The 60,948-nt window shown below is 34.2% G+C and overlaps 3 protein-coding genes, 1 long non-coding RNA gene and 1 pseudogene across 5 annotated transcripts; 4 read left to right on the forward strand and 1 right to left on the reverse strand.

The window, feature by feature from the left end:
• The first annotated feature begins 21,168 nt into the window (after nucleotides 1–21,168).
• On the forward strand, nucleotides 21,169–24,669 carry LOC105768301 (uncharacterized). 2 transcript variants are annotated; one of them, XR_008195812.1, is made up of 3 exons: nucleotides 21,222–23,977; nucleotides 24,180–24,345; nucleotides 24,417–24,669. It is a non-coding gene; the product is annotated as an uncharacterized LOC105768301 (long non-coding RNA). The 2 variants fall into 2 exon arrangements; XR_008195813.1 differs by having other exon boundaries at nucleotides 21,169–23,977; nucleotides 24,180–24,669.
• An 11,000-nt stretch (nucleotides 24,670–35,669) lies between these two features.
• Nucleotides 35,670–39,878, forward strand: LOC105768299 (receptor-like serine/threonine-protein kinase SD1-8). The gene is made up of 7 exons (XM_052630421.1): nucleotides 35,670–37,027; nucleotides 37,098–37,208; nucleotides 37,308–37,525; nucleotides 37,596–37,806; nucleotides 37,896–38,133; nucleotides 38,239–38,386; nucleotides 38,504–39,878. Exons 1-7 carry the CDS (start codon nucleotides 35,824–35,826, stop codon nucleotides 38,801–38,803), a joined length of 2,430 nt encoding a protein of 809 aa, XP_052486381.1. The 5' UTR covers nucleotides 35,670–35,823; the 3' UTR covers nucleotides 38,804–39,878.
• Nucleotides 39,879–44,716: 4,838 nt separating this feature from the next.
• LOC105784935 (G-type lectin S-receptor-like serine/threonine-protein kinase B120) lies at nucleotides 44,717–47,884 on the forward strand (annotated as a pseudogene).
• A 3,421-nt stretch (nucleotides 47,885–51,305) lies between these two features.
• LOC105768300 (hypothetical protein At1g04090) lies at nucleotides 51,306–54,103 on the reverse strand. Its single transcript, XM_052630422.1, has 2 exons — nucleotides 53,877–54,103; nucleotides 51,306–53,028 (listed from the first exon to the last, which is right to left on the reverse strand). The coding sequence occupies exons 1-2, from the start codon at nucleotides 53,986–53,988 to the stop codon at nucleotides 51,476–51,478; spliced, it is 1,665 nt and encodes a 554-aa protein (XP_052486382.1). The 5' UTR covers nucleotides 53,989–54,103; the 3' UTR covers nucleotides 51,306–51,475.
• Nucleotides 54,104–56,287: 2,184 nt separating this feature from the next.
• Nucleotides 56,288–60,169, forward strand: LOC105768298 (G-type lectin S-receptor-like serine/threonine-protein kinase B120). Its single transcript, XM_012588159.2, has 7 exons — nucleotides 56,288–58,107; nucleotides 58,188–58,292; nucleotides 58,394–58,608; nucleotides 58,680–58,890; nucleotides 58,983–59,220; nucleotides 59,325–59,472; nucleotides 59,598–60,169. Exons 1-7 carry the CDS (start codon nucleotides 56,769–56,771, stop codon nucleotides 59,886–59,888), a joined length of 2,547 nt encoding a protein of 848 aa, XP_012443613.1. The 5' UTR covers nucleotides 56,288–56,768; the 3' UTR covers nucleotides 59,889–60,169.
• The last annotated feature ends 779 nt before the right edge of the window (nucleotides 60,170–60,948 follow it).

The following is a 60,948-nucleotide window of genomic DNA, read 5'->3' on the forward strand; positions in this document are numbered from 1 at the left end:
CGTTCGTTTCTTGGCCATGCAGGATTTTACAGACAATTCATAAAAGACTTCTCGAAGATCGCGCAACCGTTTTTGCAGTCTATTACAAAAGGATAAAGAATTTGAATAACAGGTCGTCGAGCTAACGACGTTAAACAATGCGCTATTGGGAGGCAACCCAAATTTTTCCTTTATGCAAATAAAATTTTTGGGAAGGTAAAACGAAAAGTGAAAATGCATGTCGAGGATCGGTTCTGTCTAAGGAAAAACTTGGTACTTAAGAATGTCCATTGTGACTCACCTCTCTTTCCTAGGAACTTACCTGGTGCATTTACCATGACTATTTTACTAAATCCCATAATCTTGGTTTTTAATAATTTATTTCTTGAATATTTAAGCATAGCATTAGCTAAGCTATAAATTCGAGAAATAAAAATTGCACATTTTATTTTTTGTTTTATTTTATTTTTCTTCTTCCTTCTATTTTATTTTATTTTGCAGGTAGACCTTCCAAGACAAAATTTAGGCTCCCATTTCAGCCCACAAAATTCCTTTAATTTCAGCCAAGGCCCAATCCACCCTCCACAATGTTGAAATAATGGGGAGTTTTTTTCTCTCTCTTTTTCCTACTTGTCTTTTACTTTTTATCCTTTATATAATTACATTGGGACAATGTAAAATAAGTAGGGGGAGGGGTATAAATATTGGTTCGGTTATATTTTGTTTATCTGTCGTCGTTGTTTTTGCATGTTTTCGGTGAAAGGTAAAATTTTTCTTTTGATAAATTGGGATGGTCCACTTATGGTTTGACATACTATTAGCTATTTAGATCTTTATGTATAAACTTTCCAATAGCTTGGAAAGCGAAAAAAAAAGAGGAAGAAAAAAAACAAAAACAAAAAACAAAAAACAAAAAAAAGAAAGAAAAAGGAAAAGAAAAGAAAATAATTAATAATACTCCTCTGGTACGAATGTTAAGAGTGAAATTGGAGTTGTACACCAGACCGAGTAACCGAAATGTGGTGCTTGGGTTGTCATTACATCTCGCGTATAAAGGTTCGTGTGACTGTCTAATTTATTTGCACTCACTTCGCTAACAAGCTATCACGAGTAGGGCGAAATAACCGAATCGAGTAACCGGAACATGGTGTTTGGGTTGTCATCGTGTCTCGTGTAAAAAAATTCAAAAATGTCCTAAGTACAAAAAAATTATTATTTTTGTAAATAAATGAGGGGTAGGTCTATCAAGCTTTAATAAATTCTGAAATATATTTACTTATTTCTTAGGCTAGGTTATTTGAGATGTTAATATGTAAGGACTAAATTGTTGAATTGTGCAAACCATGGGGGTGAAGTCCTATTATGGAGGAAAATTTTCCTTTTTGCAGATACATACAAAATGCTCGAGGACTAGCATGAACTAAGTAGGGGGATTTGATTAAATGCTAAAATTACATATTTTATGTAATTAAATTGGTTAATTTATGAGAGTGCACCACTGATTTTTCTATGTTTATATTGAATTTTATACAGGGGTGCAATTTGGGGTCAAAAGAGAAAAAGGAGAAGCAATTGGGCTAGATTGAAGAAAGGAGCAAAGAAGGCGGGCCAAAGCAGAATTTTTCCAAGATGTAATTAGCTGAAATTTTATGCTGACTTAGTGGGAGATTATGTAGGGATTTTTATATCATGGAATATTTTATTTCATTGATTTTCTATGGCTAGTGGCTCTTAATTTAGTGAAGCCACTAGTATAAATAGGCGGATACTTTGTTCATTTAATCATCAAGCCATAAATCAAATTTTTCATCAAGCTTTCATCTTCTGAAATATAATCTTTCCTTTCTTCTTTATTTGCTAGCATTAGTTCCTTATTTTCTCTTTCATTATTTAATTTTCAGCTTTAGAAATACTGCACCCAAACCTTGCGTCACCCACATCCATCTACTTTCATTTCTTTTATTCAACCCTCTCCAAATATGCCCAACTCCAACATGCCTTAAACTTTAGCCAACTAAACCCATTTCAGCTTTAGGTCGATGTTAACTTCGTCAAGACCCGTGAGTTACGAACTCGAGCAATTTAACTCCTAAATTTCAGTACTTATTATTTCTCCGGATTAAAAGTATGATTTTGTCAACTCACAAAGTCAACACTAAGTCAAAAAAGACGTCGTTTGAGTTAGTATGGTTAGACGTACAGTTGGAATTCCGAAAGGATCGATTGTATAATCGGTTTTCCATGAACACATTGGTGTGCTAAGTGGGGATTGTTGTTTGGTTCCGTCAAGGGAAGTAGTAACCGGATTTAAATGTCCCATGCTGTTGAGGGCATTGGTTCGAGCTAGGCTCTTCTAAAACACAAAGCTGCTGGAGTTCTAAATCACGAACGTTTCGTTGGTTGTTCGATCGGTAAGGGTTAGTAATAGGACGTTCCATAAAAAATTTACACAAGAAAGAGTTGGTGTCCGAGGCGTCCTTGGTAGCTATAACTAGCTTATTGGAAAAGAGGAGTTCATCTAATTTTGAAGATCGGTTCAAAGACGGGAAAACCTTTGCCTAAAGCTGAGCTAAGTTTAATTAAAATTTCTTCAGATTTATTTAACTGTTTTTATTATTTTGTTTTTAGCTTTGACTTTTTATGCATTTTATTTATTTATTTCAAGTTTCAAATTTTATCCCCTCGAACTTTTTGGGCACGACAACTGCCCCGACATAAATCTGGTCAAGAGAGGAACAATTTGCAGTAAACCCAGTCTCTGAAGGATCGACCCTACTCCCTATACTGCTTAAATTTGCAAATTAGGCGTAGGATTATATTGGTGGAATCGACAACCATCAAGTCCCTAATGTTAAAATTAATTAATAAGCTTAGTTGAACTTTTTAATCAAATCCACCATCTTTTTACCACTTTCTAACACGATCTTCCTACTAATTAATTAGCAACTCCATGCATGGACTTGAATATTTAACAACCAATTTTTCTAAACTTTTCAACCATAGAAATTCAACAAAAGCATCAATAATTCACTAATCTAAATATTGGGCTAGTTGAATCCAACTTATTAAAACTTGAATCCATAAAAAGTTATCAAAATAAATCTCATACCTTGGTTTAATTGTTGGAGGGAAACAAATAAATGAAGGAAGGAAATTTTCTTTTTCTTTCTAGGAGTTTTGATGGTGAGAGAAGAACGTTTAAAGCTTTGTTTCATCCACTAACATGATTAACAATATTTAAAAGTTAAAATTAACTTAAAGAATTATTAATGCTCATAGGTGATGGTGATCATGTTTCTCTATTAATATATTTTCTTTAAGGTTTATTCACTTTAAAGTCCTTAGTATAATATCTAACTAGGTCCTTTTTATTTTCTTAATAAAAATTTAATAGCAAGTATACTTTTGCATTATAGTCCCCATACTATACTTATCAATCAATTCATTTTAATTTTTACTAAATAATTTAACCTTTTACTATCGTGGACAACATATAAATTTCACTTTCAAATCTATCCATCTTGTTTTAAGCATTTCGACATTTAAATTGGGTCGTTGCAGTTCACTATAAAGTTAGTTTCTCCAAATCTTCAAAGCAAAAACAATTTTTGCCAACTCTAGGTCATGTGTAAGATAATTCTTTTCATGAGGCTTTAGTTGACGAGAAACATAAGAAACCACCTTAGCTTCTTGCTTTAACGAACATGCTAGTCAATTGTAATATGCATCACTAAATACCAAATTCTCTTTTCGTGATTCAGATTGTGTTAACATTGGAGCTTCAGTCAAAGTAATGTTTAATCTTTCAAAACTTTATTAGCATTTATTAGATCACTCAAACTTAACATTTTTCTTTAAGTAGCACATTTTTCTTAAGTAGCTTAGCCAATGGAGAAGTAATTATTGAGAATCCCTTTATAAATTGCCTATAATAATCCGTCAATCCAAGGAAACTTTGCACTCTAGTTAAATTCTTTGGTGAATTCCAATCCATGATAGCAGTAATCTCATTTTGATCAACTTGTGTACCTTCCACCGATACTATATGCCCTAGAAATGCAACTTTTTTCAACCAAAATTTACATTTACTAAGTTTTGACTTACAACTGTCTCTCTAAAAATGTTTGCTATACAATCCTCAAATGCTTATTCTGCTAACTTTAGAGTACACTAATATATCAACTATAAATACCACAATAAACTGATCCAAGTCCAATTAAAAGATTCGGTTTATCAGTCCATGAAAACAACATGAGTGTAATGCCTAATTTTTGCCCGGCCTACATGAGGCAAATAAACAGTCCTTTTACAATAAATTGGGCCCAAAACCCAAACCCAAAATACAAGAATAGTGGCCCAAATTACAATGGCCCAAGACATTTACAGAAACCCTAAGGTTTCTAAGGAAACACTTGCGCCGCAACCATGCCCACCGAATCATTCCCGATCTTCATACCTGCGTATCAAGAAAGAAACTAACAGCATATGGAAAGAAAAATCAAGGATTTGCAAATCAAAGATATCAACAGATTTCTTTCTTTCTTTATTATTATTATTATGGCTATAAAAGGCCATCGAATACACTGTAACCAGGATTGGAAAATCAATAAGAGAAAAAGGCAATTATTTTTAGCAAAAAATAGAGTTCCAATACAGAGAGCAAATCGATCGAAAAGGTTGATATTTACCATATTTATTTATTTTTTATTGTTTTTTATATAATATATTTTTATAAACGAATAATATACGAATAAAAAGGAAAGAAACTACCTTCGTTCGAGTCAAAACTGCCGTGGACGGTTGAGGGATCCACCCCCGAGGTTCGGTGGCAAGAAACCGAAAGGTTCCGGGACTTTTTTTGCATTTTCAGTTGATTCTTTGACGGATTTAGACCCAGATTTGGGCTTAGGGGAGTCTAAAGGGCCAAATAGGGTATTTTCCCCTTTTCCGGCAACTACAGACGGCGGTGCCAGCGTCGGAGATCGGCGGCCGGCGCGGTGGCTGATGACCAGCCGATGATCGGGCCTTGGCCGGAAAGCTGGGAAGGGGAGAGCTTTTTTTAAGAGATTTCTGTTTTTTAAAAAAAGAAAAGAGAGAATGAAAATTTTTAAAGTTTTTTTTGTCTTAAATAGCCTAGTGAAACAACGTCGTTTCACCAGGCCTCCCCAGATGCCAAAACGGCATCGTTTTGGGGAGGCTGACCCTACTCCGACCCGACCCAGCCAAGGATCCGCGTGTTTTTTAGCGGAGGGGTAAATTGCGCTTTTAGCCCCTCCGCCTTTTTAATATTTTACAATTAAGTTTCTTTTATTTTTTTAATTTACCCTGTAAATTATTTTCTATTTCAATTTAGCCCTACTTGAACAGCGCAGTTTTAGAGGAGAAGGGAAAATTTCCCTTCCAGCGCCTCTATGTAATTCGCGTGTTCAATTCGGTCCTTTGGGCTTTATTTATTTGCGGATTTACCCCAAAATTCTTTCATTGCAGTTCAATTTATTTATTTTATTTAAAATTAATTAATTTTAATAATGTAATTGTTTTTTTTATATTTGTAACTTTTATATTTTATTTTTTAAAATCTATATATATATGTATATTTTTTTATGTACATTTATATCTTTTTTAAACTAATATTTTTCATATATTTATATACACGTGTTTTTTAAAATTAATTTTGATAATCTGATATTATTTAATTATTTTTAATATATTTTATGTATATATATTTTTCGGAAAATGTTTTTATTTTTTTATTTATATATATATATATATTTATTTTTTTAAAAATGCTCAAATACATATACTTTTAAACACCTATTTTATAACCTATGTATGTTTATATATTTTATATATATAATTTTTAGAATACAAAGTTTTACATGTAGATTCATATGTATGCCTCTTATTCTTCAAAATTTCAATGTATAAATTATATACCTTCTATTCTTTATTTATTTTGTTTGTTTTCTTTGTTTGCTATTTATTTATGTTTACGTTCATGTATTTTATTTATTTTACTCATTAATTTGATACTTTATATGTCATTAGTTATTTTTGCTTTTATATTAATTTAGTTTGTTTACTATTCATGTTATTACACCATTGTTGTATTCATTGTGATATTTGTTATTGTGACGTTTATACTACATTAAATGTAACGTTGCATCATTTTTACTTAAATTTAAAATTGAAAATTTTCGAATAAAGATAATACTTGTATTTAGGATTTTCAAGAAAGTTGAGCCCTAACGTATTGGGTTCCAATTTTCTTCGTAAAATCTAACGATTGAGGATTGTTTTTTTTCAAACAAAATAAAACTTGTCATCGGGAATTCAATATGTTGTGTCCTAACGTATTGGATGTGACACGTTGATTTCTCGAGACAAAGATTTTTTTAAAAAAATAAAGAAAATATTGAATGTTTGGGATTTTAAGAAATTGTGCCCTAACGTATTGGGTTGCGTTTTCTTCATAAATTTTAAACAATTAAGTATTTTCTTAAATTTTATCACACAAGTTTTTTTGGATAAACTCATTTTGAAGAAATAAAATATCGTGCCCTAACGTAATGGGTGTGATGTTTTCTGTTTCAAAATGAGGGCGTCTTAATAATTAATTTAATTAAGGATCGCATTTTTTTCAATTCTAGACATTAAGACATTTATTAATCAACTTGGTACCAATTTTTGGGCGTACGGGGGTGCTAATCCTTCCTCGTACGTAACTGACTCCCGAATCGCTCGTAGACCAAAGTCATTTTTAGGTGGTCCAATCACACCTTAATAAAAGATTGGTGGCGACTCCAAATTTTCATCGACAACTAATTTTTGTTTTTTTAAAAATAAAAATGGTTTCGACAATGAGCATTTGAAAGTCCAAACAACATCACTAAAAATTCATAATATTCGAAAATATACTTGCCCATGGACATATCTAATATCAACTATGAAGAATTAAAAATTAAATAAATATATTATTACGTTTTAATCTCTTAATCATATAAATTTTCAAATATTATATTCTTTTTAAAAAATATAAAAATAATTAAAAATAATTTAATTAATACATACAACTAACTTGTAAACTATATATATTGTGGATGCATATTTCTAAACCCATTTATCCAAATACCCAAATATTTTCATCATCTTTTTCCTTAAACCTAAATATATAACAAACCATCTTTCACCCTAAATCTAAAAAAAAAAAATAAGCTAAAGAAGCCAAATATTTTTCTTCCATGCTGAGGAATAGGCAGTGATCTAGGAACTCTCTAATCTCGGTAGTACTTTTTTTTTTCGGTCTTCAGCTTCTTCTATGTTTAAAAACAATCCTCTTTTGGAGTAAAATTGAAATTAAAATGCAAAGAATTGGACCAAAGATGAGAAGAAATCATGGCCAAGTCTCACTGAGTTTAGCTTGAAGCAACTCAATGTTGCCATGTGTGGCTATTCTTCTGATGACATAATGTGAGAACATGGTGAAAAAAGCTCTGATCGTTGTTCACAAATGGAAGCTCGTCAATGGCTATTAAGCTCGTCTGTTTAAATACAATCTTTTGTGTTCATATATTTTGGCTGAGTATCATTTATGAGCAATAATATGCTTGGAGTGGGCTATATAGCCTTTCATCTCATGGTACAGATGCCTAGTTGTTGGGAAGCAAAATCATGAGAATCCCAGACATTTGCATCCAGATAGGATTGAAAGATGTGTTGGGCTGGTAAAGATTCCCAAATGTGGACCTGGATGTAATTGGCAAGAACCTACGTGTTTCTTTATTCATGCATGCAGTGCCCTATTATTTGGAGGGAATTAGCTAATATCCTATAGTGGGGATAAGTTTGGTTGGATATGATTGGGTGTTTTGGATTTTTTGAACTTTTTTATATTTATTATAAGTTTTATTTTTACTTTATTGTGAGAGAATAAGTTTTTGTTTTATAAATTTTAATATTATTTAGTAGAGTTTCAAAATATTTTTATATTTAAAAAATATTTCTAAGTAAATAAAAAATAATCAATAATTTCCATACAATATTTTTTGAAAAACATTTTTAATTTAGTTTTAATATTTTAAATACAAAATATTTATTTTACACTATAAAAATTAAAATTAAAATTAATTTTAATTTTAATAAAAATATAAATGCAATTTTTAATTTAGTTCAAATATAATTTATTCAGACATTTTATTTATTTTCTATTCCTCAGTCCTTTCATATGGTCAATAATAAAGATAAACATATAGAGACATTAATGATATTGTATTCAATAAATCAAAATTTTATTTTAAATTAAAGTTGTTGTTTTTGTCATTCGTCTGATCAACTAAAACAAGATAACCCATTATAATGAAATTGAGGTACGTAGATATAAAAATAAAGATTATTATTATAAAATAGATTTTAAGATCATATATTATAAAAGAGTAAAATATAAAAGATGAGTGACTCTTTGTTTTCGGGGAATTTTGTGGCAGGGAAGTGTTAAGATACAAAGAATATCTTCTCAAAACTTATTATTCAGAGAGTAGTCTGTTGACTATTTAATACATGAGTAGTGATAACTGCTTTAACAGAAAACTGACAGTAACTAACTACTAACTACTTTAAACAACCTTTGACGTATACTCATAACATGCCTCAACCTTCTCTAAGCTTTTCATTTTTTCCTCTCTTCTTGAGCTTTCCAACTCCTATTAACCACTCGAAGCTGAGTCCTAAACTTACTGAACATCCTCTCAGACAACGGTTTTGTTAAAACATCTGTAATTTGATCTCAACTAGGTACGTGACCTACTTGGAGTATCCCACTTGTAACTTTTTCCCGTACAAAAAATAAGTCCAATTCGACGTGTTTGAACTTAGAATGCATGACTGGATTCCTTGCAACTGCAACTGCATCTGCACTATCACACCACACCAACGCTTTAGTCTTTGGAACAGAAAGTTTAGATAGTAAAGACTGGATCCACACCAGTTCTGCAGTAACATGTGCAAGGCTCCTGTATTCTATTTCAGCTGTAGACCTGGATACCACCTGCTGCTTCTTTGAACTCCAAGCTATAGGGTTACCTCTAAGAAAAATACAAAAACCAGAGGTGGATCTTTGATCATCTATATCAGCTCCCAGTTGGCATCAGAAAATCCTTTAAGTAACAATTTCGTCAAGCGAGTAAACTATAGACCATAATCCAATGTCCCATGAAGATACCTCAGGATCCGTTTAACAACTTTGAAATGTGAGTCTAATGGCCTGTGCATGAACTGGCATACCTTGTTTACTGAAAAAGTAATTTTCGATCTTGTAATTACAACATATTGTAGTGCTCCTACGATACTCCTGTAAAGTTGGTCATTCTCAACAGGCCTTCCCTCACTGGCTGAAAACTTGCAGCTGGAAATCATAGGTGTAGGAGTGCTCTTTGACCTATCCATGGAGGCTCTCTGAAGAAGTTCCAGTATATACTTCTTTTGACTTAGAAAAACCCCATCACTATTACTAGTGACCTCTATGCCAAGAAAATAATTCAACTAGCCTAAGTCTTTTAAGGAGAATCTAGCATTTAAGTCTTGCACGAATCGATCGATAGCTTGATTATCATTTTCCGTGATAATGATGTCATCTTTGTAGATAAGAATATAGACCAACTTTGACGCCGAAAGAAGAACAAATAGGGAATTGTCAGCATTTGATGCTTTAAACTTTGTAGCCAGCAAAAATTCCCTAAGCTTGTGAAACCAAGCTCGAGGATCTTGTTTAAGACCATATAGAGCTTTTCGTAGCCTACATACCAACTGTTGACCATCCATACCTTGTTGTTCGAACCCTGGTGGTTGCACCATATAGATTTATTCACGTAAATCACCATTTAAAAAAGTGTTGTTAATATCGACTTGCCTGATAGCTCATGCAAATGAGACAGCAAGTACAAGAACCACTCGAATTGTTGTTGGCTTAACTACAGGGTTGAAGGTCTCCATAAAGTCAATACATGCTTCTTGCATATACCCTTTAATCACCAGTCGCCCTTTGTACCTTGCAACCGAACCATCAGCATGTTTCTTTACTTTGAATATCCACTTACATCTAACTGCCCTCCGTCCTTCAGGAAGAGGAACAAGGTCCCAAGTGTTATTAGAGATCAAATCATTATATTCGGCCTGAGCTGTTGTTGTCCAAGCGGGGCTTTGAAAAGCTTCGAAAATAGAAACAGGTTTCTGGTCAGTCAACAAAGAGGAAAAGACTTTAGGTTTGTGAATACCACTCTTTGACCTAGTTTGCATGGGATGAATATTAACTGGTACAAGTTCTCGCACAAAAATAGCAAGTTGATTTGCCAAAGTCAGTACACGAGCTAAGTTGACCGAGTCTGTATGCTGTCCTGAAGCAGCAGGTGAACACATATCAAAAGATGCAGCATGTGCTGTAGTTTGAGGAGAAGAAGTACGAACCCCTGAGAACAAAAACTGCGTGGAAAAATGATGACCATTATTGACAACTATAGGAAGATGAGACTTCTAATGGTCTAATCAAATGCAAGCCAATGGAGACTTTGGTAAGAAACCAGAGGCAAAAGGATGCTGAGATTCATCAAAGACGATATGTCTCGAGACAAAAATACGACCCTCGTTATCGGGGCACTTGTAACCTTTCTAATTAGCACTAAACCCAAGAAAGACACACCTCTTTGACCGAAACTATACCTTGTGTTGTTAGAAGGGTCTCAAATAAGGATAGCAAGTGCACCCAAATACTTTAGGATGAGAATAAGTCGGCTGTAAGTTATAAAGCTTTTTATAAGGACTGCACTGTTGAAGTATGGGAGTGGGTAGTCGGTTGACTAAATGAACAGCATGAGCAAAAGCATGTGACCAAAACTCCAAGTGCATGGACACCTGAGCTAATAAAGTGAGGCCCATGTCAACAATCTGCCTGTGTTTTCTCTCTGCCACTCTGTTTTGTCCTTAAGTGTGAGAATATGTGACCCTATGTTGAATCCCAAGGTGAAATAGTTCACTCAAAAGAGACCGATATTACCATCCCCAGTTGCTTTGAAACATCTTAATAGAGTAGCCAAACTGCACTTTGACCAAGTGATAAAAGTGAGTGAAACACTTGAGAACGTTAGACTTTACCTTTAAAAAATAGAGCCAAGTATATCTACTATGCATATCAATAAACGATACATAGTAGGAAAAACTATTGGACTTCACATGTACTGGTCCCCAAACGTCAGAAACTACAAGTTTAAATGGTGATGAGTAAACTATTTTTGAATGAGTAAAAGGCAATTTGTGTGCTTTTCCTAGCTGACAAGAGGAACATACACTAGGTAAACTATCTTGTTTGAAAAGAACATTACAAGTACGTAACATATGACTTAAAACATTATTACAAGGGTGTCCCAGCCTAGCATGCCACACCCTAGCAGATGATGAAATAAGCTGCATATTGTTAAGTTGAGTGGAACTAAAACTCTGAGCACCAACTGACTTGGAAGGAATTTTGAACGAATCACCATGAGAGACATTAAACCTGTAGAGACCATTATGCATGCGACCCTCCAGTAGAGTTGTCCCTGTCTGTATGTCCTTCACAAAACAAAATAGTAGGTGAAACTCAAAATATACATTATTATCCCTTGCAAATTGTCCTACTAACAGCTAGTTCTTACAAACATGAGGAATGTGAAGGACACTTCTGAGATGTAATAGCCTAGACCTAGCCATCAAAATAGAAGAACCTACATTATGTATGGGGACCAATTTACCATTTCCCATAGAGACTCGGGCTGTACCCGCATAGGAGGAAGGAGCATGAAGATTGGATAGGTCAGGGGTGATATGATTTGTTGCCCCTGAATTAGGATACCACGCCTTATCGATGTTGGTAGAAGTTGAACCTCGAGAAACATTCTAACTTGTAAAACCAGGACTGGATAAAATTGTCCCACAATAGTGAGGAACAGAGTAACATGTAAAAGAAGAAGGTGAGACTCCTTGTTCATGAAGTTGATGACAATTAACCTGCACCGAAGATCATGTCCTACTTTAGAAAAATTTTCATCGAACCGATGATAACAGGTCTGACCTTATGACCTATCTTTCCATACAGTTGACATTGTGGTCTAGAGCGTGACCAGCTCCGTCCACCACTACGAGCCCTTCCACGAGACCAGCCTCTGCTTGTCCCCTCGGACCTTACCGAGACTCTTGAAATCTGCGAGAAGAAGTTCTAGACCGATTCAAATTGTCTGTACTAGAAGCTAGCTTGCAGCGGAACATAATTTAATGAGACTGTCTGTCGTGCTTCACAATCAAGAAGTAATTCTCCTAACAAGTCTAGAGAAACAGGAGTTGCCGAAGTAAAGATACGAATAAATTTATATTTTATAGAAAGACCAGATAAAAGATACTAACTTGTTCTTGTTCAGTAACAAGACTCCTTGATGCAGTTAAACCATCAATCAATTGTTGCACCTTGGACAGATATTCCTTAACCGTAAGGCTCCCTTTATTGATCGAGTAGAGAGAATGACGCATATTGAAAATCTTGATGGTGGACTTCTTTCCAAACTATCATTCAATTGTAGTCCAAACTTTAAAACTGGTTTTGGCCATTGTAAGATGAGTCAGGATGTCATCTGTAACTGTGGGTAACAACCAAGAAGCCAAAAACTTATCCTGCCTCTTGTGAACAAGAAACTCAGGATTATCAAAAAGTTGACCTTCACTTTTCGAGATAAAGGGTGAGGGAATGGACACCGTACCAAGAACGAATCCCTCAAGACCATACCCTTCAAGAATCAATAAAAGTTGATATTTCCATAACAATAAATTATGTTCTCTAAGTTTCACAGTATCATGTTTAGAAAAATACTGAACCGTACGCAAAAAGAAATTACCAGCCCCACGGGAGTAAACAGCTTCACCATTATTTGATGAATACAAAGGAGTATCCATTGTTGGAGTACCTTCTGTGACCATGGTGGGAAAGAAAGTAAAAAAATTATAGCAAGAACCTAGCTCTTGATACCATTTAATATATTTTCAAAACTTAGAGGGCGTTTGGTTCAGTGTATTACCTAATACAATACAGGCCGAATACGCGCGTATTACATGACGCCTCTAATCCGGCGTTTGGTTGGTTCATTGTAATAGGCATTACGGCGTAAACCAATCCCGACCTAATCCCTTTTTTTGCTTTTGTAATCCCTTCCCAAATCCTGTAATACCTATTACGTCCGCCTTAGTCCCCTGCTCTGCTTTTACCCTCCTCCCTACCCGACCCTCTCCTATTCATCCTCAAATTTTTCCTTCCATCTCCCACCGCTTTTGTTTATTATTCTGTCCTCATCGTTTCTTGATCTCTGTCTCCTCCCATTTCCTCCCAACCCTATCTGCAACTCTCTCTCGCTCTTCAATATTTTCACAAAATTGGAAATACGATAAATGAATCCATTGAAAAAAAAGAGTGAAGCGTTTTGGTCATCACCTCTAATCCAATATCGGGTGAGTTTTATTTGGACCCAAATTAATCGCCAATTCTTTTGTTCGACAATCTTTTATCAAATATTTTTGCATGGTTATGAATCTTTAGTCTTGATAGTTTCATTGAAATTGCTATTTTATTTTATGAAATTGTTCTTGATTTCATTGGAATTATTGTATAATTGCACTTGTGGCTTTTTATTCTTGATGAGTTTAATCTTGATTTCATGGTTATGAATCTTTTACTCTTCGTAGTTTTAGTTAACGAAAGTTTTTCGGTTTAATATCCCTTGCTTTCGATGGTGATTTCATATAAATTATATGCGTGTAATTTATAAATCCGATTTTGAAAGAGCAACATCAAAAGTTTAAAGCATATACTTCTTTCAATAAATCATATTTCCATTTTCGTATGACAAATTTTACATTCATGAGTTGAGTTTCTATTTTCCTCATTGCGACCAAAGATGGCACATTATTCCGTGCAATATTTTTATGTTTTGTTAAAGTTCCATAATTCATAATATGATTTAGAGAGTAGATATCTTGTTTATATTTGTCAAATTCACAAACACTCAAGCGTATATGTGAAAACCGGTGAAGTCCATGAAAATCAAAGAGAAGCTTTTGTTGTATTAGTGAAAATTCGTGTGGTTTTCTTTGTTGTTTAATTGTTTATTGTGCGTTGTTTTTTTTAATTTCTTGTATATCAGTTTAATATTATGGTTAATAGTTTCGGTTGTGGTAAGGTTGTAAAATAGTAATTAATTTACTCGTAAGTGATTATACATTTTAGTGTCGCCTTTGTCATTTACTTGGTTTTGAACCGCTCTTTTGATTTTGTTCTTAAATTTTGGAAGCTTACTTTGTTCGATGCTAAGCTTTGTCTTAACTATGAACCTCTAGAATCTAGATAATTGCATGCTATTGCTCATGCTATGAACTAGAAATTTTGGTCATGTTTGATGATTGCATATCTAAAGCAAATGATGTTTCTCCTACATTCTTCACCAAATCATTGGCTAAATTAGCTTATCAATTGTTGTTGTCTCCTTTTGAAATTAGGTTTGATGGATAAATTATGAGCATCAAATCACTTTTGAAGTTAGTTTGAATCTTTTGCTCGGTTGATGATACATATGCTGCATTATGTTGTTTGCTAATGGGGATGAATGTGGGGAATTAGAGGCCGGTGGTTTGTTATGTATTAACCGAGTACAACTTACTACATGTAGGATGTTAGGCACTGAATTTACTTAATATGGTTGGTTTTATGGTTGTGCCATGACTGCTTCCACATTCTTGAAAAACAAAAGAAAATTATTATCTAGTCTTCTCATATTGTAATGAAAAGAGGACACTTGCTGGTTCGGGCTTTTATTAGGAAGAAAAGGAAGGTGAGAACTAATTACAAATAATGAGGGAAATGAGGAGGCGATTCGGTGTAGGTTATTGAACTTGGAATTGGGTTTAATGGTTTGTCGCTTTGGTTTCATACGAAACAAAGAAAATCCAGTGAATCCTTTGAAAGCTATGCAATTGGATTTAATAGTTTCATAGTTCCCTCTTTTTGTGTTCTTAATTGCTGCTTTGCTTTTAAATTATACTGCTACAATTAAATTTGGAAGTTATTATTAGAAGCATGTTTCCGATCATCCAACTGTGACATGTAGGATGTTTCTCTTCATTCTCCTTGTTTTCTCTTTTGAACCATAACAGTTTTCCTTATGGACGCAAAAGCTCCTATCCTAACAGCCATTCCCTTTTTTAATGTTTAACAATGTTGCTTCTTTCTCTTTTAATTATCTCTTCGATACTGGCCAAGGAACATTATCTGTCTAGAAAGGATGGATGTTTGTGAATGGAGTTTATGTGTCTGTCCATGAGTTTCCGGGCCTGATGTATGCTGGCATGATGACTATTTGCTAGAGATGGTTGGACTTTTAATTAGGAATTTGGTTGAGGTGTGGGTGGGGTCATCAAGTACTCTGTAAAAGTTAGAATTTTGTGGTTTGTAATTGATGGATTGCTTGTTGACTGTTCTGTGTGTTTTACTCTTGGGATTTGGTGTTTATGTTTTTGAGGGAATAGTGAGAGGTTTGATATGGCTCATGGATGATGATTGGTGTATGGTTGTTATGTGCTTTGATATACTATATTTAGCTATAGCATAAATATTTTCCCAAAAAAAAAAGGTTGATCCGAGCACTTTTCTCATTACAGGTAACATTTTTCCAACACTTCCACATCGCAGTCGTCTCAGATTTGAGCATTACAGGTTAGTTTTCCATTGGTATTCATGGTTTTGTTTGTATGTTTTCCCTGATTCCATGTTTGTATTGATGTAGCAGGTTCTGTTGTTTCCCAAATGAATATGGTTTTGTTTGTATGTTTGTAATGCTCATTAAAGCTTTTGTTTGTATGGTTATGGTTATTGCTGCATGACCATTGTTCTTTTGAATTTATCAGCCAAGTTATATGTTTTGCCTATTAGGTAACATTTTTTTTAAAGAGCATTATGCCTACAAATAATGGGCTTCAAATCACAATTATTTGTACATGTAAATACAATCTTTATTAATAATAAATTTGTACATGTAAATGAGATAAAAGTTATATATTTTTATGAAATTATATTACCATTTAAAATGTTATTATCTAGTTTTAAAACTTCAATTTCATTATTAAACTAAATCTTCATTCTTCATTTTATTTATTTTGAAATTAGAAAACCTTAACTAAACTAATCATCAATAAAAAAATTTTCAATGATCAAACTTTGAACATGCTTTAAGTAACTAATCAATATATTTATACGATATCATTTTAGGTCAATTAATTTGGGTGATTTTAATTAACTAATCAATATATTTAAATGTCCAAATTATAATGAGTTTAGTTATAATCTAACAAATACCAACCTTCAAATTTTACCTCAATTAATTTTACCTCAATTATACATAATATATTAAATTTTAATATAAGTTTTGAAGAAATAAAATGCTCATGGATTATAATTAACCTTTTATGCACGCAATACATGTTATTTAAAACAAATGTTAATTGATTCAAACATTATTTTTCCCTATAATGGAAATAAGTCCTCTTCAAAGTTATATATATTTTACAAAATGAAATTATCATTTAAAATGTTATAAAACTTCAATTTCATTATTAAACCAAATCCTCATTCTTCATTTTATTTATTTTGAAATAAGAAAACCTTAATTAAACTAATCATCAGTAATTAAATATACTCTTTCATTATTATTTGGGTGATTGATAAAGAAATGAAATTAAAGTTGCAACGATATCATTTAGTAGATAATTTTTTGCTTCGTGTGTTCTAAATTTGTGCTGTTTATTTTTATTTGATAATGTGTAATTGCAACTTCAATTCTTTGATAGTGTGTTCTAATTTTAAAATGTTGCAGTAATGGCTCGTCTGCCTTTAATTGCACAAAGTGTGAGGCGTAAAAGAATTAGTATTGCTGTGACAATATGGTTGGAAATCTGTAGAATCGCGATTTGGTTCTTATTTAGAATGGGTGCCAGCCTTAGCCTACATAGACCAATGATTAGGTCCTATACCGTAGATTTTTATGCAAAACGGGATTATGTGAATAGGCTTGTATATGCTAGTGACGAGACCTTTATTGAACAAGTTAGGATGAATAGAGCTGCCTTTTTTTAATTATGTGAGATGTTAGAATCGATAGGGGGATTGAAGTCGACAAGGTTCATGCTTATTGACGAGCAAGTAGCAATGTTTTTACATATCATCTCCCATCACCTGAAAAATCGAGTTATCAAGCATCACTTTAGAAGGTCCGGGGAAACTGTTAGCAGAGCATTTCATAGTGTTTTAAATGTCATCATACGCTTGCAAGATGTGTTATTTAAAAGCCGAGCCAATTACGTAGATTCTTCCGACACAAGGTGGAAATGGTTTAAGGTATAGGGCTAAGTTTTATATATAGCTTCAACAACATTTACTTGATTTAGATTTAAATTAGTATTCTAACTCAAGGTTTTATATCATGTGATATAGAATTGCTTAGGTGCTCTTGATGGAACCCACATCAAGATTAGGGTTCCAACAGTTGATAAACCTAGATATCGGACGCGAAAAGGTGACATAGCAACAAATATGCTAGGTGTTTGTACACCTGAGATGCAATTTGTTTATGTTCTTCCTGGTTGGGAAGGTTCAGTTGCTGATGGACGGGTTCTTCGAGATGCCATTAGTAGAAGACATGGATTAAAAGGTCCTCATGGTAAAGTGTATAGTTAGAGGACTTTGATTTATTCATTAAGATCAAACTTTGTGTGCTGAATTAATCATTTTTTAATATGAAACTTATTTTATAGGTTGTTATTATCTAGTTGATGCTGGATACACAAATTGTGAGGGATTTCTTGCACCATTTAGAGGACAACGATATCATTTGAACGAGTGGCGTCAGGGTTATCAGCCAAGTTCTCCGCAAGAGTTTTTTAATATGAAACATGCCTTAGCACGTAATGTCATTGAAAGATACTTTGGCTTATTAAAACTTAGATGGGGAATACTTAGGAGTCCATCGTTCTATCCTGTAAGGGTGCACAATAGAATTATTATTGCATGTTGTTTGCTCCATAATTTTATTCGAACCCATATGAGTAGTGATCCCATTGAAGCGGAGGTGGGAGAAGGATTACCTACAATTAATGTGGTGGATGACGATGAACCGAATATCACAAATATTCATCCATCGGATGCTTGGGCTACTTGGAGGATGGAACTAGCCAACCAAATGTTCGATGAATGGCAAGCATCTAGAAATTAGTTTGTGAAACTTTTGTGAAACTTTTGTATTGATTTTTGTATTGTACTAAACTACGAAATTATAATATAATTTCTTCTAATTCAAAGATGTGTTATAATTTTAAATTTTTGTGCTATGGAACTTTTGATTCATGATATTCAACTTAATTACTTAGATTTTATAAAGTGTTGACCTTTTGAATCATGATATTAAAATAGTAATTAATATAATTTGTTTTTTTTTGTTCTTAAGATCATTATGTCAGGTGTTCCGAATCAAATGCTCAAGCTTCTCGGGAAGCAAAAGAAAATGGGTTCAGGAAGATGCGAAGATTAGTTTCAAAGATGGTGGACTGCACAATGTTGGAACATTTAATGTCGATACGGGTTCAAAGCGGTTATTTGAACGAGTTGGAAAGAATGCTACAAACGGTTTTACCAAATGCAATGTTGAAGGCGAAACCTAATATTGAATCAAGGATTAGGTTACTTAAAAGGAGTGGTCAATCGCTCTCGACATGCTTAATGGCCAAAACAATAGCGGTTTTGGTTGGGACGAGCATAAATGACTCGTTGTTCTTTGAAGATGCGTTTGGGAGTCCTATTTAAAGGTAAGATTATTTCAAGTCTTTATTATATTATTTTACCAAACTTACGACTAATATGATTTCCTCATTTTTTAGAGTCACAAAGAAGCCGCCTAATTGATTTCGTACTTTCCTTACTATGACCAAATTACTACCATATACGCAAGAGATCGAGCAACCGGGAGAGATGCTCAAACAATTCTTGATGTTCTTGAAGAAATACATCTTGATGATGTACATACTACGATATGAATGAAGAGAGAAACACATTCTATGATCGCTGGTCGACGTCTCTTTAGATGACATTGATGTTTCGATCTGGATCCGCGAGGAGATCGAGACCAAGGGGTTCCTCATCTTCAAACAAGAGAAAGAAGAAATCGATGCTCGTGATAATGTGTTTTCTTCATTTAATGAGGTCGCCACTTTGTTCGGGAGAAAATCCAGCCGTTGGCGATCAAATCGAGGGAGTTTTGCTTCCGGGTGGTAGTTCAAAGAAGTCGAACAACATATGGAAGAGAGAGCTTCAAATTTATATTCACCTTATGGTCAATTGAAGGTTTAACCGACGATCGCGGTATGATGCATTGAGTAAAATTCCGACCATCCAACTCAAATGATCGTTTTCTTTAGTTTACCTTCATTTGTCTGATTGGAATGGGTTAGGAGATTTCTTTCTTACCATTAAATATCAATGTTCAAACTTTTGATGTTGTAAAACTATATAACATATGGATTTTAATGTACAATTTCATTTTCATCTAACCTTTTCTTAATATAAGTTAATTATGTTTATGCATAATATAATTCTCAAGTTATATATTGATTTTAGTAAATTCATATAAGAACATTTTATTATTAAGAATTTTATGAAATTATATATCACTATATAATTATATTTAATATTAATTATTTTAAATTGTATAAATTCATATAAGAAAATTTTTATTATCAAGAATTTTATGAAATTATATATTATTATTAAATTATATGTAATAATTATTATTTTAAATTATACAAATTCATAAACTATAATCATATTAGTTATAATTAAATCATATATTTAATTAAATCATATTTAATATTAATTATTTGAAATTTTCTTTTATAGTATCATATATTATGATTTGAGTAAATTCATAGAAGAATTTTATTTATTAAGAATTTTATTAAATTATATATTTTAATTATAATATATTTAATAATAATTATGTTAATTTATATTTTACAAGATCATATATTATGATTTGAGTAAATTCATATTAAATTATATATTTTAATTAAAATATATTTAATAATAATTATGTTTAAATATGATTAAATTATTTATTATTGATAATAATAATCTTATTAAAATTTAAATAACAATAACAATAATCATTTACCAAAACAAATTTTTGCTAAGGGTATTCTAGTCATTTTAGTTTTTTCATTATGCTATTACACCTCTATTACACTCAACCAAACACAGGATTACTATTACGCCTCTATTCCATTACATTCAACCAAACAGTTGATTTGCTATTACACAGCTTTTCCATTACACCTCTATTCCATTACACCTCTAATCCAATACAGCGAACCAAACGTACTCTTATTATTCAGAGAGTAGTCTGCTGACTATTTAATACATGAGTAGTGATAACTGCTTTAACAGTAAACTAATAGTAACTAACTACTAACTACTTTAAACTGCCTTTGACATATACTCATAACAGGAAGAGACCTACAAGATCGAATAGCGGTGTGGGTCAGGCAACAAAAAAGGTAAGGAGGAGGACAGATCATTCGCCGGACATAGATGATCCGATAGTGGATAAAATTGGTCAGAAGATTGAAGATGTGGGAGTGGATAAATTGTCGTATAAATCTATGTTGATGGGCACTTCTCCGTATGTCTATTTTCCAGAGAATGAGGATGAGTTTGTACGTTATGATAGAGATGTGGTCACGAAGTTAGTAAAAGGAATTTCGTCGATTGCCTTTTCTGATCGGCTTCATAAGTTCATTGAGAGGAAGATGGCTAGGACCATTATTGTCAAACATCTTGGTAGGAAGATTGGTTTCAATGCTTTACTTAATAATGTGACGACTTTGTGGAGCTCCAGACAATCTATACAACTTATGGACTTAGAGAATGGCTACTACTTAGTTCGGTTCCAAGATGAAGGAGATTTTAATAAGGTGTTGGTTGGGGGGCCTTGGGTAATATTTGGTCAATATCTCACTGCGCGTCCTTGGTCACCAGATTTTTTGGCATCGGATAATGAAATGGATATCCAAGTGGTGTGGATCGGGTTACCTTGTTTGTCAGAAAGATATTACTCAAAATGCTTGCTTCGTGTTATCAAACAAGCTATAGGGCCAGTGGTCAAACTTGATACTCATACGAATAGTGGAAGGCGGGGATGTTTTGCTGGGTTGACGGTATGTTTGGATTTAAAGAAACCATTGGTGACGAAAGTCAAGATTAATGGTCGTATACAACGGGTTGAGTATAAATCTTTGCCAGTTGTGTGTTTCAATTGTGGGCTTTATGGGCATAATTTTGTTCTGTGCTCGGGGAGCAAGAATAATGCATCGGATTGTGGTGTTCATGGGGAAGAATCGGTGGTTGAAAACATAGGTACTCAAAGATGTGTGGAAGAGGAGAATCATGGGCCATGGGTGCTTGTGGTCGAAGGCAAAGCCGAAGGGTACATCATGTAGAAACAACAGGGGACGATGACTCCGAAAATTGGTTAGGAGGTTCACGATTTTTAGTTCTTGCAGTGGATCTAGGTGTTAATGATCCCGTACTCATGACCATGGATGGAGGGAATCAGCTTGGTCAAATCAAAATGCGTGATTTAGGGAAGGATTTTAATGCAAATTTTGGAGAATCGGGACAAAAGGAATCTAATTTGGGGGAAGAAAGGGATGAGTACGCTTAATGGGAAAGGAATCATGCTTGTTGGTGGACCTAAATCTGGTACAAAGGCATTAAGGTCCATTGATTTCAATATTGGGTTGGCAACTAGGAAATGAGGGAATGTGTTCGATGATGGTTCTGAAATAGGCCCAATAGATCCAAATGCTAAGGATAAGGGCTTTGATTTTTCACCTGTGACTTTTAAGTCAAATTTGGACAAAAAAAAAAAAACATGGTGCAGTTCAGGTAGGGGAAAGAAAATCACATATTTCACTTTGAGAATCAAGTGTAGGGTTCCTAAATCCGGATGCGCAAGCAAGTGTAGATGGTGTTATCCAACAGATCTCGAGTCGGAAGGTGATGAATTTGTATCCGTATTTTCTGGAGTTCTCTGGAGTGGCAGTGTTTTCTTCAACCTTTTGAATTTGCATTCGTAGATGATTCATATGAGGGTTGGTAACAGACAAGGACCCTTTAAATTTTTATGTTCCATAGTGTATGCTAGCCCTTAACCAGCTAAGCGAAGTACGTTATGAGATTTTTTTATTTCTTTTGCTGAATCCATTAGGGAGTCGTGGACTATAGCAGGAGACTTTAATTCAATATTGGAGCCATTGGAACAAGTGGGTGGGTAAGTGAGCATGCGTTGTGGATATAGTAGCTGTCTGTCTTTTCTGTTTGATAATGGCGTCCGTGACTTGGGGTTCAGCGGGCCTCGATTCACTTGGAGTAGAGGCAATCTATCACAGCACTTGGGTAGGGTAATGTGTAACTTGATTTGGGACTCGTTTGCGCTAAATTGCTCAATACGAAATTTGCACCGCCTGAAGTTGGATCATAGGCCGATTTTGGTTTCTCTCAATCCATTGCAAAATAGAGGTAACAGACCATTCCGTTACTTAGCTAATTGGTTGCTCCATGCTGAGTTTAATGGCCTTGTAAGTAACAGTTGGAAGTATGATATGGATGTGATTTCTAATTTGGAGCTTTTCAAAAAAAAAAAAAAAAAGGTTCAAGAATGGAATAAACGTGTTTTTGGGAATATTTTTGTTCGAAAAAGGAGGCTGATTTTCGGAACATGAGCATATTTAAGGAATTTTGGAGTTTAGGGATTCAGATAAACTTTGTGATCGGGAAGTGAAATTATGACACGAGGTAGATGATATCCTGAAGCCTGATGAGTTGTTATGGTTTCAAAAATTTAGAACATAATGGCTTACGAATGGAGATAGAAACACAAAGTATTTTTCATAGCCGTACTATGGCTAGGCGAAAGAAAAATAAGGTGGAAGGACTTAAAATTGGGAATGATGATAGGTGTTTTGATTCGAAGGTCCTACAACATGTGGTGGAATCTTTTTAAAGAGATTTATTTTGTAGATTATTCAAGCAATGGAGCCTTGTCTAGTAGAGGTAGTTTTCTTGAGATTTCTCCATTAGAGAAGGATAACCTAATAATGGGAATCAGTGATGAGGAGTTCGTAAGGCAGTTTTTGGAATGGCACCATTGAAAGCATCAGGAGTGGACAATTTTCATGCAAAATTCTTTCAGTCACAATGGGATACTCTTGGTGGTTCGGTTTGTTGTATGGTGCGGCAAGTTTTAGAAGGGCATCAGTTGATTCCATGGCTAAATAGAACATTATTGGTTCTTCGGCCAAAAGTTTAAGGTCTGGAAAGAATTTTGGAATTTCAGCCAATAAGTTACTGTACGGTGTTATATAAAGTTATTATGAAGGTGCTAGTTAATAGATTAAGGTTGTTGATGCTGAAGATTACTAAGCAGAATCAAGCTAGCTTCGTTGCAGGTAGAAACATATCAGATAACATTGTAATGGCACAGAAAACTATTCATTCTATGAGGACTTTCAAAGGAAGAAAAATGGGGATGGCTTTAAAGATTGACCTGGAAAAAGCATACAATAGGGTTAGATGGGAATTTTTTGGAAGATACATTGTTTGAAGCTGGACTACTGCCTTTGCTAGTCACAGTGATTTTAAATTGTGTTTCATCGTCATCTCTTTAGATCCTCTAGAATGGAGCGATGACGAATACTTTTTGACCAGCATGTGGTATTCGTTAAGGAGATCTGCTCTCGCCTTATCTATTTGTGCTATGCATGGAGCATTTGGGACATTTTATTGAGGAAGCAGTTGAACAGTGAAGTTGGAAGCCACTATTTTTATATAGGAGAGGTCCGGCCCTGTCTTATCTCTTTTTTTTTTTTTTTTTGTAGATGACCTGATTTTTTTTATGAAGACAGATAGGGAGCAAGCATATGGTTAATAGTATCCTAAGTACGTTCTTTCATTTTTTGGGACAACAAGTAAATAGGAATAAGTTACAAGTGTTCTTTTCACCTAATATTCCTGATGAATTAGCAAAAGAAATATGCAGTGATGTAGGTTTTGTGCGTGTGGATGACCTTGGTATGTGTCTTGGCATGCCTCTTTTTCACAAAAGAGTTGTGAGGAGTACGTTCGAGTTTCTGATTGCTAAATTCCGAAATAAGCTTAATGGATGTGAATCAAAGAAGCTGTCAATGGCTGACAGAATAACCTTGGTAAAATATGTGCTCTTAGCTATTCCAAACTACTTAATGAGTACGGTTCTTATCCCTCTTTTTGTGTGTAGGGAAATTGAAAAATTAGCTTGTAACTTTAGATGGGGGAACTTCTTCGGAATCGAGAAAGCCAACTTTGGTGCCTTGGGGGATTGTTGTTGAGTGATTGATGGTGGAGGGCTTGGGTTGGGAAACCTTGTGGACCAAAACAATTTTTTTTCTTTTTTTGTTAAAAATGGGATTCCAGCTTCTCACTAATACAGAGGCTTTGTAGGTTCCAATTTTGATAAATGAATAAAATATTTAAAGAGTGATGTCGATGTCCATTACAAGTAACTGCTCTATCTGGAGATCTTTGATGCAGGTTTGGCAAGAGGTTCTCGATAATGTGTATTGGGAGATCGGAGATGGTCAATTGACGAACTTTTGCAATGATGTGTGGCTATGTCAAGTCCGCCCCATTATAGCCTTTTGTAAAGGCTTAGAACAGTCGGATGATACTCTACGGGTTTGTGATTTAACAGAACAATGGAATTGGGATTTGGTGCGGTTAAGGAATTTAGTGCCGGATAACGCAGTTACACAGATAAGAGCTATGTTACCACCAACCACTGATGTAGGACCGGATCGTTTAGTTTGGAAATGGATGTCTAAAGATAGTTTCTCCACTGCTGAAACTTTTAGGCGTCTTTATCCTATTGCAAATGCTGATATGTCTAAGGTTTGGAAGTTGATTTGGAAGGCTTGAGCGCCTCAAAGAGTTCGACTATTTCTTTGGATATTATGAAATAATAGGTTATTGACAAATGGGGAACGAGCTAGGCTTCATATGGTTAATGATAGCCATTGTTTGAGGAGTGGTCACACTGTTGAGTCCGGATTGCACGCCATTCAAGACTTTTCTTTTTCAAAATCGGTGTGGGTCTCTGTGGTGCCAAGGTCTACTCACAATGCCTTCTTTGCTATGCATTTTAATGATTGGCTTCTGTGGAATTTCCAGAATAAACGGATAGATGGAAGGATGTTGAATGGAAAACTTTCTTTCCTAGACTATGTTGGTTGCTATAGAAAAGTCAGAACAATTTTGTTTTCTCTAATAGTCATAATTGTGTGCATGAGATTGTGAAATCAAGTGTAGTGTGGGAAATGAGCTTTGTGAGCGGGAACACCAATCCTTTGCACACTAGTCCAAAGGTAACTGGTAGGTGTTGGTTACCACCGGATAAAGGATACTAAGTCGAAATTGGAAGGTCCGTTTTCATCATATCCTGAGATCTCAAAACGAAGTTGCAGATCAAATGGCAAAATGTGAGTTTAATGGCAACGGATTGTTCTCCTTTGAAGAACCATCAATTTTGGTGCGCAATTTGTTGTTGGTGGATAGAATTGATCTTATATGAGTTAATTATGTGCTTTTTAAGGTAATCGCTTAAGGTTTTTTTTTCTACTAAAAAAATATTATTATTAATTAGAGGCATATTAGCCCTCCAATTTTATAAAATAGTCATTTTGGTTTTTTTTATTATTTAATTTTTCGATTCTTTTAACACTTGAACTTGTGTTTTTCGTTAAATCACTCCAAAATAGATGGAAAAGTTACCAAACTTTAACTTTGCTGACATGGACATACACGTGAATGCCACATTAGAAATTAATTAATTTTCAATATTTTTAAATTTTAATAATTTTATAATATTTTTATGTTTTACAAATTTTTAATAGTTTTAATAACTTTCTTATTTTTTTAGATTTTTAAAAATTAATTAATTGTCTATGTGAAATTTACATTACAGTCTACGTGTATGTCCACATCAAGAAAATTAACATCTTTTAATTTTTTATTTATTTTATGGTGATTAGACAAAAGAAATATAAATTTAAAGCTTAAAATAGACAAAAAAATTTAAATGAAAGACAAATAAAATTTTCTATATAAAGTTAGAAAATTAAATAAATTATCGTGTACCTTGATTTGATGTCTCTATTTTTTATTATAATATATAAGGTAGTATGAATATGTAATGCATATGTAAGCATTGCATCAAGTAATGGATAGATATTTGGATCAAGAGATGTTCAGTTAATAGAAATATGATCTTATCTTTCCATCTTGTCAAAACTTGATCATGTCTTGATAAATTTCTAAACTAAAATACAGTTCAATCTCTACGATTGTAAGCAATTTCAACATTTGATTTTTACTAATTTATTATATATAAATTGTTAATTTTAAATCAGTGATTTAATGTTTCATCTAAAAGTTGTGAAAACTTAAAGTAGAGGGACAACTTTTTCACTTTTGTAAAGTAAAAACATAAATTCAGAATTAGATCATAATTTAGCTAAGCCTAATGATTTAGGATTTAAAAGCTGATTTAAGTATGTTTAAAGGAAAGATTCGGATTAATTGCATAATATTAATAATAGTAATATAAGAATAATACAAGAAATAAAATCATAAATTGACCCCTTTTTTTTGTTGTCATTTTGGGCATTTTTTAAGTCCAACAAGCGTCAGAGTTGTTTTATTTCATCTCAGTAACTTGTCCATAAGTATCCTTGAGGAGGGAGGAAGAAGCACCAAGTGGAGGTTGAGTTTGGTGTGTTGTGATTTGATCAGGGTTGAGGACAGGTTGCTGGGTGATCAGAGCATGTGGTTGAGTTTGCGTAGGTGCTTGTTGGGTAAGAGGTGGTTGAGTTAATGTTTGGTTTGAGGGAAGCTCTGAGTTGGTGGGGTTTGTTACGTCTGCTAGGTTGATAGGGGTCTCAATTTTTAAAGGAGTCATGGCCCGGTCCACACTCACTGCACCTATTGTTGATATTGGGTATCATCAAGGGTAAAACAAGGAGGAGATGGTGTTGGTGACAAGAAGGTCAGTTCACCTGTTATGGGTGAAGAGCTAGAGTAAGGAAGGAGGAGGAAGAGAAGAGGAACGGAAATAAAGAGAGGAAGAGAAGGTTGTGTGCTAAGGTATATCGCTAGGGTTGCTGGAAAGGGAGAAGATCCCTTTATTCTTGTGTCTTGAGGTATTTATAGGTGGGGATTCTAATGTCTAGCCATTCCATGTTATCGCCAATCTCAGGGTATGGAAAATGTATGGTCAACCAAGTGACAAGGTCGTTATAGGTTTTTTGTCTAAATGTAACGCCCCTTACCCGTATCCAACACCGGAATAGGGTACGAGGCATTACCAGAACACATACACTTGTAAATGTATTTAACCGAGTTATAAAATTTCATCTAACTTAAAAACTTCAAAATTATTAACATGCTTTTATAACTTTTTACAATATATCCTCAAAATATTATAATCTTAATAAATATGGCCTATGAGACCCGATACATACTCATGCAAGTCAATGTTTCATTTCCATTTCATTCAATTTGCAATTTCTCATGCTCACAATTTAAATCATATCACTAGCAATTTTTCATTTAATTCACATACAATTCAATGTCACTAAGTTTAACACTAATACGTAATTACCATTTAATTCAATGTTTATTGACTATACCATTCATTAACACGTTTATGAAGTTCTCAATTCAATAACTTATTCTATTTCATATCTAAACCTTACAACATTAGTTTTTAGTAATTATTTCACATTCATTTCAATTTCCCATTCCATTTTAATAATTTATCCATCATCAATTTCCATTGTCAATTCGTTTTTTTTATATAATCAATTTACGTTAGAGTCTTTAAATACTCACTTCATACACTAAATCCATAAATATTTTTCAATAACTTGTATTCAATTAAATTCAAATATTATTTCACTATTTCAAATTATTTCATTTTTACTTCTCATTTTACATCATTTTATATTATCAAAATCTATTTCATAAAATTTATCATTATCGACATTAATTCACACACATACTTTTCATTACAATTATCACTACTAATAAACAATTCAATCTTTTAATATTATCAACTAATTATATATAACTATCATTCTTATTTCTTTATTTCAAATTTCACTTTTCACATATGTCTTATCATTCGATTTAGTTTTATCAAGAACTTTATTTCATTTGCCCTATTAACTTGACTCGGACTCGACGGATACACGGATTCCAACCAAACACACCAAAGATACAGAATCGATAATAGTAGTAATAACGATTTCAACACACAAAGTGCTGAATCAGAATAAGATATGATAACGATATTCGACACACAAAGTGCCGAATCGATAACAAAGAATAAGATATGATTCGACACACAAAGTGCCGAAGTCGATAATGATAAGAATAAGATTCGACACACAAAGTGCCGAATCGAGAATGATAACGATAGTCGACACATAAGTGCCTAATCAGTAAGCCGGCAAATACCCCGTACTCTTCCATATCCTATGGCATGCCAACTATATCCGACTAGCCCAACTAGTTAATAGGGTATTTAAATTCACTTTCCAGTATAAATTTCCATCTTAGTTCAGTATCAATTATAATTTCTTATTTCAATCAGTTTCACAGTATCGCAGTAATTCATTATTTCAGATTTTCACGCTTCAAAGTCAAGATACATAACAATATTCAGTATTCCGTAATTCAGTATCAGTCTCACATATCAATTTCCACTTTCTCAGTTTCAATTCCAATAAAATTCATATCAATCACCAATTTCAATATTCTAGTTTAATTCAATAATTCAATTCAAACCATTTCAATTTCTATTCAATAATCACATTTCAATGCATAACTTATAAATTTAACGTGACATAATTCAGCCACTACTTGGCCAAAGCCTAAGCATGTATACCAAATATGTTAGCCAAATACACATATAACATAAGCATTATAAGCATGGATGAGCACAACATTTATTAATGTGCCACATTTACCAACATATGTTAATTCATAAACCATTCATGACATTACTTCATGCCCAATCATATACCAAATATACTATTCACACGTACTATGAAACTTTATTTTCACACATGAGCTTAAACCATATCCAATAATGCACAAATATAAACATCATTTCTATTTTATCGTTTATCAATTATAATCAAGCATATGACCAATTATACACAAATCATTCATACATTTCCCAATTTTCCTCCTCCTCCTCTCCATTCCACATCCTTAATGTGTATAATACACTTAAACAACATTAACTATAATTTCACTGTTCACTCACATGTATATTCAAAACTGTTTATCTGAGTCAGAGTCACTAAATTATTTTTATTCAGAGCTACAGAGCTCCAAATTAAGATCCATAAATTTTCCCCAAAACTAGATTTACATATCTTCTTATCATAAAATTTTCAGAATTTTTGGTTTTGCAAAATAGTACAGTTTATTCTTTAAAGTTTCCCCTGTTTTGCTATCTGACAGTTCCGACCACTCTTCACTAAAAATTAATTGTCTCACTGTACAGAATTTGAATAATGTTTCCGTTTATTTATTATGAAAATAGACTCATTAAGGATTCTAACCATATAAATTATAACTCATAATCATTTTTGTACAATTTTTAATGATTTTCCAAAGTCAAAACAGGGGAACCCGAATTCATTCTGACCTTATCTCACAAAATCCATTATATCTCATGATTTACAACTCCATTGCTTACACGGTTTCTTTTATAAGAAACTAGACTCAATAAGATTTAATTTCATATTTTATTCATTCTCTAATTCAATCTCTACAATTTTTGGTGATTTTTCAAAGCTAGACTACTGCTGCTGTCCAAAACTGTTTTAGTGCAAAATGTTGATTTCTATTTTGCCCCAAATTTCACAGTTTATACAATTCAGTCCTTTCTCAATTAACCCCTCAATTGATCTAATTCTCTCAATTAATACTTAACCTAGACATTATAAGTTATTTCACAACTATTGAAATTCAGAATTTCCACATATAGCTCTAACTTCAAACTCTTTTACTATTAGGTCCCAAACATTCACTTTCTATTCAATTCTTTCAATAAAATCAGCATATGAACAATTTAAAGCTCTAATTTCATGATAAATCATCATATAATTCCATCACATATTCATATAAACTTTCAAATTTTTTCATAAAATCAAAAACTAATGAATTCAACAAGTGGGCCTAGTTGTAAAAGTCATAAAAATACAAAAAATTCAAGAAATGATCAAGAATTGAACTTACTTGCAGTAAAAATATGAAGAACCAGCTTGAAGAAACCCTTCCATGGTGTTTTAGCTGATGAGAATGCAGAAAAAATGAAGAGAAATCTAGCTAATTCCACTTTGGTCCTAACTTTATTAAGTAAATTTTGCAATATTCCAATTTTGCCCTTAATTCTCCTGATTTTCTGCCTTTGCCGTCCAGCCCAAATAGACCTTGGGTCTATTTTCCTTTTAAGCCCTCTTCCTTTTATCATTTAAGCTATTTAATCATTTACTATAATTTTGCATTTGTTACAATTTAGTCCTTTTTGTTCAATTAATTATCGGAACTTTAAAATTTCTTGACGAAACTTTAATACCAACTTTTTAACACTCCATAAATATTTATAAAAATATTTATGGCTCGGTTTAAAATCTCTGAGGTCTCAATACCTCGTTTTCGATTCTAATTATTTTAATATTTATTTCTAGTGCACTATTCACTATTTCAAAATTTTTCCTAACTTCACATTTAACTTATACTCACTAAATTAATAATATTTTCTACTCATTTGTAAAATTTAGTGATCTCGAATCACCATTCCGACACCTTTGAAAATTCAGGCCGTTACATTTTTTTTTCCTCGTCGGATTTGTGGTCCCGAAACCACTGTTCCGACTAGACCCAAAATCGGGCTGTTACACATCAAGTTTATTACTATTCTAATATTCTCTTTGCTGAGGTAGTACGAGATTACTAGACCTCAATGATCTCCTCTTGATGATTGTATATCCACTAATAGCGATTATCACCCCTAATTTTACGGAGTTAAATATTGTACCAAGTAATAACACCTATATCTACTATTATAATTCAATCTATTAGCAAGGCTATGAGACTATTACAAATCATTAACAAACCCTATGCTAACTATTGTATCATGTTAGGCGGGTCCGAGTTAATTATGCATTTTTGTATGTGTTCTCATGTGCAATGCATCAATTTTCTTTAGGTGAAATCATATTTCTTTAGACATTGCATGTTGATCTATGAGGGAAATTCGTATGTATTTTCGACGAATGCTCTCATCTTCTTGGAGTTACCTCTTTATTTATTGCAGCCGATGAATATGTAAGCATTGCATCAAGTAATGGCTCGACGATTGTAAGAAATTTTTATAAACGCAAGGATTTGAACTGTTGATTTTTGCTAATTTGTTATATATAAATTGTTGATGTGCTAATTTTTATTAATTCCTTGCACGTTGTTGAACTATTACATATATAATGTTGAACTGTTGATTTTCAAATCAATAATTTAATGTCGAAGTTTAACAGTGTTATCCAATAAAATTAAATTCTCAATTTTCATATAAAAATTTTGAAAATTAAAATAGAATGTCAAGTTTCACAATTTTCGTAAAATAGAAACATGAAATTTAGAATTAGATCGTAATTTTAAAATAGAAACATGATTTAGGCATGTTTTTGTTTCGGTCACCCAAGTTTAAAATTTTCTATTTTACTCATTAACGTTATCGAAATTTAATATTTTGGTCACTCCTCAGTTAAATTACTAATGCAATATTGGTTTGGCCTTTTTTATTGGCATAATAACAAATTTATCCCTCCATTGTTCATAGATTCCATCAATTTGGTCATAATTCTGAGATTTCAGTAAATTTATACCTCAACTTTACACATTTTATCAATTTAATCTTGACTCTTAAAATAGAAATTAAAAACTTTTAAAATAAAAATTATTTAAAAGTTTATTTTTTAATAAAATACATGCAAAATTATAAAATATTTATAAGTAAATGAATATATATATATATATATATATTTCTCATTTTTGAATAGACATTCATTTATTAGAATAATAATTTTATAAACAAAACAATTTTAGGAAAAAGAAACCATGAAGAAGACTTAAGTAGATTGAGCTTTCCCCCCCTTTTTTTCAATATTAAAGACTATCGCGTTCAAGTTGTGTAAAAAACTATAACATGAGGTAAAAAATGGTAAGAATCAATGACTTTAGATTACTACCAAGAACGAGTTTTTTTTGTTTTTTGTTTTTTTTGAGGTCATGCTTGAGGAAGGGTGTGATTGAGGATATATGGGTGAGGATGATGTCTTGGAGATCTAGTAGGTGGAAGGCCAAGTCGGCAGCTCCACAATTGATTCCTAGTTCGATGGCATGACGATGAATGATATAGAAATCGAGGTGTTCGGAGTAAGGGCTATTGATGCTAGTGGTTATGGGTGACGGCAGTGCTCAACGCTTAGCAAATTTAGCAAGGACTAAGGAACAAGGTCAAATGTATAATTAATAAATTACTATTTATAAAATAAAACTAAAAAGAAAAGAACAGTTTGAATCTAGTTTAAGCCCTGTTCGTGGGTTTTAAGAAAATTAATTTATTTATAAAATTATTATTTTAATAAATAAATTTCATGTTAAAAAAGGAAAATGAGTATTCATTCATTTATAATTTTATATGTATTTTATAGTTTTGTATATATTTTGTCAAAAATAAATTTTAAATATTTTCATTTTTAAAGTTTTTAATTTTTGTTTTTGAATATTTAAGAAAAGATTAATATGTAAAGTTTTGGATTAAATTTATTGAATTAAGACCAAATGAATAGAATCTGCAAACAATATTGGAGGGTGAAACTTGTTATTATGCCGATAATGTGAAAATTCCGTTAGTGATTAAACGAGTGAGTGACCGAAATATTAAATATTGATAATCTTAGTGACTAAAATAGAAAATTTTAAACTTGGCTGATCAAATATCCCCAAATTATGATATTTCTTCTAAATTGATCCTTAAATTTTAAATAAATCTATTTATATCTTTAAACTATCGGTTAAAATTATTAATTTAATCATTAAATAATACGTCGATCTTATATGACATAATTTAAAGTAAAAGAAATTAAAAAAAATTGGGATGTTTGAAATATCTTAATTTTGAGTTTCTATTTATTTTCATTTTAAATTTATCTATATATGATTTGACCTGTCATTTAAGGATTAAATTAGTGGTTGGAATAACGAAATGACGTGATTGATATAACATAAATAATTTGAAGATGTGCCGATTGAGTCTTAGCTTGATTGGCATTGGCATTATTGCCAATGCAGGAGGACATGTGTTTGAGTACGCTAAAGCGCATTATCCCTTCTATTTAAGGGTTGGGGATAACGTAAGAGGACTTGCAACTTGAATCAAATAAATTGTTTTCATTTCTTAATCAATTATCGTTTGTTAAATTAATTAATTATCAAATAATTTCCTTATTTGATTGAAGCTCTTATTAAAGTATGGTTCCTTCAATCAATATTTTTATTAAATTGAATATCACTAGTTTTATTTTTAATTTATTTATTTAGGTAAACCAAGCAAAGTTCACCCAACAATTATCCCTTTTCTTTTTTGTCACAGTTAAATATCTGTATAATAACAAATTTAGTCCTCAACTTTTACATATCATATCAATTTAGTTATAAATTTTAAAAAATTAATCCTCTCCCGCTCCACCTCCGTTTGACTTTGACTTGTTATTCATCTGCCATAATTGAGATAAACTTATAATGGATTCCTTCCTCCATGATTAATACTTCAAACCACAGTTTAAGCAGTTCAAGAATAGAGTGATAAGACTCATATACCAAACCTGGGAGTACAATTTCAACACAAGAACATAGACCTTCCCCATTTTCTTCAAACATCTTCGTTTAAGATGATAAATATTATATTGGGTTCATATTCTACTTCAGCATCTCATAGGAATTGGTTCACATCGATTTTTATATAATTCCCCAAGGCTTAGTTAAAACCAGTAAAAAGGGGTCCCAAATGGAGGTGGAGGCGGAGCCGACGTGGGGGAAAGTAAATTTTGAGGATCAAATTGAGATCATTTGTAAACTTTGAAGGTTCATTTTTTAAAATATGACTAAATTGATTAATATGTAAAAGTTTAAGGCTAAATTTATTATTATACCGATTTATTAACTGTCACGTCTAGACTAGTTGGGTGATCTGTGTTGTAGTTTACCCATTTATTTATTAGACTCCAACAAAATATTTTTCTTAATAATTAATTGGATATTTTAGTTTTAATCAATAATATTTATTATTTAAATAATTAAATAGAAATATTTAATCAATATTAAATGTAATTGTTACTTGGATCGAACAGTTACAAAGAAACAATCTAAGTGTAGGAAGGAGTGATAAGAGGGTGGACACTCCTTCACCACTACAAGAAAACAATAAATAAACTGAACACACATGGATTGTTTATGCAGTTCGGTTCCCTATGTTTGCGGAGCTTATTTAAATGAGAAATCCATTATTTTCAACTATTACAACAAGTGATCTGAATCTATCATATACTCGTGACAATATCCTCACCTTTGTATCTTGAAGAATAATACTTTTACCACTAAATTCACCCATTGTGAACTTAACAAGTAAAATCACAAAGCAATATTTTATTATCAAAATGCATTCATACAATAAGATTCCCCACAAGAACAAATTAAGTGCTTAATTCTCTCAATGCAACAACTTATATAACTCTTTTGATTATATAAAATATATCGAGTCTTGCTAATATAAGAAGATTTATATCAATCCCTATAAAACAACAATAGAATAAGTTGAATACAATACAATAAAAAGGTAAACACGTGGATTTTCAACATTCGCTCCTTTATTGATACATTCTTAATTTCGTTGGATGCTATGCTCCTTTTTTCATTTTAAAAAGCTATCCAATAAATTTAATTATAATTACTTATAATTATAATTACACGTAAAACATATTTGGATAACCATTATACTTGGTGAGATCGGAAATTGAAGGAATTATACTATTAATCAACCTTAATGACTTCCAAAATGGATTTTCTTTTAGACCATTTTGTCTGGGTTTCAATGTTGTTTTCATGAAAACAAAGATTCAACCCCAGTTTTGCAACGAAATAATATAATAGGCAACTGCCTCAGTTCCCTTTTCTTATACGCTTTCAAAATTCAAAGTGGAAGACGAGTGAGTCACTTTGAATATGGAAGAACAACAAAACAATTCTTTTTTAATGGAAAACCCGAAAAGTCTTTGGTCAAAGCTTGGCCTACCATGGTGTTTTTGTCACATAAAATAAAATATAAAAAAACTCATGGAAGAAAAGATCTGTAATACTAAGTACTAACTGTTAATGGCTGACTCCAATATTGTCAAGAAAAACATGGCAACCATGAGAAAATTTCCATTTATCTCCTTGCTTTTTTTTCATGCTTTTACTTGAAGGTTTACAATGGAAGAGTTTCAGCCACTGATACCCTTTTCCAAGGGCAAAACATGACAGCCTTAGGTCAGTTAACATCTTATGGAAATGCTTTTGAATTAGGGTTCTTTTCAGTAGGATCAACAGATCTATATTTGGTGATTCGGATGAAGAATGTTGCAACCAAGGATATTGTGTGGGTTGCCAATAGAGACCTTCCTTTCACTGGTTCATCTATGATTCTCACCATCAATGATGGTGGATGCCTTATGATTGTGAATGGCAGAGCAACTTATAGAGTGAGTGATGATCCATCATCAAGCCAAAACGTGAGTGCAACGCTGTTGGATTCTGGGAATTTGGTTCTAAGAGATGGGAATATGGATATACTATGGCAGAGCTTTGATTACCCTTCAAACACTTTTTTGCCTGGGATGAAGTTTGGTTACAATAATAAAACTGGAAAAGTTTGGTCCTTAACATCTTGGTTAGATCAAGCGGACCCAAATAAAGGGAATTTTGAGCTGAAAATGGATCCTAGAAAATCAAATGGAGTGTTCCTCATGAGGGGTACTGAAATATTATGGATGAGTGGGCCTTGGAATGGGTATGGTTTTGCTTTCATGCCTGAAATGCTTTCGCCCTACATCTTCAACTACTTCAACTACAGCATGTATAGTGATGAAAACGAAACATATTTTTCGTATTCATTGTATAATTCTTCTGTTATAACTAGATTCATCATCGATGTCACCGGACATATGAGAGAACTTTTGTGGTTTGAAGAGTCTCAACAATGGATGTCGATTTGGTCTGAACCAAGTCAATTTTGTGAGGTTTTAAACTCTTGTGGTCCATTCAGCAGCTGCAGTGAGGATACCACCAGTTGCAGGTGCTTGCGGGGTTTTTATCCATCGGGAAAGCAACAAGGCCAGGATGGTGGATGTATGAGGAGAGTGGCCCTAACATGTGGGAACGGAGATAATAGAGACATGTTCTTCAGGATGAATCATGTGAGGAATCCTGTAAGTTCAACTCAGCAAATCAATTCATCATATAATTTCCCATCAGGCCCTCAAGTTTCAAACTCCGACGCAAAAGCATGCGGAGAAGCTTGCTTGAGTAACTGCACCTGCAGTGCATATGCATATAACACAAGTGGCCTTTGCTTAAGATGGTACGGTGTCATTCTTGGTCTTGAACAACTGCCAGAAAAGGATCCAAATGGACGTACAATCTTCATCAAACTTGCAGCTTCTGAATTTGACAATGGAAGAGGTATTTGTTACAAACTTTTAACTAAAATGACCATTAAATTGTTTCACATTCTGACTTTCTCAAAATCGAGTTCTAGGAGCCAATTGGTACCTATGGATAATTGCAATTCCTATCGTTTTATTGGTGTTTCTTCCTGCATCTTACATTGTTATTCGGTGGAAGAAGAGTTTTAAAAACAAAGGTACTTTGTTTCATATCGGCCTTTGTGAATTGATTCGCAAACTCGTTCGATGTGAATGGATGTACTTACATATGCAGACCTCTCTGTCTTTGGAAACAGGGGACAGAGAAGATCCAAGCCAGGATATACTACTCTTTGATATGGAGATGAGCATCACAACGAGTAGCAGTAACTTTTTGGGTTCCGAAAACCCCAGAAAACGGAAGAGGAAGGATGCCCCATTTCCACTGTTTAGCTTTGATAGTATATCGCTAGCTACTGATAACTTCTCCTCGGAGAATAAGCTGGGAGAAGGGGGATTTGGACCTGTTTATAAGGTATGAAGTCTATCACATTTTAAGACTATCACCAGAAATGGAGTTCAGGTTCGAATGATTTTGATTGCAGGGAAAACTATTAAATGGACAGGAAATAGCAGTGAAAAGGCTTTCGAAACGGTCCGGGCAAGGTCTCGAAGAGTTAAAAAATGAGACGATGCTTATAGCAAAGCTTCAACATAGGAACCTTGTTAGACTGTTGGGTTGCTGTTTAGAACAAGGAGAAAACATATTGATCTATGAGTTCATGCCTAACAAAAGCTTGGATTCATTTCTTTTCGGTTTGTGATTTTATGAAACCTTAAAGCTGCCTTTTTTTTTTTCCCAAGATTTGCTTTTGATATGCAATATTTTTGTAAATTTGTAACAGGTTCATACAATGAAGGATTACTAGATTGGGGAACACGAGTTCGAATAATTGAGGGGATTGCTCAAGGTCTGCTGTATCTTCACCAATATTCGAGATTAAGGATCATACATCGAGATCTTAAGGCAAGCAATATCCTGTTAGACAGTGAAATGAACCCGAAAATATCGGATTTTGGGTTGGCAAGAATGTTTGGTGGTGACAAGTTACAAGCAAATACTAATAGGATTGTAGGAACTTAGTAAGTGAAAGTTGAAATCTCCATGACTTACAATATTATCTGCTAGTTTAAGTCTCTTTCTCTGAAGAATCTAATCAACTTTTGTATGAAATAATGAAAATATAGTGGTTATATGTCACCTGAGTATGCCATGGAAGGCCTTTTCTCCATTAAATCCGATGTGTTCAGCTTCGGTGTGCTGCTGTTGGAGATAGTGAGTGGCAAGAAGAGCACTGGCTTTTACCATAGCAGTTCTCTTAATCTAATTGGACATGTGAGTGCAAGCCTTCTCCATTAAACCGGAACTCAATACTCTCGTTCGATCTGAGTAACTATTTTTTTTTTCATTTTAGCTCGAGTTTCACATTCAAACATGTTGGTTTTACTTCAGGCATGGGAATTGTGGAAAGGAGATAGAGTTGTTGAGTTGATGGATCCTAAATTGGAAGACCAAGTTTCATATCCTATGCTGTACAGATACATTAATGTGGCTCTTCTTTGTGTTCAAGAAATGGCAGCTGATAGACCGACAATGTCGGAAGTTGTTTCCATGCTTTCCAATGAGCTCACAGTTCTAAATTCTCCAAAAAAGCCTGCCTTCTCTACTGCAAGGAGTACGACAAATAGTTCAAATCAGCCTGAAAAATTTTCAGTGAATGACGTCACAGTTTCTTTGATGGATCCTCGATAGTTATTTTCAATTGTAGCTCATGTAACACCTGACATCGAGAAAGTTTTGAAAGTCCTACTTAAAAAGCTTAAGTAAAATGGGTGCGGTTCAAATGCTTGGTTCCTAGTCTTGTCCATTAGAAGCCCTCTATGCTATGAATGTACTTGTGTTACTTAATATTATTGTGTATGTTTTGAATATGGAAGAATAACAAAAAAAAAAAAAAAAAAAATCTTTTTTAGTGGAAAACTACGAAAAGTCTTTGGTAAAAGCTTGGCGTTCCATGGTGTTTTTCTTTTACATAAAATAAAAAACTAATGGAAGAAAGTACCTGTAATACTAACTGTTAATGGTTAACTACAATTGCTAAGAAAATATGGAAACCATGAGAAAATTACCATGTATTTCCTTGCTTGTTTTTTCATGCTTTTACTTGCAGGTTTACAATGAAAGAGTTTCAGCCATTGATACCCTTTTCCAAGGTCAAAACATGAGGGCCTCAGGTCAGTTAACATCTTCTTGAAATGCCTTTGAACTTGGGTTGTTTTCACTAGGATGAGCAAATCTATATTGTGTAAGTTGCCGCTAGAGACCTTCCTTTCAGTGGTTCATCTATGATTCTCACCATCAATGGCGATGAATATATACCTTGTGATTGTCAGTGGCAGAACAACTTATAGAGTGAGTGATGATCCATCATTCAGCTGAAACGTGAGTGCAACTGTTGAAGGTTGGTCAGCATGTAGCAAAGAAGTAGACAACAAGCAGGCCATGAAGATCGAGCAATGCAGGAGCTGCTTCAGCAAGCAAAACTGTTTCTGTTTTGTTTATTTTGTAACCTTAAGTTAATGTAATGTATTTTAGTTCATTTTGAACTATGTTAGGTTGATGATTGATGTAATTAGATGATGTATGAGCTGTAAACTCAGCTTTGACCATGCTTACAAGTTTTGTTTTTCAAGTTTCAATGTATTAGTGGTGGTAGGTGTAGTTTAGGTGACTGCTTACTATTTTTTGACAAGCAAATTGCTTGGTTTATGTATTGGCATTAAGCCATTGATCACCATGAATGAAAAATTATCAGCTTTTGTTCCAACACTCTTCACTTTTCTTTATTTTTTTCATTCTTTTCTCGAGCTCTTTTGTTTCCTCAGCAAGCATCGAGTCTTGCTGCTCAAGCCACAAGCTGATCTTGCTTGTTCTTTGATCTTAACACCAACAATTGGTATCTAGAGCTGCAATTTTAAGGGACCTGTTATTTAAAACAATGGCCTCATCGAATTTCTCACCAGCTGCACCACCAGTCCTCAATGGAGAAGGTTATCACATATGGGTGGTCAAGATGAAGACCTACATGCAGGCATTCGATCTGTGGGAGGTGGTCAACTCTGATGTTGAACCAGAGCCACTCAGAGTCAATCGAACAGTGGCTCAAATCAGGCAGCATGCTGATGAAAGGACCAAGAGGCATAAGGCTATGTCATGTATCCAGAACTCAGTGTCAGATGTGATCTTTACAAGGATCATGGCCTGTGAAACACCAAAGCAGGCCTGGGACAAATTAAAAGAGGAGTTTCAAGGAACAGAGAGGACAAGGGAACAACAGTTGTTGAACTTGAGAAGGGACTTTGATATTTGAAAATGAAAGAGGAAGAAACTGTCAAGTAGTACTCAGACAGGATTATGGCTGTAGTAAACAGCATAGGGCTCCTTGGTGAGCAGTTTAGTGAAGCAAGGATTGTGGAAAAGGTGATCTCAACCTTACCTGAGAGGTATAAGGCAAAAATCTCATCTCTTGAAGATTCAAGGGACTTGACCAGCATTTCACTGACAGAGCTGATCAATGCTCTCTATGCGCAAGAGCAAAGAAGAGCTAGCAGACTGCAGGAACACCAAGAAGGTGCCTTCGAAGCAAAAGCCAAATCTGCCTCGAGTAGTACTGCCTACAAAGGCAAGAAGACTTGGAGAGACAAGTCAAAGTTTGAAACTTCAAGAAAAAGGGACCAACCTTGTAGACATTGCAAAAGACCTGGTCATTCAGAAGCAGATTACTGGTTCAGACCAGATGTGCAGTGCCAACACTGCAAAAAGATGGGCCATGTTGAAAGAGTTTGCAGAAATAAGAGCAAACCAAAACAACATCAATTCTAGCAGCCAAAGGCTGAGGCTCGAGTAGCCAAGGAAGATAGTGACCATGAGGAGCAAGTTTTTACTATGTCATGCTCATCTGCTCAGGAGAGGCTTGCAAATGGCTGGCTCTTGGACAGTGGATGCACCAATCACATGACACCATATGCTACCATCTTCAAGTCGTTAGACAGAAGCTGTAGAACCAAAGTTAAAATTGGTAATGGTCATTTTATAAAGGCAGAGGGTAAAGGAGATGTGCTGATATGCACTTCTACTAGAAACAAGCTCATTTCGAATGTGTTGTTGGTACCTGAAATTGACAGAAACCTGCTTAGCATAGCTCAACTGCTAGAGAAAGGGTATTCTGTAGAGTTCAAGGGTAAGGAGTGTCAAATCAAGTTCAAGGGTAATGAGTGCCAAATCAGTGATCCAAATGGATTCAAGCTCATGGCAGTCACTATGGCTGATAAGAGCTTTGTTGTAAACTGGAAAAATGCCACAGATACTGTCTACACAGCCACAACTGATGAATCCAAGATTTGGCATCAAAGGCTTGGTCATGCCAACTACAGATCAATGGATTAGCTATCCAGGGAAGATTTTATTGAAAATTTCATTGGTTCTGTTGAAAACAAGAAGTCTGTGAAGTGTGCCAGCAAGGAAAACAGGTCAGACTCCCATTTCCCTTGAATCAGGCCCAGAGAGCCTCTGAAAAGCTACAACTTGTGCACACTGTGGCCCCATGAAGACTGAGTCATTGAATGGGAGCAGGTATTTCATCTTGTTTATTGATGATTTCTCAAGATATTGTTGGATTTATTTCTTGAAACAGAAATCAGAGGTAGGCTCAGTGTTTTCAAAGTTCAAGATTGCTACTGAAACTGAAACAGGCTGTAAGCTTAAGACAATAAGGTCTGATAATGGGACTGAGTACACATCAGCTCAGTTCGAGGTCTTTTGTGATGAAACAGACATCAAACACCAACTCACCAACACCTATACTCCTTAACAAAACGGTGTGAGTGAGAGAAAAATAGAAGCTTGATGGATATGGCCAGGTGCTTGCTGTTTGAGAAGAATCTGCCTTCAACTATGTGGGCAGAGGCAGTTAACACTGTTGTGTACATTCAGAACAGGCTTCCAACCAAGGCCTTGGTACACAAAACTCCATTCGAAGCCTGGTTTGGATTCAAGCCATCACTGGCTCACTTAAAGGTCTTTGGTTGCATCTGCTATGCACATGTGTCAGCTGTTAAAAGAGACAAGCTGGCTAAAAGAGCTCAACCTAGCATTTTGGTGGGCTATAGCACAGTAAAAAAAGGGCTATAGGATCTTAGATCCTTCAACAAACAAAGTGTTTGTAAGCAAAGATGTAGTGTTCGATGAGAAGGATGCTGGAACTAGGAGAAGAATGAACCACAAGTAGTTTCTGAAGATCTTGTTACAGACCAAACTGAGCCAGATCAAAATGGTCCTGAAATGGACATTGATGATGAACTAGTCAGGGGCACTAGACCATTGGCTGAGATTTATGCAAGAGATCATGTTGTTATAGCAGAACCAAACAGCTTTGAAGAGGCTGAAGCACACCATGGCTGGAAACAAGCAATGGCTGAAGAAATCAGTATGATCGAGAAGAATCAGACTTGGGAACTAGTTGAAATACCAGAAAAAAGGAAGATCATTGAGGTAAAATGGGTTTATCGAGCCAAGCACAATGCTGATGGGAGCTTGAACAAACTGAAAGCAAGGCTGGTTGTTAAAGGGTTTAGCTAAAAGTATGGTTTAGACTACTTGGAGACCTTTGCACCAGTGGCCAGACTCGATACCATCAGATTGCTGGTTGCCTTAGCAGCACAGATGGAATGGAAAATCCACTAGCTCGATGTGAAATTTGCCTTCCTCAATGGATTTCTTGAGGAAGAAATCTATGTTGAACAACCACAGGGATTTGAAGTGGGTGGTAAAGAACATATGGTCTATAAACTGAAGAAAGCCTTGTATGGCTTAAAACAAGCTCCAAGGGCCTGGTATAGCAGGATCGATGGCTACCTGGTTAGTTTGGGGTTTGAAAGAAGCAAGAGCGAGCCAACATTGTATGTCAAGAAAGAAGGAGAACAAACACAACTCATTGTGTCTCTGTATGTTGATGACCTGTTAGTGATAGAAGGAGGACAAACAATGCTGACTGATTTTAAGATCAAAATGAAGAAAATGTTTGAGATGTCTAACTTGGGAAAAATAACCTATTTTCTAGGCATGGAAGTAACACAGATGCACAATGGTATCTTCTTAAGTCAGAAAGCCTTTTATTCAAAAATTCTGACCAAGTTCTCAATGGAAAACAACAAAGCAACAGATACTCCAGTTGCTGTTGGAATGAAACTATCGAGCAATGGTGATTTTAAAAGGGTTTGTGAAACAACCTACAGAAGCTTAGTTGGTTGTTTGTTATATTTGACAGCCACTAGGCCAGACACTATGTTTGCTGTAAGTCTACTCTCGAGATTCTTGCATTGCAGCAATGAGAAACACTTTCAATCTGCAAAGAGGGTGCTCAGGTATGTCAAAGGCACATTGAGCTATGACTTGATGTATAACAAAGTTAAAAGCTTGAAGTTGGTTGGCTATACTGACAGTGACTGGCTGGTTCGATGGATGACATGAAAAGCACCTCAGGGTATGCTTTTAATCTTGGTTCAGCTATGTTTTGTTGGAGCTCTAAGAAGCAAACCATAGTTGCTCAATCCACTGCAAAAGCAGAATATGTTGTAGCAGCAAGTGCTGTAAATCAGGCCATTTGGCTAAGAAAAATTATGGTTGACTTGAATGTGCATCAAAGGGAAACAACAGAGATCTTTTGTGACAATCAATCTGCTGTTGCAATTGCAAAGAATCCAGAGTTCCATGGAAGAACAAAGCATTTCAGCATTAAACTTCATGTTGTTCGAGAAATGGAGCAAGCACAGGAAGTGAAACTGATTCATTGCAATTCAGAGGATCAATTTGTTGATATTTTGACTAAGGCCCTTAGTGTAACAAAGTTTGAGCACTTAAGGAAGAAATTAGGAGTTTGCAACATGCCAACCAAGGAGGAGTGTTGAAGGTTGGTCAGCATGTAGCAAAGAAGCAAACAACAAGCAGGCCATGAAGATCAAGCAATGTAGGAGCTACTTCAGCAAGCAAAACTGTTTCTATTTTGTTTATTTTGTAACCTTAAGTTAATGTAATGTATTTTAGTTCATTTTGAACTATGTTAGGTTGATGATTGATGTAATTAGATGATGTATGAGCTGTAAACTCAGCTTTGACCATGTTTACAAGTTTTGTTTTTCAAGTTTCAATGTATTAGTGGTGGTAGGTGTAGTTTAGGTGATTGCTTACTGTTTTTTGACAAGCAAATTGCTTGGTTTATGTATTGGCATTAAGCCATTGAACACTATGAATGAAAATATAATTTTTACTAGCTTACATTTTAATAGCTTATATCTTTATAATTTTTAAAGGATTAAATTTTCACTATGTATTGGCATTAAGCCATTAAGCCATTAAGCAAATTTTTACGATAATAAAAATATAATTCTATCATTTTAATAGCTTACATCTTTATAATTTTTAAAGGATTAAATCAAAATTTTATCATTTTTAAGAGGTTAAAATATAATTTTACCTTTACTAATTTAAAATTGTAAAGTACTTAAATGAAAATTTTTCCTTTTTAGGGATAAGTCTTTGGTCAAGGCGTGCACAATGGTGTTCTTTTACTTCAAGTCAGAAACCCATATGGGAAAGGATGACCTGCAACAATAACTGTTAATGGTGGACTTCAATATTAGCAAAAAGAACATGGCAACCATGAGAAAATTTCCATGCATTTTCTTGCTTATTTTTTCATGCCTTTACTTGCAGGTTTACAATGGAACAGTTTCAGCCACCGATACTCTTTTCCCAGCTCAAAACATGACGGCCTCGGGTCAGTTAACATCTTCTGCAAATACCTTTGAATTAGGGTTCTTTTCACTAGGATCAACGAATCTATATCTGGTGATTCGGATGAAGAATGTTCCAACCAAGGATATTGTGTGGGTTGCCAATAGAGACCTTCCTTTCACTGGTTCATCCATGATCCTCACCATCAATGGCGATGGATACCTTGTGATTGTGAATGACAGAACAACTTATAGAGTGAGTGATGATCCATCATCAAGCCAAAACGTGAGCGCAACACTTTTAAATTCTGGGAATTTGGTTTTAAGAAACGGTAACCTTGATATACTATGGCAGAGCTTTGATTACCCTTCAAACATGTTTTTGCCTGGGATGAAGCTTGGTTACAATAAGAAAACTGGAAAAGTTTGGTCTTTAACATCTTGGTTAGATGAAGAGGACCCAAATAAAGGGATGTTTGAGTTGAAAATGGATCCTACAAATTCAAATGCAGTGATACTCATGAGGGGTAGTGTTCCGATATGGAGTAGTGGGCCTTGGAATGGGCATATTTTTGTTTCGATGCCTGAAATGAGATTGAACTACATCTTCAACTACAGCTTGTATAGCGACGAAAACGAAACGTATTTTTGGTATTCACTTTATAAACCTGGAACTATAACTAGATTCATCCTCGACGTCGAAGGACATATGAAAGAATCTGCGTGGCTTGAAAGTGCTCAAGAATGGAATTTGTTTTGGTCTCAACCAAGACAATCTTGTGGCGACATTTGTGGCTCATTCAGCAGCTGTAGTGGCGACAGTTGCCAGTGCTTGAAAGGTTTTTATCCATTGGAGAATTGACAAGGCCAGAATGGTGGATGTATGAGGAGTATGCCCCTAACATGTAATAAAGACGGTTTCATAAAGATGAATGATGTGAGTTACCCTCTAAGTTCTACTCAGCAAACCAATGCAACAAATCCTTTTCCATATTCACGACCTCAAGTTTCGAGCTCCCACAAGGATTCATGCAAAGAAGCTTGCTTGAATAACTGCAGTTGCAGTGCATATGCATACAACACAAGTGGCCATTGCTTAAGATGGTATGGTGACATTGTTGATCTTCGACAACTTTCATCAAAGGACCCTAATGGACATACAATCTTTATCAAACTCTCAGCTTCTGAATTTAACAATGGCAGAGGTAGTTTCTTTCTAAAAACTTTTAACTAGATAGTCCATTAAGTTGTTTCGGATTCTTACTTTCTCGAATTTGAGTTCTAGGAGCCAGTAAGTACCTCTGGATAGTTGCAATTCCTGCTGTTCTACTGGTGCTTCTTCAAGCATCTTACGTTGTTATTCGGTGGAAGAAGAGTTTTAAAAACAAAGGTACTTTGTTTCGTATCGGCCTTTGTGAATTGATTTGCAAACTCGTCGATATGCGAATGGATGTACTTACATATGCAGACCTCTCTGTCTTTGGAAACAGGGGACAGAGAAGATCCAAGTCAGGATATACTACTCTTTGATATGGAGATGAGCATCACAACGAGTAGCGGTGAATTTTCAGGTTCTGAAAACTCTGGAAAACAGAGGAAGGACCCTGCATTTCCGTTGTTTAGCTTTGCTAGCGTATTGACAGCTACCGAAAACTTCTCATTGGAGAATAAGCTAGGAGAGGGGGGATTTGGACCTGTTCATAAGGTATCAAGTCTATCATATTTTAAGACTATTACCAGAAAAGGAGTTCAGGTTTTGAATGATTTCGCTTGCAGGGAAAACTATTAAATGGAAAAGAAATAGCAGTGAAAAGGCTTTCGAAACGGTCCAGACAAGGGCTGGAAGAGTTGAAAAACGAGACGATGCTTATAGCAAAGCTTCAACATAGGAACCTTGTTAGACTATTAGGTTGCTGTTTAGAACAAGGAGAAAAGATATTGATCTATGAGTTCATGCCTAACAAAAGCTTGGATTTATTTCTTTTCGGTTTGTGATTTTATAAATCCTTAAAACTTCCTTTTTGGCCAAGATTTTACTTTGGTATGCTACATTTTTGTTTTTTTGCAAAATTTGTAACAGGTTCAGACATTGAAGGATTACTAGACTGGGGAACAAGAGTTCGAATAATCGAGGGGATTGCGCAAGGGCTTCTGTATCTTCACCAATATTCAAGATTACGAATCATACATCGAGATCTTAAGGCAAGCAATATCCTGTTAGACAGTGAAATGAACCCGAAAATATCGGATTTTGGGTTGGCAAGAATGTTTGGTGGTGACAAGTTACAAGCAAATACTAATAGGATTGTAGGAACTTAGTAAGTGAAAGTTGAAATCTCCATGACTTACAATATTATCTGCTAGTTTAAGTCTCTTTCTCTGAAGAATCTAATCAACTTTTGTATGAAATAATGAAAATATAGTGGTTATATGTCACCTGAGTATGCCATGGAAGGCCTTTTCTCCATTAAATCCGATGTGTTCAGCTTCGGTGTGCTGCTGTTGGAGATAGTGAGTGGCAAGAAGAGCACTGGCTTTTACTATAGCAGTTCTCTTAATCTAATTGGACATGTGAGTGCAAGCCTTCTCCATTAAACCGGAACTCAATACTCTCGTTCGAATCCGAGTAACTTAGTTTTTTTTTTTCTCATTTTACCTCTAGTTTTACATTCAATCATGTTGGCTTCACTTCAGGCATGGGAACTGTGGAAAGGAGATAGAGTAGTTGAGTTGATGGATCCTAAATTGAAGGACCAGATTCCATGTCGTATGCAGCAGAGATACGTTAATGTGGCTCTTCTTTGTGTTCAAGAAATGGCAGCCGATAGACCGACAATGTCGGAAGTTGCTGCGATGCTTACCAATGAGCTCACGGTTCTAAATTCTCCCAAAAAGCCTGCTTTCTCTAATGCTAGGAATATGACAAATAGTTCAAATTTTTCAGTGAATAACGTCACAGTTTCTTTGATGGAACCTCGATAGTTATTTTCCATTATAGTTTATGTTAGAATTAAGTGACTCGGATCTTATTTAAATAAAATATAGTGGTAAAATAAAATAAAAGTAAAAATCCTATTTTTTATTTTATTTTAAAATAAGATTTTTTTAAACCTTATTAAACGCCATCTATTTGATATTGGTTAGAATAAAGTGTTTCAATCTTACTACACTCCTATTAGAATATGGTTTTACAAACCTATAAATAGATATAATTTACTCTTCTTGTAATGATTCGAATTCGACATAGTGAATTATCTTCTCCTTTACCCGTGGTATTTTTCCTGAAAGGGTTTCCACGTAAAATCTGTGTGTTCTTTATTTTTCTCTCTCTTTTTTCTTTGCGATAAATTGAACTTGAAAATTAGATTTGAGATCGTAAATTGAGTCCGGGAGCCCAAACCGAGACTAAGACCCAAAAACTAGTCGAATCGGGCCTAGTATGCGAAATTAGGCCGACGGCCCAATCGATGGTTAGACCAGACCGGTTAAGTCATCATTGACTTGGACCAAACCGGCAACAGCCAAACCGGCTCAAGGTGCCGTAAGGGTATCGCACCTGCATCACCGGACACAGCGGTGTCGGTTGTTACTATGGCGACGTCCATGTGGCCGATGGTGGTAGGTTGTCGGTGGTTGAGCAGTAGAAGAGTTACATTCCTACTGGAATTCCACCAGAAAATTTGATTTCAGATTAAATATTTCAAAAATAATAATAGTTTAATAGTTTAATATTAAATTAAATTTAATGTTTATCTAGATAAACATTCTATTGCTTTAATAAGATTTAATATTAAATTTAATCTAATATTTGATATTAGATTAAATTTAATATTAAAGTAATTAAGTTTAATCATAGTTGAACTCTCTAAACTCTCCCTATATAAAGAGAGTCTTGGGTCATTACTTACACACACTTGAATTCAAGAGAAAGTTGTAGAGAGAAATTTCTCTAAGAGATTATTTCAAAAAATTTCTAGAGATATTTTTTGATTTACAGCTTGACCCAAAAGATTAGAGAAATTGCAAAATTACCTCATTGGTAATTTTTGTGAAAAATTTTCTGATTTGAAGCAAGTCCACACTCGGCAAATGAGAGCTTGAGGATAGCGGAGAAGACTACTCGATCGAAGTACTCATCCTAGATGAATCGAAAAGGTACAATTTTGACTAAGTGTTTATTAATTTAGATATCACAACCAAGATCTTATTTTGGAAAATTTTTTAAAACTTTGGTTTTTCCCTAAATTTATTTTCCTCCGTATTTTCCAAACCCGTTTTTTTCCAACGCCCCACTTATATTTTGGTGTACAAAGGAGTTGCTGACAAATTAACCTCAGTGATACAATAAATGCCAACTATTGTCTACATTTTGCACTAACGAAATCAATCTACTGAGGATTGAGCGAAGCACAACAAGAATATCAATTTCTATAAATAATTTCTACAGTAATTCTTTATAGAACAATCTAAGAATAATACAAGATTGAAGAGAATCAAAAGAAACTTTTGTTTCTATACTTTGGTGTACCAAACAAATGAAATTTGACTCCTATTTATAAGAGTTCTCATGTCTCTTCATAAAGATATAACTATCCATATAGATAGTTACATCTTTTAGCAATAAACACAATTATCCAATAGATATCTACCGAATAATTATGACTCTTTGTTAATAATTAACATAACTTTTGGTGACAAGAGACATAACTCATCACTATGAATAGTGACAAGTTTTAGCTAATAACCAAGTGACATAACTTTTGGTTACTTATAACTTTTCATTTGTAACTGTTGGAACATTATATATATTTTGAAAATGTTCCAACATATAATTAGATATAATTAGCATGCCAATAAGAATCAAGATAGCTACTGTAATATATTGTGTACAAGATTATGTAATGTAGGTCAGATACATATGTGATTGCACTATTAGTGTCTTGGATTGCTATGAGGATTGCATTTTATATGCTATGAACAATTGTGCCTTGGAGCATTATGTGTTATCCATGGTGTAGTGATTTCATTATCTATTCGTAATTTTTTGAATAGTTTGAATAAATAAAATTATTACATGTTTGATTAATTAATCTTTGTATGATTGTCGTTGTGCATGAAAACCAAAATGAATAAGTAAATATATGCTCCTTAATTACCTAAAATTTAACTAACAATAAGTTGCATTATAAGAATGAATTATAATGTGAGAAGACAACTTTTATTAGTATGTAATCTAAATTGTCCATAGTCCCCAAAATCAGATTGAGCAATTGGTTCAAATAAGTAGAGGATCATTATGTTGCCTATAAGTCTAAATAGAGAGATAGTTTGTCTTGGCTATCGAAGTAGTTCACTCCCTGAAATAGAGACATAGATGTGATTGTCTAGATTGACAATACATCGAACTTGACCCAAGCTAAATTTATCTTAAATCCGCTAATGAATTTGTTCACTTGTAACATTTATGGTATAATTGACAAATCATACGTGTATAACTCATGTACTTTGATATATTGAAAACCTGAACTCTCATGATAGAGGGTCATAAGTTGGTACGTTGGGAACATAATTTGTGCATGGCATGACATCACTTACAATAATGGAAAAAATATTTTTCCCATCATATTACATAAGGTGGGTTTAGTTTGGGGTTTACTGTTTAGGGTTTTTATTTGTTAATCTACTTGTTCTTCGTTTTGGTAATGAAGTGATGAAAGAATTCTGAGTTTATTTTGATTGTTTTTCATTTGAGTATTTTATTTGTTGATTTGCTGTAAATTTTGGGTTAAGTTACATGAAAATGTTTGTTAATGTTTATATTTTGTTAATTGATTTGAGTGTACAAATCAGGATTGCAAATCTCCAATGATGTAATATGAATTGGAATTAGTAATGGAAATGGAAGCTGTTAATGGAAAATTTGAATTGAAAATTATCATTCATGGGAACAAGAAGTTCCTCTAACGGTAGTAACAAAAGTGTAAGGATTTTTTCTTGGGTGATGGAAAAGAAAGTGTTAATTTGATACGGATATGATGTGGTGTGTACAGTCAATCATTATTAGAGATTTAATGTTTGGGTGACTAGAATAACAAATTTTTCTAATGGAAGTTAGGTGACCAACCGAATTGTTTAATGATATTTTTATTATAATGTGGATGCCTATTAGAATAAGAAGTTTGATGTCTATACCAGTTCGTTCTTGACATTTTTGAGGCCTTAGACAAAACAATAAAATAAGGTTATAAGTTCCTTAAAAGTTGGTAAAAAAAAAATTGACCTTTAAAAGTTTTAAAAAAAATTTTGGGCCCCTTACAACTGGAAAAAAAAAACATTCTGAATCCCTTTCAGCCTTGAGCGGCCACATTTCCAATCGACCCCAAGATCGAGCCTGGTCCATACAACTAAAATTTTATATTTTTTTATTACAAACATAAACTGTCAAGAATAATTATAAATAAATATATTGTCAAATGTCTTGCTGTTTGTTTGATGTTTATTTTATAGGAATAAAAGTAACAATTTTACATTGGCATTAATGATATTGTATTGGGATGAACATAGGAAGTTTTTAAATTTCCTTAGCCTTGTACAATAATTTCATAACAAAGCTGCTATAATTCAAAGCAACATTCTAAACCTCGTCTCCGTTCCAGTTCCTTTTCACCTTAGGACCTGTTGGCCCTTCTTGCCCTAGCACTTCATCTGGAAGGCCATTAATAAATTTCTCAAAAGCAGTTTTAAGCTTTCCAGGCAATACTTTTTCCACCTTCTTGATCTCATCTGCCAAGTTGTAACTAATCTTCGGACCCCATTCCCTGAAATAGTTGAGCCATGGCGGCTCAACAATGGTCGTGGAACCCAAATACTCAGCTGCAACTAATGAAAATTGGAGGCCTGTATCCATGACAATCTTACTCTTGGCAGTGTCATTTCTAATTCCTATCTCTCCACTTCCTTGCAAGACTAGTCCAGGTTTTGAATACATGGCATGGCCATGTAACGATGAATAGGTACAAGGCTTATTCCCACCTTGGAACTCAAGATCTGATGCATTCACCCATGAACCTCCACTGTGTTCGGAGAAATAAATACTATGTAATTCTCCATTAAAGTTGCTGACCCTTAAAGTCACATGCTCCCAGTCACCAACATGTTCACCTATCCTTCCTAATGAAATGTTGATGAATTCTACCTTAGCCTTTGCCGCTCCATTGAAGGGGTAAAACACCCATATCGCTATGTCTGAATAGGTTGCACCCAACATAGGTTTTACATGCAAATAAACTTGGGAGTTTTGCAAATCTCCTTTCTTTACTCTTTCCTTGGTTGCTTCGTCTATGGGAAGATCTAACCAATAGTTACCATCATTTGCACCGCCTTGGGGAAGGTTTGAACCCGTTACCTGTATAGGAACTGGCTTGGATTCTTCTCCCTTCTTGTACAGTAGTGCCCCATTCACAAAGAACCAACTGACAGACGATGGGAGGTAAGCTTCATTAGGGTGGAAATAAATCCAAGGAGAGTAAGCTTGGAACAGTGTATCGATTTGGCGTAGGTTAGGCATGTAAGATAAATTAGCTTTGACATTTTTCAAACATGGTAGAGGAGGATTTTGGGCGACAAATGTTCCTACACAAACTCCCATATGTTGGGTTCCTCTATTTATGGGCCTTGAACTGAAAAAGTTGATCCCTTTTGCATCCACTTCTTTACCAGGTCCCCATATCCATGTATCATTCTCAGTTTCATCGGTAAAATCAGACCGGACGCAACGTATTTTCTGCGGGGAAGGCTTGTCTTTGGTGTTGGTGATAACATGGCCAACAGCCTTGTATCCTTGTGGAGCAATAGGCAACCAAATATAACCGTTGCCATCTTGCTTGATTTTCAAAGACTCACTGCTCCAGACAAGGGTGTAATCGATGGGTTGTTTTAGTAAAGAATCATCACTACTGTCATCTTTCGCTGCAAGAACCCACCCAGAAAGCAACCTATTGTTGGGCTGCCCATAGCAGCCTAGCATGTAGTACCCATCTGGTATTGATGATGGTTCAAAAAATGAGGCCCCAAGATTTCCTGGTCCCCCTTCGTGAGTCGCCCATACTTTTGTGGAAGATGATGATATCCCGCACTGGCACACATGTATTCCACCAAGATCAATACTTCCACTCGCAAACCCTTCGCCTGTAATGTAATCCATCATGTTGCGTACAATTATCAAATTAATATCTTTAAAGAAATGTTTAAATTCGTCAACTTAAATAAAATTTTGAAAAAATATATCACTTCAGATCACATGTATTCTCATGTCGATAATCATTAATTTTTTAAGAGATAATATAATTTTAGGTCCCTGAACTTGATTAGTAGGTTCACTTTGGTACCTATACTTTTTTTTGGTCCATTTTAGTACTTGAACTTGACAATTGGGTCTATGAACTTGAAAATTATAAAAGTTTAATGATGTCGCGCTATGAGATTATGTCACATCATCACTTGAAAATTATAAATTTTATATAATGTTCTAAGTAATAATATGGTACAATATCAAAATGTCACATTCAGTGCTAGTTTGATCAATTCGACCATTGGATCAATGTAATTAAATAATTAATTAAAAATTCATAAAAAAAATGATCAAACTGGTTCAACTTGTTCAACTCTCAATTTTTATATTGGTTTTCAATTTTTACCAATTTCAAGCAATTTTCGATTCAATTGGTTCAACTCCTTTATTTAGACCATTATGTCAATCAGCTCTCAGAATGTCATGTCTTCAAATCTTGACAAAATTTAAGTTCAAGAACCAAAAAAATCTAATTACGAAGTTCAAAGATAAAAAAAAAAAGGGTGCAGGATTGAAGCTAGTTGCCAAGTTCAGAGGCCATAAATCATATTATCCCATGCTTTAATAATCATTAACGAAATGGATGAATTTGTAAAACTATATATCGATCCTTGAGTTATATGCGAGTGATTTAACCAGCCAAAGCCATTAGAGATGAAATAGATAGAGAGAGAGCGAGGGGTACCTGGAGGCCATGTTGGTAAGGGAGATGGAAGCCTGAAAGCAGTTTCTATTGGCAAAGCCTTCTTCTTCTTGGAGACATCTGACGAAGAAGAGGATGTAAGACAATTCCCCATTGCAGTGTTTTCAAAGATGTGTCGATTGACCTTGAAGATAAATATATGAAGATAAAAAAGGGGTTGATATTAACAAGAAGAATATTCAGTTTAGTGCGAGATGGGCAAGGGATTTTGGTACCATGCGAATATAACAACAGTAGAGAGAGAGAGCAGTGTAATGGGTGTGAGTGGCGTGCAAGGAAACTAAGCATTTGCGGGCTTTAACATGCTTGGGGACTTTGTTCAACCTCTCTTCTACACCAAGCTGCTTGTCTTTCCTTTTGGATTGCCTTTGGTTTTCTTGTATTATGGAACTACGTCTTAATATCATTATTATGTACATAAATAGGAGTTCTTATACAACCCAACTTAGTACTTTGTGACTAACTCTCATAAAACTAGGTTTACATGCATATTGAAATTAACCGAGGTTAATCCGCTCAGATTCGAAGGTTCATTCGAAAAGTGAGAAGATTTGAGTAAAAATATAGACTCAAAAAATAAGTCTTGATAAAAAATTAAGGCCCATTTTCTAAACAAGTCAAGCTCGAATATGTTGTTTTGCTGTTATTTTGCTATTATTTTGTTGTTCTTGTTTGAATATTATAGGACTCTTGTTTTATTATTAATTTTGTTCCTATTTTAGAGGTATTTGCTTACTGAGCTGTAACTATTTTAGTATTATTTAAGTTTAAAGATTTGTTTAATGTATTTTTAATTTGTTGAGAAATACTTATTTTAATATTTGTATTGTATTTGATGTATTATATTTTTTAAATTTATTTTTATCTAAAAAAATTAATACGGGTGGGTCAGGTCAGACTCGGGTTTAGCATTTTTAATTTAGACCAGATTTGGACAGAATTTTAAGCTCATTTTCTGAGTTGATCCTAGGCCTAGAAAATGGACCTAAAATTTTGCATCGACCAAACTCTGCTCAACTCATGATCAGGTCTAGTAATACGTGACAACCTCACATTTAACATGTGAAAAAAAAGAAAAAAAACCTCTTTTTAGTTATGTCAGGTTTTAAAAAATTGAACGAAGGGTCTAAGATTAAATATCCCTTTTAAGTTTTTAAATTTAAATAAAATAACAAGACACAAAATAGTAAAAATCTCTTTAAAACATTAGCCTTTTTTTTTTGTTCTTTTCCTCCTTCCTTCATTATTTTCCTTTCTCTTCTCTTGTTCCATGAGAGACTCAGTCGTCGTCTTCATTATGCTGCCGTCCGGCCTCCATTCAAGTCAAAATTGGGACCAAACGATTCACATTTTCCTCTTCTTTCTGATTCTTGAAAAACTTATCAAAACTTTGAAAATTTTTCACAATCTTTAGAACTTTTCAAGCCCCGATCTGCAGATCTGACTGTTGAATCATCATGGAACTTCAACCATGGCTTCTCCCCACCACTTTCAACATCTTGGCCGTTCGAATTTCTAAAACGATGCTTGAATCTCAAGTACTCAAAAACCCGAAATTGATCTTAGTTTTTGTTTGCTTCTAATCATTTTATTTCTGTTTGGTTCCGTGTTCTGGACTTATGGTTTTGTTTGTGATGTTAATAATTCTCGACTTTTCCTCTCCCGCAATGGTTCAGGGTCAATAACAAAAATAATAGCAGTTTACACCCCCATTCATATCCAAATACATATCTATCTATAGTATAATTTTATAATATTTTTTAATTGATTCAATTTAATCCTTAATATTATAAAATTGATGCATGGGTTAATTGATTTAAGTTGTCATGATCAATAATTTATAAAAATTTGATGAAAATAGCTTTGATAATCTTTGCAATTTGGTATGGCCGAATAAAGCTTTCAACTATAGAATTTTTCTCCTTTCTTTTGTTCTTTTGTTTTTCATCTTTCTTTGCACTTAGTTTAGCGTATATAAGTTAATTGAGGTGGGTTTGGATGGGCGATTAGGTGAGGTGTAGTGTGTAGTGTGTTTAGTTTACTTTTTATCTTATTTTACACTAATCGTAATTAATCGTATCGTCTATCTAAACTCACCCTTACCTTATGAATGATTATTTTAATTTATTATTTAATTAATTTCACTAATCATAAACAAGTGGATATTAATTGTATTTTCACTTTTCAATTCAATTTAATGGTTAAATAACCATTTAGGTCCTTTGAATTATTACTGACTAGATTTTTAGTATTTTTTAATTTAAAATTTTAATAACGATTCAATCCAAGTTTTTTAATTAATTATTTTCTTGATTAAACTACTTATCCGAACTTCAATATATATATTTTTTTTATATTTCACCTCTACGGATTCGATTTACAAAATGTGTTCCTGATCCTACTTAAAACCAAAAATAAGTAGCATATCAGCGGTAAGAACCCTTCAACAACACAACACCGTGGTTCAAACCATCTCTACGAGCGGACGGAGGTACATGAGAGAGAAACAAATATGGGTTTGAGTAGGATACCATGTCTGACATCATTGACCCAATGATTATCAGACTAATGTTAATGTTTATTAATGGTTGGGTTTCAATCATTAAACTTGGAACCAGTCATATCACCAAATGGGTTATGGATTTCATGAAAACAAAGATTCAACCCCAGTTTTGCAACGCAATAATATAATAAGAACCTTCTGATGGCGACTGCCTCAGTCTCTTTGAACATGGAAGAACAACAAAGAAACCTATTCTTTTTTAATGGAAAACCAGGAAGAGTCTTAGGTCAAAGCTTGGCTTTCCATGGTGTGTTCCGTTTTTTACTTAAACTCAAAACTGTTAATGGAAGAAATTGCTTGCAATACTGTTAATGGCTGACTACGATATTAGCAAAAGAAACATAGCAACCATGAGAAAATTTCCATGTATTTCCTTGCTTCTTTTTTCATGCTTTTACATGCAGGTTTACAATGGAACAGTTGCAGCCACTGATACCCTTTTCCAAGGTCAAATCATGACGGCCTCAGGTCTGTTAACATCTTCTGGAAATGCCTTTGAGTTGGGATTCTTTTCAACTGGCTCAACTAATCTGTATTTGGTGATTCGGATGAAGAATGTTGCAACCAAGGATATTGTGTGGATTGCCAATAGAGACCTTCCTTTCACTGGTTCATCTATGATTCTCACCATCAATGATGATGGATACCTTGTGATTGTGAGTGGCAGAACAAGTTATAGGGTGAGTGATGATCCATCATCAAGCCAAAACGTGAGTGCAACGCTGTTGGATTCTGGGAATTTGGTTCTAAGAGATGGGAATATGGATATACTATGGCAGAGCTTTGATTACCCTTCAAACACTTTTTTGCCTGGGATGAAGCTTGGTTACAATAATAAAACAGGGAAAGTTTGGTCTCTAACATCTTGGTTGGATGAAGAAGACCCAAATAATGGGGATTTCGAGGTGAGAATGGTATCAAATGAAGTGTTCCTCGTGAGGGGTACTGAAATATTATGGAGTAGTGGACCTTGGAATGGGCATGGTTTTGATTTGATGCCTGAAATGAGATTGAACTACATCTTCAACTACAGCTTGTATAGCGATGAAAACGAAGCATATTTTTCGTATTCGTTGTATAATCCTGAACCTATAACTAGATTCAGCCTCGATGTCGACGGACGTATGAGAGAATTTGCATGGCTTGAAAATTCTCAACAATGGAATTTGCTCTGGTCTCAACCAAAACAGTTACAGTTTTGTAGCATTTTAAACTCTTGTGGCTCATTCAGTAGATGCTTTGAGGATACTCAGAGTTGCGAGTGCTTGCGAGGTTTTTATCCATCGGAGAACCGACAAGGCCACAATGGTGGATGTATCAGGAGTACGCCCCTAACATGTGGGTATGGAGATAATAAAGACAGATTCTTAGGGATCGATGATGTGACTTATCCTTTAAGTGCCATGCAGCAAATCAATGCTTCAAATCCTTTTCCATATTTAGGCCCTCAAATTTCGATCTCCGATGAGAATTCGTGCAAAGAAACTTGCTTGAATAACTGCAATTGCAGTGCATATGCATACAACACTACTGGCCATTGCGCAATATGGTATGGTGACCTTATTAATCTTCAACAATTATCATCAAATTATCCAACCGGACATAGAATCTTTGTCAAACTTGCAGCTTCCGAATTCAACAATGGCAAAGGTACTTCCTTATTAAAAACTTTGAACTAAATTGACCATTAAATTGTTTCACATTCTTACTTTCTTGAATTCGAGTTCTAGCAGCCAATTGGCTCGAATGGATACCTGCAATTCCTGTTGTTCTACTGATGCTTCTTACTGCATCCTTCTTTATTTTTCGGTGGAGGAAGAGTCTTAAAAACAAAGGTAATTTGTTTCGTATTGGTTTTTCTGAATTGATTCGCAAGCTTGTTCTATATTCGAAAGGATGTACTTACATATGCAGACCTCTCTGTCTCTGAGAACAGGGGAGATGGAAGATACAAGGCAGGATATACTACTCTTTGATCTGGAGATGAGCATCACATCTAGTAGCAATGATTTTTCGGGTTCCGAAAACTCTCGAAAACGGAGGAAGGACCCTGCCTTTCCACTGTTTAGCTTTGCTAGCATATCGATAGCTACCGAAAACTTCTCCTTGGAGAATAAGCTGGGGGAGGGAGGATTTGGACCTGTTTATAAGGTATTAAGTCTATCACATTTTAAGACTATTACCAGAAATGGAGTTCAGGTTTTGAATGATTTCGCTTGCAGGGAAAACTATTAAATGGACAAGAAATAGCAGTGAAAAGGCTTTCGAAACGGTCCGGACAAGGGCTCGAAGAGTTGAAAAACGAGACGATGCTTATAGCAAAGCTTCAACATAGGAACCTTGTTAGACTATTGGGTTGCTGTTTAGAACAAGGGGAAAAGATATTGATCTATGAGTTCATGCCTAACAAAAGCCTGGATTTATTTCTTTTTGGTTTGTGATTTATGAAGCCTTAAAATTTCCTTCCGCCCCCCCCCCCCCAAAAAAAAAAAAAAATTTCTTTTGATAAGCAAAATTTGTAACAGGTACAAACAATGACGGGTTACTAGACTGGGGAACACGAGTTCGAATAATCGAGGGGATTGCACAAGGTCTTCTGTATCTTCACCAATATTCGAGATTACGGATCATACATCGAGATCTTAAGGCAAGCAATATCCTGTTAGACAGTGAAATGAACCCGAAAATATCAGATTTCGGGTTGGCAAGAATGTTTGGTGATGACAAGTTACAAGCAAATACTAAAAGGATTGTAGGAACTTAGTAAGTGAACTTCAAAACTCCAGAAACTTACAATTCTATCTGCTACTCTAGTCTCTTTCACTTAAGTATCTGATCAATTTTTGTGTGAAAATGATGAAATATAGTGGCTATATGTCGCCTGAATACGCCATGGAAGGCCTTTTCTCCATTAAATCTGATGTGTTCAGCTTCGGTGTGCTGCTGTTGGAGATAGTGAGTGGCAAGAAGAACACTGGCTTTTACCATAGCAGTTCTCTTAATCTAATTGGACATGTGAGTCTCAAATTTTCCCCATTAAACCCGAACTTGATACTCTCATTCGAGTCTGAGTAACGTAGTTTGTTTTTTTCCCATTTTACCTCAAGTTTCACATTCAAACATGTTGTTTTTTACTTCAGGCATGGGAATTTTGGAAAGGAGATAAAGTTCTTGAATTGGTGGATCATAGATTGGAAGACCTAGTTTCATATCCTATGCTGTACAGATACATTCAAGTGGCACTTCTTTGTGTTCAAGAAATGGCTGCCGACAGACCGACAATGTCAGAAGTTGTCTCGATGCTTACCAATGAACTTACAGTTCTAAATTCTCCCAAACAGCCTGCATTCTCTAATTCAAATCAGCCTTCAAGCACACCTGCAACACTTTCAGCCAATCACATAACAGTTTCTATAATGGAACCTCGATAGTTTTTTCGATCTTAGTTCGAAAGTTCCGAGAATCCGCCATGATATGTAGATAGAGTTAAGCAAATTGGGTGCGAGTCAGCTTAGTTCCAAGTCTTATACTTTAGAAAGCCCGCTTTGCTAAGAATGTACCTCTGTTACTTAACTTTATAGATATCGTCCGTCATGGGAATCTAGTCCCTGTTGTACTCCTTTTTTAGTCTAAGCCCGTATTGGGCTCCAACTAAATTTGTAGTCGTGCCTAAGTTGGACAGCTGAATAAAGGAATAAATTTTTTGGGGTTATTTTTTCATTCACAAAACTGAAACTTGATATCTTATTTAAAAGACATCCAATTCTTTATCACTTGATCCAATAAACATTGGTCCCTCTTATTTAGATATTCACATCTAAATCGTTAACACGTGACTAATATGTATTTATTTAAGCCAAAGTTGAAATTTCTCAAGTCATGTATTTCTAACTAATTTATTATTAAATATATATATAGATAGATATAGATATATATATATTTTTATTTTCTTCTTGTTTGACATGCCACAAATATTTATGGTCTTCTTGTGTGTTGTGACGATACAAACTACACAACTTCAAATGTAGGAGGTCATGTGTATATATATATATATATATATATATATATTTTCTTTATATTTTAATCCAAAATTTAAGACCCCATTTAATTAACCTAAAAGGGGTCATTAATCCAAATTCGTCCAATTAAAACCTAAAATTGATTGGAACTTGATTTTAGGTAAAATTGGTTTCCATATTAGTTTTAGATTTTTTTGTCATTAATATATTTGATTTAAAATTATTCAAATTAAATTATTAGATTTTCTAAGAATAATCATTAAAGGCGATATGTATTTTTTTAACTTTAATTTCATTATAGGTTTTTATCATATATATTTTTTTATACAATACCTAGAATTACCATAGTCTAAACTTATCCTTGGGTCGAGTTAGGCCTTGATAAATTTTTAGGCCCATTTGATGAGCTTGGGCCTAGCCCGACCTAAAAAATTGACCTAAAATTTTACTTAAGCCCAGCTTGAATAAAAGT

The sequence above is a fragment of the Gossypium raimondii genome, chromosome 5 (genome assembly GCF_025698545.1).
Source record: "Gossypium raimondii isolate GPD5lz chromosome 5, ASM2569854v1, whole genome shotgun sequence".
NCBI classification, from domain to species: domain Eukaryota; kingdom Viridiplantae; phylum Streptophyta; class Magnoliopsida; order Malvales; family Malvaceae; genus Gossypium; species Gossypium raimondii.

Bases quoted from the DNA above. Each gene is read 5' to 3' on its own strand.
- LOC105768300 (XM_052630422.1), bottom strand. From the start codon at position 53,988: ATGGGGAATTGTCTTACATCCTCTTCTTCGTCAGATGTCTCCAAGAAG. The intron at 53,029-53,876 runs GTACCCCTCGCT...ATTACATTACAG, and splicing joins CTTACCAACATGGCCTCCAG to GCGAAGGGTTTGCGAGTGGA.
- LOC105768298 (XM_012588159.2), top strand. From the start codon at position 56,769: ATGGCTGACTACGATATTAGCAAAAGAAACATAGCAACCATGAGAAAA. The intron at 59,221-59,324 runs GTAAGTGAACTT...GATGAAATATAG, and splicing joins AAAAGGATTGTAGGAACTTA to TGGCTATATGTCGCCTGAAT. The intron at 59,473-59,597 runs GTGAGTCTCAAA...TTTTTACTTCAG, and splicing joins CTCTTAATCTAATTGGACAT to GCATGGGAATTTTGGAAAGG.
- LOC105768299 (XM_052630421.1), top strand. From the start codon at position 35,824: ATGACAGCCTTAGGTCAGTTAACATCTTATGGAAATGCTTTTGAATTA. The intron at 37,526-37,595 runs GTATGAAGTCTA...TTTTGATTGCAG, and splicing joins GATTTGGACCTGTTTATAAG to GGAAAACTATTAAATGGACA. The intron at 38,134-38,238 runs GTAAGTGAAAGT...ATGAAAATATAG, and splicing joins AATAGGATTGTAGGAACTTA to TGGTTATATGTCACCTGAGT.